The following is a 72,089-nucleotide window of genomic DNA, read 5'->3' as shown; positions in this document are numbered from 1 at the left end:
ATTGGGATAGAATACAACAGTCACCATGCGCACTTTCCTCCATGGGAGTAATGTCTCAAACAGTCCACGCTTTGATCGTTCCCTGGAAGACCAGTAGTAGTTTCCGATGCACATCTGGAGGCATTCTGTAATTTGTTGAGCTTCAAAATTTTGATGAAACACAGAAATTGCATAGGGATTTAATACAACAGTCACCATGCACACTTTCCTCCATGGGAGTAATGTCTCAAACAGTCTACGTATTTCATCGTTTCCAGGAAGACCAGTAGTAGTTTCCGATGCACATCTGCAAGCAATCTGTAACCTGTGGACTTTCAGAGTGTTGATGAAACACAGAAATTGCATCAGGATTGAATACAACAGTCACCATCCACACTTTCCTCCATGGGAGTAATGTCTGAAACAGTCTACGCTTTGATCGTTCGAAGGAAGACCAGTAGTAGTTTCAGATGCACATCTGGAGACAGTCTGCAATCTGTGGACTATCAGAGTGTTGATGAAACACAGAAATTGCATCGGGATTGAATACAACAGTCACGATCCTCACTTTCCTTTATGGGAGTAATGTCTGAAACAGTCTACGCTTTGATGGTTCCCTGGAAGACCAGTAGTAGTTTCCGATGCACATCTGGAGGCATTCTGTAATTTGTGGACCTTCAAAGTGTTGATGAAACACAGAAATTGGATCGGGATTGAATACAACAGTCACCATGCGCACTTTCCTCCATATGAGTAATGTCTCAAACAGTCTACGTTTTTGATCGTTCCCAGGAAGACCAGTAGTAGTCTCCGATGCACATCTAGAGGCAATCTGTAATCTGTTAACTACCAGAGTGTTGATGAAACCCAGAAATTGCATCGGGATTGAATACAACAGTCAGCATGCGCACTTTCCTCCATGGGAGTAATGTCTCAAACTGTTTACGCTTTGATCGTTCCCAGGAAGACCAGTAGTAGTTTCCGATGCACATCTGGAGGCAATCTGTTATATGTGGACTATCAGAGTGTTGATGAAACACAGAAATTGCATTGGGAATGCATACAACAGTCACCATGCACACTTTCCTCCATGTGAGTAATGTCTGAAACAGTCAACGCTTTGATTGTTCCCAGGAAGACCAGTAGTAGTTTCCGATGCACATCTGTACACAAACTGTAATCTGTGGACTATCAGAGTGTTGATGAAACACAGATATTGCATCGGGATTGAATACGACTGTCGCCAACCTTACTCTCCTCCATGGGAGTAATGTCTGAAACAGTCTACGCTTTGATCGTTCCCAGGTAGACCAGTAGCAGTTTCCGATGCACCTCTGGAGACAATCTGAAATCTGTGGACTATCAGAGTGTTGATGAAACACAGAAATTGAATCGGGATTAAATACAACAGTCACCAAACGCACATTCCTTCATGGGAGTAATGTCTGAAACAGTTCACGCTTTGATCGTTCCCTGGAAGACCAGTAGTAGTTTCCGATGCACATCTGGATGCATTCTGTAATTTGTGGACCTTCAAAATGTTGATGAAACATAGAAATTGCATCGGGATAGAATACAACAGTCACCATGCGAACTTTACTCCATTGGAGTAATGTCTCAAACAATCTACTCTTTGATAGTTCCCTGGAAGACCAGTAGTAGTTTCCGATGCACATCTGGAGAAATTCTGTAATCTGTGGACCTTAAAAGTGTTGATGAAACACAGAAATTGCATCGGGACTGTATACAACAGTCACCATCCGCACTTTCCTCCATGGGAGTAATGTCTCAAACAATTAACGTATTTGATCGTTTCCAGGAAGACCAGTAGTAGTTTCCGATGCACATCTGCAAGCAATCTGTAGTCTGTGGACTATCAGAGTGTTGATGAAACACAGAAATTGCATCAGGATTGAATACAACAGTCACCATCCACACTTTCCTCCATGGGAGTAATGTCTCAAACAGTCTATGCTTTGAACGTTCGAAGGAAGACCAGTAGTAGTTTCAGATGCACATCTGGAGACAGCCCGTAATCTGTGGACTATCAGAGTGTTGATGAAACACAGAAATTGCATCGGGATTGAATACAACAGTCAAGATCCTCACTTTCCTTCATGGGAGTAATGTCTGAAACAGTCTACGCTTTGATGGTTCCCTGGAAGACCAGTAGTAGTTTCCGATGCACATCTGGAGGCATTCTGTAATTTGTGCACCTTCAAAGTGTTGATGAAACACAGAAATTGCAAAGGGATTGAATACAACAGTCACCATGCACACTTTCCTCCATAGGAGTAATGTCTCAAACAGTCTACGTTTTTGATCGTTCCCAGGAAGACCAGTAGTAGTTTCCGATGCATATCTGGAGGCAATCTGTAATCTGTTACCTACCAGAGTGTTGATTAAACCCAGAAATTGCATCGGGATTGAATACAACAGTCACCATGCGCACTTTCCTCCATGGGAGTAATATCTCAAACAGTCCACGCTTTGATCGTTCCCTGGAAGACCAGTAGTATTTTCCAATGCACATCTGTAGGCATTCTGTAATTTGTGGACCTTCAAAGTGTTGATGAAACACAGAAATTGCATATGGATTGAATACAACAGTCACCATGCACACTTTCCTCCATGGGAGTAATGTCTCAAACAGTCTACGTTTTTGATCGATCCAAGGAAGACCAGTAGTAGTTTCCGATGCACATCTGGAGGCTATCTGTAATCTGTGGACCATCAGAGTGTTGATGAAACACAGAAATTGCATCGGGATTGAATACAACAGTCACCATACGCAATTTCCTCCATGGGAGTAATGTCATCAAACAGTCTACGCATTGATCGTTCCCTGGAAGACCAATAGTAGTTTCCGATGCACATCTGGAGGCATTCTATAATCTGTGCCCTATCAGACTGTTGATGAAACACAGAAATTGCATCTGGATTGAATACAAAAGTCACCATGCGCATTTTCCTCCATGGGAGAAATGTCTTAAACAGTCTACGCTTTGATCGTTCCCATTAAGACCAGTAAGAGTTTCCGATGCACATCTGGATGCAATCTGTATTCTGTGGACTATTAGAGTGTTGATGAAACACAGAAATTTCATAAGGATTGAAGAAAACAGTCACCATCCGCACTTTCCTCCATGGGAGTAATGTCTGAAACAGTCTACGTATTTCATCGTTTCCAGGAAGACCAGTAGTAGTTTCCGATGCACATCTGCAAGCAATCTGTAACCTGTGGACTTTCAGAGTGTTGATGAAACACAGAAATTGCATCAGGATTGAATACAACAGTCACCATCCACACTTTCCTCCATGGGAGTAATGTCTGAAACAGTCTACGCTTTGATCGTTCGAAGGAAGACCAGTAGTAGTTTCAGATGCACATCTGGAGACAGTCTGCAATCTGTGGACTATCAGAGTGTTGATGAAACACAGAAATTGCATCGGGATTGAATACAACAGTCACGATCCTCACTTTCCTTTATGGGAGTAATGTCTGAAACAGTCTACGCTTTGATGGTTCCCTGGAAGACCAGTAGTAGTTTCCGATGCACATCTGGAGGCATTCTGTAATTTGTGGACCTTCAAAGTGTTGATGAAACACAGAAATTGGATCGGGATTGAATACAACAGTCACCATGCGCACTTTCCTCCATATGAGTAATGTCTCAAACAGTCTACGTTTTTGATCGTTCCCAGGAAGACCAGTAGTAGTCTCCGATGCACATCTAGAGGCAATCTGTAATCTGTTAACTACCAGAGTGTTGATGAAACCCAGAAATTGCATCGGGATTGAATACAACAGTCAGCATGCGCACTTTCCTCCATGGGAGTAATGTCTCAAACTGTTTACGCTTTGATCGTTCCCAGGAAGACCAGTAGTAGTTTCCGATGCACATCTGGAGGCAATCTGTTATATGTGGACTATCAGAGTGTTGATGAAACACAGAAATTGCATTGGGAATGCATACAACAGTCACCATGCACACTTTCCTCCATGTGAGTAATGTCTGAAACAGTCAACGCTTTGATTGTTCCCAGGAAGACCAGTAGTAGTTTCCGATGCACATCTGTACACAAACTGTAATCTGTGGACTATCAGAGTGTTGATGAAACACAGATATTGCATCGGGATTGAATACGACTGTCGCCAACCTTACTCTCCTCCATGGGAGTAATGTCTGAAACAGTCTACGCTTTGATCGTTCCCAGGTAGACCAGTAGCAGTTTCCGATGCACCTCTGGAGACAATCTGAAATCTGTGGACTATCAGAGTGTTGATGAAACACAGAAATTGAATCGGGATTAAATACAACAGTCACCAAACGCACATTCCTTCATGGGAGTAATGTCTGAAACAGTTCACGCTTTGATCGTTCCCTGGAAGACCAGTAGTAGTTTCCGATGCACATCTGGATGCATTCTGTAATTTGTGGACCTTCAAAATGTTGATGAAACATAGAAATTGCATCGGGATAGAATACAACAGTCACCATGCGAACTTTACTCCATTGGAGTAATGTCTCAAACAATCTACTCTTTGATAGTTCCCTGGAAGACCAGTAGTAGTTTCCGATGCACATCTGGAGAAATTCTGTAATCTGTGGACCTTAAAAGTGTTGATGAAACACAGAAATTGCATCGGGACTGTATACAACAGTCACCATCCGCACTTTCCTCCATGGGAGTAATGTCTCAAACAATTAACGTATTTGATCGTTTCCAGGAAGACCAGTAGTAGTTTCCGATGCACATCTGCAAGCAATCTGTAGTCTGTGGACTATCAGAGTGTTGATGAAACACAGAAATTGCATCAGGATTGAATACAACAGTCACCATCCACACTTTCCTCCATGGGAGTAATGTCTCAAACAGTCTATGCTTTGAACGTTCGAAGGAAGACCAGTAGTAGTTTCAGATGCACATCTGGAGACAGCCCGTAATCTGTGGACTATCAGAGTGTTGATGAAACACAGAAATTGCATCGGGATTGAATACAACAGTCAAGATCCTCACTTTCCTTCATGGGAGTAATGTCTGAAACAGTCTACGCTTTGATGGTTCCCTGGAAGACCAGTAGTAGTTTCCGATGCACATCTGGAGGCATTCTGTAATTTGTGCACCTTCAAAGTGTTGATGAAACACAGAAATTGCAAAGGGATTGAATACAACAGTCACCATGCACACTTTCCTCCATAGGAGTAATGTCTCAAACAGTCTACGTTTTTGATCGTTCCCAGGAAGACCAGTAGTAGTTTCCGATGCATATCTGGAGGCAATCTGTAATCTGTTACCTACCAGAGTGTTGATTAAACCCAGAAATTGCATCGGGATTGAATACAACAGTCACCATGCGCACTTTCCTCCATGGGAGTAATATCTCAAACAGTCCACGCTTTGATCGTTCCCTGGAAGACCAGTAGTATTTTCCAATGCACATCTGTAGGCATTCTGTAATTTGTGGACCTTCAAAGTGTTGATGAAACACAGAAATTGCATATGGATTGAATACAACAGTCACCATGCACACTTTCCTCCATGGGAGTAATGTCTCAAACAGTCTACGTTTTTGATCGATCCAAGGAAGACCAGTAGTAGTTTCCGATGCACATCTGGAGGCTATCTGTAATCTGTGGACCATCAGAGTGTTGATGAAACACAGAAATTGCATCGGGATTGAATACAACAGTCACCATACGCAATTTCCTCCATGGGAGTAATGTCATCAAACAGTCTACGCATTGATCGTTCCCTGGAAGACCAATAGTAGTTTCCGATGCACATCTGGAGGCATTCTATAATCTGTGCCCTATCAGACTGTTGATGAAACACAGAAATTGCATCTGGATTGAATACAAAAGTCACCATGCGCATTTTCCTCCATGGGAGAAATGTCTTAAACAGTCTACGCTTTGATCGTTCCCATTAAGACCAGTAAGAGTTTCCGATGCACATCTGGATGCAATCTGTATTCTGTGGACTATTAGAGTGTTGATGAAACACAGAAATTTCATAAGGATTGAAGAAAACAGTCACCATCCGCACTTTCCTCCATGGGAGTAATGTCTGAAACAGTCTACGCTTTGATCGTTCCCTGGAAGACCAGTAGTAGTTTCTGAAGCACATCTGGAGGCACTCTGTACTCTGTGGGCCTTCAAAGTGTTGATGAAACACAGAAATTGCATCGGGAGTGAATACAACTGTCACCTTCCACACTTTCCTCCATGGGCATAATGTCTCAAACAGTCTACAATTTGATCGTTCCCTGCAAGACCAGTAGTAGTTTTCGATGCACATCTTTAGGCATTCTGTAATCTGTGGACCATCAAAGTGTTGATGAAACACAGAAATTACATCAGATTGAATACAACAGTCACCATGCACACTCTCCTCCATGGGAGTAATGTCTGAAACAGTCGACGCTTTGATCGTTCCGAGGAAGACCAGTAGTAGTTCCCGATGAACGTCTGGAGACAATCTGTAATCTGTGGACTATCAGAGTGTTGATGAAACACAAGAAATTGCATCGGGATTGAATACGACAATCACCATCCGTACTCTCCTCCATGGGAGTAATGTCTGAAACAGACTACGCTTTGATCGTTCCCAGGTAGACCAGTAGTAGTTTCCGATGCACATCTGGAGGCATTCTGTAATTTGTGGACCTTCAAAGTGTTGATGAAACACAGAATTTGCATCGGGATTGAATACAACAGTCACCTCGCACACTTTCCTCCACGGGAGTAATGTCTCAAACAGTCTACGTTTTTGATCGTTCCCAGGAAGACCAGTAGTAGTTTCCGATGCACATCTGGAGGCAATCTGTAATCTGTGGACTATCAGAGTGTTTATGAAACCCAGAAATTGCGTCGGGATTGAATACAACAGTCACCATGCGCACTTTCCTCCATGGGAGTAATGTCTCAAACAGTCCACACTTTGATCTTTCCCTTTAAAACCAGTAGTTGTTTCCGATCCACATTTGGAGGCAATCTGTAATTTGTGGACTATCAGAGTGTTGATGAATCACAGACAATGCATCGGGATTGAGTACAACAGTCACCATTCGCACTTTCCTGCATGGGAGTAATGTCTCAAACAGTCTACGGTTTGATCGTTCCCTGGTAGACCAATAGTAGTTTCCGATGCACATCTGAGGGCATTCTATAATCTGTGCCCTATCAGACTGTTGATGAAACACAGAAATTGCATCGGGATTGAATACAACAGTCACCATCCGCACTTTCCTTCATGGAAGTAATGTCTCAAACAGTCTACGATTTGATAGTTCCCTGGAAGACCAGTGGTAGTTTCCGATGCACATCTGGAGAAATTCTGTAATCTGTGGACCTTAAAATTTTGATGAAACAGAGAAATTGCATCGTGACTGTATACAACAGTCACCATCCGCACTTTCCTCCATGAGAGTAATGTCTGAAACTGTCTACGCTTTGATCGTTCCCAGGAAGACCAGTAGTAGTTTCCGATGCACATCTCGATGCAATCTGTAATCTGTGGACAATCAGAATGTTGATGAAACACAGAAATTGCATCGGGAGTGAATACTTCAATCACCATCAACACTTTCCTCCATGGGAGTAATGTCTCAAACAGTCTAGGCTTTGATCGTTCCCTGCAAGGCCAGTAGTAGTTTTCGATGCACATCTGGAGGCATTCCGTTATCTGTGGACCTTCAAAGTGTTGATGAAACACAGAAATTGCATCGGATTGAATACAACAGTCACCATGCACACTTTCCTCCATGGGAGTAATGTCTGAAACAGTCTACGGTTTGTCCGTTCCCAGGAAGACCAGTAGTAGTTTCCGATGCACATCTGTAGACAATCTGTTATCTGTTGGACTATCAGAGTGTTGATGAAACACAGAAATTGCATCGGGATTGAATACAACAGTAAACATCCGCACTTTCCTTCATGGGAATAATGTCTGAAACAGTCTACGCTTTGATCGTTCCCAGGAAGACCAGTAGTAGTTTCCGATGCACATCTGGAGACAATCTGTAATCTGTGGACTATCAGAGTGTTGATGAAACACAGAAATTGCATCGGGATTGAATACGAATGTCACCATCCGTAGCCTCCTCCATGGGAGTAATGTCTGAAACAGTCTACGCTTTGATCGTTCCCAGGAAGACCAGTAGTAGTTTCCGATGAACGTCTGGAGACAATCATTAATCTGTGGACTATCAGAGTGTTGATGAAACACAGAAATTGCATCGGGATTGAATACGACAGTCACCATTCGTACTCTCCTCCATGGGAGTAATGTCTGAAACAGACTACGCTTTGATCGTTCCCAGGTAGACCAGTAGTAGTTTCCGATGCACATCTGGAGGCATTCTGTAATTTGTGGACCTTCAAAGTGTTGATGAAACACAGAAATTGAATCGGGATTTAATACAACAGTCACCTCGCAGACGTTCCTCCACGGGAGTAATGTCTCAAACAGTCTACGTTTTTGATCGTTCCCAGGAAGACCAGTAATAGTTTGCGATGCACATCTGGAGGCAATCTGTAATATGTGGACTATCAGAGTGTTGATGAAACCGAGAAATTGCGTCGGGATTGAATACAACAGTCACCATGCGCACTTTCCTCCATGGGAGTAATGTATCAATCAGTCCAGCTTTGATCTTTCCCTTTAAAACCAGTAGTTTTTTCCGATCCACATTTGGAGGCAATCTGTAATTTGAGGACTATCAGAGTGTTGTTGAAACACAGACAATGCATCGGGATTGAGTACAACAGTCACCATTCGCACTTTCCTATATGGGAGTAATGTCTCAAACAGTCTACGGTTTGATCGTTCCCTGGAAGACCATTAGTAGTTTCCGATGCACATCTGAAGGCATTCTATAATCTGTGCCCTATCAGACTGTTGATGAAACACAGAAATTGCATCGGGAGTGAATACTTCAGTCACCATCAACACTTTCCTCCATGGGAGTAATGTCTCAAACATTCTACGGTTTGATCGTTCCCAGGAAGACCAGTAGTAGTTTCCGATGCACATCTGTAGACAATCTGTAATCTGTTGAACTATCAGAGTGTTGATGAAACACAGAAATTGCATCAGGATTGAATACAACAGTCAACATCCGCCCTTTCCTCCATGGGAATAATGTCTGAAACAGTCTACGCTTTGATCGTTCCCAGGAAGACCAGTAGTAGTTTCCGATGCACATCTGGAGACAATCTGTAACCTGTGGACTATCAGAGTGTTGATGAAACACAGAGGTTGCATCGGGATTGAATACAAGAGTCACGATCCGCAGTTTCCTTCATGGGAGTAATGTCTGAAACAGTCTACGCTTTGATCGTTCCCTGGAAGACCAGTAGTAGTTTCCGATGCACATCTGGAGGCATTCTGTAATTTGTGGACCTTCAAAGTGTTGATGAAACACAGAAATTGCATAGGGATTGAATACAACAGTCACCATGCACACTTTCCTACCTGGGAGTAATGTCTCAAACAGTGTACGTTTTTGATCGTTCCCAGGAAGACCAGTAGTAGTTTCCGATGCACATCTGTAGACAATCTGTAATCTGTTGGACTACCAGAGTGTTGATGAAACCCAGAAATTGCATCGGGATTGAATACAACAGTCACCATGCGCACTTTCCTCCATGGGAGTAATATCTCAAACAGTCCACGCTTTGATCGTTCCCTGGAAGACCAGTAGTAGTTTCCGATGCACATCTGTAGGCATTCTGTAATTTGTGGACCTTCAAAGTGTTGATGAAACACAGAAATTGCATAAGGATTGAATACAACAGTCACCATGCACACTTTCCTCCATGGGAGTAATGTCTCAAACAGTCTACGTTCTTGATCGATTGAAAGGAAGACCAGTAGTAGTTTCCGATGCACATCTGGAGGCAATCTGTAATCTTTGGACCATCAGAGTGTTAATGAAACCCAGAAATTGCATCGGGATTGAATACAACAGTCACCATGCGCACTTTCCTCCATGGGAGTAATGTCATCAAACAGTCTACGCATTGATCGTTCCCTGGAAGACCAATAGTAGTTTCCGATGCACATCTGGAGGCATTCTGTAATCTGTGCCCTATCAGACTGTTGATGAAACACAGAAATTGCATCTGGATTGAATACAAAAGTCACCATGCGCATTTTCCTCCATGGGAGTAATGTCTCAAACAGTCTACGCTTTGATCGTTCCCATTAAGACCAGTAAGAGTTTCCGATGCACATCTGGAGGCAATCTATAATCTGCGGACTATCAGACTGTTGATGAAACTCAGAAATTGCATCGGGATTGAAAACAACATTCACCATGCACACTTTACTCCATGGGAGTAATGTCTGAAACTGTCTACGCTGTGAACGTTCCCAGGAAGACCAGTAGTAGTTTGCGATGCACATCTGGAGACAATCTGTAATCTGTGGACTATCAGAGTGTTGATGAAACACAGAAGTTTCATCGGGATTGAATACAACAGTCACGATCCGCACTTTCCTTCATGGGAGTAATGTCTGAAACAGTCTACGCTTTGATCGTTCCCTGGAAGTCCAGTAGTAGTTTCCGATGCACATCAGGAGGCATTCTGTAATTTGTGGACCTTCAAAGTGTTAATGAAACACAGAAATTGCATAGGGTTTGAATACAACAGTCACCATGCACACTTTCCTCCATTCGAGTAAAGTCTCAAACAGTATACGCTTTGATCGTTCCCAGGTAGACCAGTAGTAGTTTCTGATGCACATCTGGAGGCAATCTGTAAACTGTTAACTATCAGAGTGTTGATGAGAACCAGCAATTTCATCGGGATTGAATACAACAGTCACCATGCGTACTTTCCTCCATGGGAGTAATGTCTCAAACAGTCCACGCTTTGATCGTTCCCTGGAAGACCAGTAGTAGTTTCCGATTCACATCTGGAGGCATTCTGTAATTTGTTGAGCTTCAAAATTTTGATGAAACACAGAAATTGCATAGGGATTGAATACAACAGTCACCATGCACACTTTCCGCCATGGGAGTAATGTCTCAAACAATCTACGTATTTGATCGTTTCCAGGAAGACCAGTAGTAGTTTCCGATGCACATCTGCAAGCAATCTGTAATCAGTGGACTATCAGAGTGTTGATGAAACACAGAAATTGCATCAGGATTGAATACAACAGTCACCATCCATACTTTCCTCCATGGGAGTAATGTCTGAACCAGTCTATGCTTTGATCGTTCGAAGGAAAACCATTAGTAGTTTCAGATGCACATCTGGAGACAGCCCGTAATCTGTGGACTATCAGAGTGTTGATGAAACACAGAAATTGCATCGGGATTGAATACAACAGTCAAGATCCTCACTTTCCTTCATGGGAGTAATGTCTGAAACAGTCTACGCTTTGATGGTTCCCTGGAAGACCAGTAGTAGTTTCCGATGCACATCTGGAGGCATTCTGTAATTTGTGGACCTTCAAAGTGTTGATGAAACACAGAAATTGCATCGGGATTGAATACAACAGTCACCCTGCACACTTTCCTCCATGGGACTAATGTCTCAAACAGTCTACGTTTTTGATCGTTCCCAGGAAGACCAGTAGTAGTTTCCGATGCACATCTGGATGCAATCTGTAATCTGTGGACTATCAGATTATTGATGAAACACAGTAATTGGATCGGGACTGAATACAACAGTCACCACGCGCACTTTCCTCCATGGGAGTAATGTCTCCAACAGTCTACGCTTTGATCGTTCCCTGGAAGACCAGTAGTAGTTTCCGATGAACATCTGGAGGCAATCTATAATCAGCGGACTATCAGACTGTTGATGAACCTCAGAAATTGCATCGGGATTGAAAACAACATTCACCATGCACACTTTCCTCCATGGGAGTAATGTCTGAAACTGTCTACGCTGTGATCGTTCCCAGGAAGACCAGTAGTAGTTTGCGATGCACATTTAGAGACAATCTGTAATCTGTGGACTATCAGAGTGTTGATGAAACACAGAAGTTGCATCGGGATTGAATACAACAGTCACGATCCGTACTTTCCTTCATGGGAGTAATGTCTGAAACAGTCTACGCTTTGATCGTTCCCTGGAAGACCAGTAGTAGTTTCCGATGCACATCTGGAGGCATTCTGTAATTTGTGGACCTTCAAAGTGTTAATGAAACACAGAAATTGCATAGGGATTGAATACAACAGTCACCATGCACACTTTCCTCCATGGGAGTAATGTCTCAAACAGTCTACGTTTTTGATCGTTCCCAGGAAGACCAGTAGTAGTTTCCGATGCACATCTGGAGGCAATCTGTAATCTGTTAACTACCACAGTGTTGATGAAACCCAGAATTTGCATCGGGATTGAATACAACAGTCACCATGCGCACTTTCCTCAATGGGAGTATTATCTCAAACAGTCCACGCTTTGATCGTTCCCTGGAAGACCAGTAGTAATTTCCGATGCACATCTGTAGGCATTCTGTAATTTGGGGACCTTCAAAGTGTTGATGAAACACAGAAATTGCATATGGATCGAATACAACAGTCACCATGCACACTTTCCTCCATGGGAGTAATGTCTCAAACAGTCTACGTTTTTGATCGATCCAAGGAAGACCAGTAGTAGTTTCCGATGCACATCTGGAGCTAATCTGTAATCTGTGGACCATCAGAGTGTTGATGAAACCCAGAAATTGCATCGGGATTGAATACAACAGTCACCATGCGCACTTTCCTCCATGGGAGTAATGTCATCAAACAGTTTACGCATTGATCGTTCCCTGGAAGACCAATAGTAGTTTCCGATGCACATCTGGAGGCATTCTATAATCTGTGCCCTATCAGACTGTTGATGAAACACAGAAATTGCATCTGGATTGAATACAAAAGTCACCATGCGCATTTTCCTCCATGGGAGTAATGTCTCAAACAGTCTACGCTTTGATCGTTCCCATTAAGACCAGTAAGAGTTTCCGATGCACATCTGGATGCAATCTGTATTCTGTGGACAATTAGAGTGTTGATGAAACACAGAAATTTCATCGGGATTGAATAAAACAGTCACCATCCGCACTTTCCTCCATGGGAGTAATGTCTGAAACAGTCTACGCTTTGATCGTTCCCTGGAAGACCAGTAGTAGTTTCTGAAGCACATCTGGAGGCACTCTGTACTCTGTGGGCCTTCAAAGTGTTGATGAAACACAGAAATTGCATCGGGAGTGAATACAACTGTCACCATCCACACTTTCCTCCATGGGAGTAATGTCTCAAACAGTCTACACTTTGATCATTCCCTGCAAGACCAGTAGTAGTTTTCGATGCACATCTTTAGGCATTCTGTAATCTGTGGACCTTCAAAGTGTTGATGAAACACAGAAATTACATCGGATTGAATACAACAGTCACCATGCACACTCTACTCCATGGGAGTAATGTCTGAAACAGTCGACGTTTTGATCGTTCCCAGGAAGACCAGTACTAGTTTCCGATGCACATCTGTAGACAATCTGTAATGTGTGGACTATCAGAGTGTTGATGAAACACAGAAATTGAATCGGGATTGAATACAACAGTCAACATCCCCACTTTCCTCCATGGGAGTAATGTCTGAAACAGTCTACGCTTTGATCGTTCCCAGGAAGACCAGTAGTAGTTCCTGATGAACGTCTGGAGACAATCTGTAATCTGTGGACTATCAGAGTGTTGATGAAACACAGAAATTGCATCGGGATTGAATACGACAGTCACCATCCGTACTCTCCACCATGGGAGTAATGTCTGAAACAGACAACGCATTGATCGTTCCCAGGTAGACCAGTAGTAGTTTCCGATGCACATCTGGAGACATTCTGTAATTTGTGGACCTTCAAAGTGTTGATGAAACACAGAATTTGCATCGGGATTGAATACAACAGTCACCATGCACACTTTCCTCCATGGGAGTAAAGTCTCAAACAATCTACGTATTTGATCGTTTCCAGGAAGACCAGTAGTAGTTTCCGATGCACATCTGCAAGCAATCTGTAATCTGTGGACTATCAGAGTGTTGATGAAACACAGAAATTGCATCAGGATTGAATACAACAGTCACCATCCACACTTTCCTCCATGGGAGAAATGTCTGAAACAGTCTATGCTTTGATCGTTCGAAGGAAGACCAGTAGTAGTTTCAGTTGCACATCTGGAGACAGCCCGTAATCTGTGGACTATCAGAGTGTTGATGAAACACAGAAATTGCATCGGGATTGAATACAACAGTCAAGATCCTCACTTTCCTTCATGGGAGTAATGTCTGAAACAGTCTACGCTTTGATGGTTCCCTGGAAGACCAGTAGTAGTTTCCGATGCACATCTGGAGGCATTCTGTAATTTGTGGACCTTCAAAGTGTTGATGAAACACAGAAATTGCATCGGGATTGAATACAACAGTCACCCTGCACACTTTCCTCCATAGGACTAATGTCTCAAATAGTCTACGTTTTTGATCGTTCCCAGGAAGACCAGTAGTAGTTTCCGTTGCACATCTGGATGCAATCTGTAATCTGTGGACTATCAGATTATTGATCAAACACAGAAATTGGATCGGGACTGAATACAACAGTCACCATGCGCACTTTCCTATGTGGGAGTAATGTCTCCAACAGTCTACGCTTTGATCGTTCCCTGGAAGACCAGTAGTAGTTTCCGATGCACATCTGGAGGCAATCTATAATCTGCGGACTATCAGACTGTTGATGAAACTCAGAAATTGCATCGGGATTGAAAACAACATTCACCATGCACACTTTACTCCATGGGAGTAATGTCTGAAACTGTCTACGCTGTGATCGTTCCCAGGAAGACCAGTAGTAGTTTGCGATGCACATCTGGAGACAATCTGTAATCTGTGGACTATCAGAGTGTTGATGAAACACAGAAGTTGCATCGGGATTGAATACAACAGTCACGATCCGTACTTTCCTTCATGGGAGTAATGTCTGAAACAGTCTTCGCTTTAATCGTTCCCTGGAAGACCAGTAGTAGTTTCCGATGCACATCTGGAGGCATTCTGTAATTTGTGGACCTTCAAAGTGTTAATGAAACACAGAAATTGCATAGGGATTGAATACAACAGTCACCATGCACACTTCCCTCCATGGGAGTAATGTCTCAAACGGTCTACGTTTTTGATTGTTCCCAGGAAGACCAGTAGTAGCTTCCGATGCACATCTGGAGGCAATCTGTAATCTGTTAACTACCAGAGTGTTGATGAAACCCAGAAATTGCATCGGGATTGAATACAACAGTCACCATGCGCACTTTCCTCCATGGGAGTAATATCTCAAACACTCCACGCTTTGATCGTTCCCTGGAAGACCAGTAGTAATTTCCGATGCACATCTGTAGGCATTCTGTAATTTGGGGACCTTCAAAGTGTTGATGAAACACAGAAATTGCATATGGATTGAATACAACAGTCACCATGCACACTTTCCTCCATAGGACTAATGTCTCAAATAGTCGACGTTTTTGATCGTTCCGAGGAAGACCAGTAGTAGTTTCCGTTGCACATCTGGATGCTATCTGTAATCTGTGGACTATCAGATTATTGATGAAACACAGAAATTGGATCGGGACTGAATACATCCGTACTCTCCTCCATGGGAGTAATGTCTGAAACAGTCTACGCTTTGATCGTTCCCTGGAAGACCAGTAGTAGTTTCCGATGCACATCTGGAGGCAATCTATAACCTGCGGACTATCAGACTGTTGATGAAACTCAGAAATTGCATCGGGATTGAAAACAACATTCACCATGCACACTTTACTCCATGGGAGTAATGTCTGAAACTGTCTACGCTGTGATCGTTCCCAGGAAGACCAGTAGTAGTTTGCGATGCACATCTGGAGACAATCTGTAATCTGTGGACTATCAGAGTGTTGATGAAACACAGATGTTGCATCTTGATTGAATACAACAGTCACGATCCGTACTTTCCTTCATGGGAGTAATGTCTGAAACAGTCTTCGCTTTAATCGTTCCCTGGAAGACCAGTAGTAGTTTCCGATGCACATCTGGAGGCATTCTGTAATTTGTGGACCTTCAAAGTGTTAATGAAACACAGAAATTGCATAGGGATTGAATACAACAATCACCATGCACACTTCCCTCCATGGCAGTAATGTCTCAAAGAGTCTACATTTTTGATCGATCCAAGGAAGACCAGTAGTAGTTTCCGATGCACATCTGGAGGCAATCTGTAATCTGTGGACCATCAGAGTGTTGATGAAACCCAGAAATTGCATTGGGATTGAATACAACAGTCACCATGCGCACTTTCCTCCATGGGAGTAATGTCTCAAACAGTCTACGCTTTGATCGTTCACATTAAGACCAGTAAGAGTTTCCGATGCACATCTGGATGCAATCTGTATTCTGTGGACTATTAGAGTGTTGATGAAACACAGAAATTTCATCGGGATTGAAGAAAACAGTCACCATCCGCACTTTCCTCCATGGGAGTAATGTCTGAAACAGTCTACTTTTTGATCGTTCCCTGGAAGACCAGTAGTAGTTTCTGAAGCACATCTGTAGGCATTCTGTAATCTGTGGACTATCAGAGTGTTGATGAAACACAGAAATTGAATCGGGATAGAATACAACAGTCAACATCCCCACTTTCCTCCATGGGAGTAATGTCTGAAACAGTCTACGCTTAGATCGTTCCCAGGAAGACCAGTAGTAGTTTCCGATACTCATCTGGAGGCATTCTGTAATTTGTGGACCTTCAAAGTGTTGATGAAACACAGAATTTGCATTGGGATTGAATACAACAGTCACCTCGCACACTTTCCCCCACGGGAGTAATGTCTCAAACAGTCTACGTTTTTGATCGTTCCCAGGAAGACCAGTAGTAGTTTCCGATGCACATCTGGAGGCAATCTGTAATCTGTGGACTATCAGAGTGTTGATGAAACCCAGAAATTGCGTCGGGATTGAATACAACAGTCACCATGCGCACTTTCCTCCATGGGAGTAATGTCTCAAACTGTCCACGCTTTGATCTTTCCCTTTAAAACCAGTAGTTTTTTCCGATCCACATTTGGAGGCAATCTGTAATTTGTGGACTATCAGAGTGTTGATGAAACACAGACAATGCATCGGGATTGAGTTTAACAGTCACCATCCGCACTTTCCTACATGGGAGTAATGTCTCAAACAGTCTACGGTTTGATCGTTCCCTGGAAGACCAATAGTAGTTTCCGATGCACATCTGAAGGCATTCTATAATCTGTGCCCTATCAGACTGTTGATGAAACACAGAAATTGCATCGGGAGTGAATACAACAGTCACCATCCGCACTTTCCTTCATGGAAGTAATGTCTCAAACAGTCTACGATTTGATAGTTCCCTGGAAGACCAGTAGTAGTTTCCGATACTCATCTGGAGAAATTCTGTAATCTGTGGACCTTAAAATTTTGATGAAACAGAGAAATTGCATCGGGACTGTATACAACAGTCACCATCCGCACTTTCCTCCATGAGAGTAATGTCTTAAACAGTCTACGCTTTGATCGTTCCCAGGAAGACCAGTAGTAGTTTCCGATGAACGTCTGGAGACAATCAGTAATCTGTGGACTATCAGAGTGTTGATGAAACACAGAAATTGCGTCGGGATTGAAAACAACAGTCACCATGCGCACTTTCCTCCATGGGAGTAATGTATCAAACAGTCCACGCTTTGATCTTTCCCTTTAAAACCAGTAGTTTTTTCCAATCTACATTTGAAGGCAATCTGTAATTTGAGGACTAACAGAGTGTTGATGAAACACAGACAATGCATCGGGATTGAATACAACAGTCACCATGCGCACTTTCCTCCATGGGAGTAATGTCATCAAACAGTCTACGCATTGATCGTTCCCTGGAAGACCAATAGTAGTTTCCGATGCACATCTGGAGGCATTCTATAATCTGTGCCCTATCAGACTGTTGATGAAACACAGAAATTGCATCTGGATTGAATACAAAAGTCACCATGCGCATTTTCCTCCATGGGAGTAATGTCTCAAACAGTCTACGCTTTGATCGTTCCCATTAAGACCAGTAAGAGTTTCCGATGCACATCTGGATGCAATCTGTATTCTGTGGACTATTAGAGTGTTGATGAAACACAGAAATTTCATCGGGATTGAAGAAAACAGTCACCATCCGCACTTTCCTCCATGGGAGTAATGTCTGAAACAGTCTACGCTTTGATCGTTCCCTGGAAGACCAGTAGTAGTTTCTGAAGCACATCTGGAGGCACTCTGTACTCTGTGGGCCTTCAAAGTGTTGATGAAACACAGAAATTGCATCGGGAGTGAATACAACAGTCACCATGCACACTTTCCTCCATGGGAGTAATGTCTCAAAGAGTCTACGTTTTTGATCGTTCCCAGGAAGGCCAGTAGTAGTTTCCGATGCACATCTGGAGGCAATCTGTAATCTGTTAACTACCAGTGTGTTGATGAAAACCAGAAATTGCATCGGGATTGAATACAACAGTCACCATGCGCACTTTCCTCCATGGGAGTAATATCTCAAACAGTCCACGCTTTGATCGTTCCGTGGAAGACCAGTTGTAGTTTCCGATGCACATCTGTAGGCATTCTGTAATTTGTGGACCTTCAAAGTGTTGATGAAACACAGAAATTGCATAGGGATTGAATACAACAGTCACCATGCACACTTTCCTCCATGGGAGTATTGTCTCAAACAGTCTACGTTTTTGATCGATTGAAAGGAAGACCAGTAGTAGTTTCCGATGCACATCTGGAGGCAATCTGTAATCTGTGGACCATCAGAGTGTTAATGAAACCCAGAAATTGCATCGGGATTGAATACAACAGTCACCATGCGCACTTTCCTCCATGGGAGTAATGTCATCAAACAGTGTACGCATTGATCGTTCCCTGGTAGACCAATAGTAGTTTCCGATGCACATCTAGAGGCATTCTATAATCTGTGCCCTGTCAGACTGTTGATGAAACACAGAAATTGCATCTGGATTGAATACAAAAGTCACCATGCGCATTTTCCTCCATGGGAGTAATGTCTCAAACAGTCTACGCTTTGATCGCTCCTATTAAGACCAGTAAGAGTTTCCGATGCACATCTGGATGCAATCTGTATTCTGTGGACTATTAGAGAGTTGATGAAACACAGAAATTTCATCGGGATTGAATAAAACAGTCACCATACGCACTTTCCTCCATGGGAGTAATGTCTGAAACAGTCTACGCTTTGATCGTTCCCTGGAAGACCAGTAGTAGTTTCTGAAGCCCATCTGGAGGCACTCTGTACTCTGTGGACCTTCAAAGTGTTGATGAAACACAGAAATTGCATCGGGATTGAATACAACAGTCACCTCGCACACTTTCCTCCACGGGAGTAATGTCTCAAACAGTCTACGTTTTTGATCGTTCCCAGGAAGACCAGTAGTTGTTTCCGATGCACATCTGGAGGCAATCTGTAACCTGTGGACTATCAGAGTGTTGATGAAACCCAGAAATTGCGACGGGATTGAATACAACAGTCACCATGCGCACTTTCCTCCATGGGAGTAATGTATCAAACAGTCCACGCTTTGATCTCTCCCTTTAAAACCAGTAGTTTTTTCCGATCCACATTTGGAGGCAATCTGTAATTTGAGGACTATCAGAGTGTTGATGAAACACAGACAATGCATCGGGATTGAGTACAACAGTCACCATTCGCACTTTCCTACATGGGAGTAATGTCTCAAACAGTCTACGGTTTGATCGTTCCCTGGAAGACCAATAGTAGTTTCCGATGCACATCTGAAGGCATTCTATAATCTGTGGCCTATCAGACTGTGGATGAAACACAGAAATTGCATCGGGAGTGAATACTTCAGTCACCATCAACACTTTCCTCCATGTGAGTAATGTCTCAAACAGTCTACGCTTTGATCGTTCCCTGCAAGGCCAGTAGTAGTTTTCGATGCACATCTGGAGGCATTCCGTAATCTGTGGACCTTCAAAGTGTTGATGACACACAGAAATTGCATCGGATTGAATACAACAGTCACCATGCACACTTTCCTCCATGGGAGTAATGTCTGAAACAGTCTACGGTTTGATCGTTCCCAGGAAGACCAGTAGTAGTTTCCGATGCACATCTGTAGACAATCTGTAATCTGTTGGACAATCAGAGTGTTGATGAAACACAGAAATTGCATCGGGATTCAATACAACAGTCAACATCCGCACTTTCCTCCATGGGAATAATGTCTGAAACAGTCTACGCTTTGATCGCTCCCAGGAAGACCAGTAGTAGTTTCCGATGCACATCTGGAGACAATTTGTAATCCGTGGACTATCAGAGTGTTGATGAAACACAGAAATTGCATCGGGATTGAATACGAATGACACCATCCGTACTCTCCTCCATGGGAGTAATGTCTGAAACAGTCTACGCTTTGATCTTTCCCAGGAAGACCAGTAGTAGTTTCCGATGCACATCTGGAGACAATCTGTAATCTGTGGACTATCAGAGTGTTGATGCAGCACAGAAATGGAATCGGTATTGTATACAAGAGTCACCATCCGCACATTCCTTCATGGGAGTAATATCTGAAACAGTCTACGCTTTGATCGTTCCCTGGAAGACCAGTAGTAGTTTCCGAAGCACATCTGGAGGCATTCTGTAATTTGTGGACCTTCAAAGTGTTGATGAAACACAGAAATTGCATCGGGATAGATAACAACAGTCACCATGCACACTTTCCTCCATGGGAGTAATGTCTCAAACAGTTTACGCTTTGATCGTACCCTCGAAGACCAGTAGTAGATTCCGACGCACATCTGGAGGCAATCTGTTATCTGTGGACTATCAGAGTGTTGATGAAACACAGAAATTGCATCGGGATTGAGAACAACAGTCACCATCCGCACTTTCCTCCATGGGAGTAATGTCTGAAACAGTCTACGCTTTGATCGTTCCCAGGAAGACGAATAGTAGTTTCCGATGCACATCTGGAGGCAATCTGTAATATGTGGACTATCAGTGTGTTGATGAAACACAGAAATTGCATCGGGATTGAATACAATTGTCACCATGCGCACTTTCCTCAAGGGAGTAATGTCTTAAACAGTGTACGCTTTGATAGTTCCCTGGAAGACCAGTAGTAGTTTCCGATGCACATCTGGAGAAATTCTGTAATCTGTGGACCTTAAAATTTTGATGAAACAGAGAAATTGCATCGGGACTGTATACAACAGTCACCTTCCGCACTTTCCTCCATGAGAGTAATGTCTGAAACAGTGTACGCTTTGATCGTTCCCAGGAAGACCAGTAGTAGCTTCCGATGCACATCTCGATGCAATCTGTAATCTGTGGACTATCAGAATGTTGATGAAACACAGAAATTGCATCGGGAGTGAATACTTCAGTCACCATCAACACTTTCCTCCATGGGAGTAATGTCTCAAACAGTCTACGCTTTGATCTTTCCCAGGAAGACCAGTAGTAGTTTCCGATGCACATCTGGAGACAATCTGTAATCTGTGGACTATCAGAGTGTTGATGCAGCACAGAAATGGAATCGGTATTGTATACAAGAGTCACCATCCGCACATTCCTTCATGGGAGTAATATCTGAAACAGTCTACGCTTTGATCGTTCCCTGGAAGACCAGTAGTAGTTTCCGAAGCACATCTGGAGGCATTCTGTAATTTGTGGACCTTCAAAGTGTTGATGAAACACAGAAATTGCATCGGGATAGAATACAACAGTCACCATGCACACTTTCCGCCATATGAGTAATGTCTCAAACAGTTTACGCTCTGATCGTTCCCTCGAAGACCTGTAGTAGATTCCGACGCACATCTGGAGGCAATCTGTTATCTGTGGACTATCAGAGTGTTGATGACACACAGAAATTGCATCGGGAGTGAGAAAAACAGTCACCATTCGCACTATCCTCCATGGGAGTAATGTCTGAAACAGTCTACGGTTTGATCGTTACCAGGAAGACCAGTTGTAGTTTCCGATGCACATCTGGAGACAATCTGTAATCTGTGGACTATCAGAGTGTTGATGAAACACAGAAGTTGCATCGGGATTGAATACAACGGTCACGATCCGCACTTTCCTTCATGGGAGTAATGTCTGAAACAGTCTACGCTTTGATCGTTCCCTGGAAGTCCAGTAGAAGTTTCCGATGCACATCTGGATGCAATATGTAATCTGTGGACTATCAAAGTGTTGATGAAACACAGAAATTGCATCGGGAGTGAATACTTCAGTCACCATCCACAATTTCCTCCATGAGAGTAATGTCTCAAACAGTTTACGCTTTGATCGTTCCCTCGAAGACCAGTAGTAGTTTGCGATTCACATCTGGAGTCAATCTGTTATCTGTGGACTATCAGAGTGTTGATGAAACACAGAAATTGCATTGGAATTGAGAACAACAGTCACCATACGCACTCTCCTCCATGGGAGTAATGTCTCAAACAGTCTACGCTTTATCGTTCCCATTAAGACCAGTAGTGGTTTCCGATGCACATCTGGTAGCATTCTGTAATCTGTGGACTATCAGAGTGTTTATGAAACACATAAATTGCATCGGGATTGAATACAACAGTCACCATGCGCACTTTCCTCCACGGGAGTAATGTCTGAAACAGTCTACGCTTTGATCGTTCCCCGGAAGACCAGTAGGGGTTTCCGATGCACATCTGGTGGCATTCTGGAATCTCTGGTCTATCAGAGTGTTGTTGAAACACATAAATTGCATCGGAATTGAATACAACAGTCACCATGCATATTTTCCTCCACGGGGGTAATGTCTCAAACAGTCTACGCTTTGATCGTTCCCTGGAAGGCCAGTAGTAGCTTCCGATGCACATCTGGTAGCACTCTGTAATCTGTCGACTATCAGAGTGTTGATGAAACACAGAAATTGCATCGGGATTCAATACAACATTCACCATGCGCACTTTCCTCAACGGGAGTAATGTCTCAAACAGTCTACGCTCTGATCGTTTCCTGGAAGACCAGTAGTAGTTTCCGATGCACATCCGGTGGCATTCTGTAATCGGTGGACTATCACAGTGTTGATGAAACACAGAAATTTCATCGCAATTGAATATAACAGTCACCATCCACACTTTCCTCCACGGGAGTAATGTCTCAAACAGTCTACGCTTTGATCGTTCACAGGAAGACCAGTAGTAGTTTCCGATGCACATCTGAATTCAATCTGTAATCTGTGGACTATCAGTGTGTTGATGAAACACAGAAATTGCATCGGGATTGAATACAACAGTCACCATCCGCAATTTCCTCAATGTGAGTAATGTCTGAAACAGTGTACGCTTTCATAATTCCCTGGAAGACCAGTAGTAGTTTCCGATGCACACCTGGAGGCATTCTGTAATTTGTGGACCTTCAAAGTGTAAATGAAACACAGAAATTGCTTCGGGATTGAATACAACAGTCACCATGCACACTTTCCTCCATGGGAGTAATGTCTGAAACAGTCTACGGTTTTATCGTTCCCAGGAAGACCAGTAGTAGTTTCGGATGCACATCTGGAGACAATCTGTAGTCTGTGGACTATCAGAGTGTTGTTGAAACACAGTAATTGCATCAGGATTGAATACAACAGTCACCATCCGCACTTTCCTCCATGGGAGTAATGTCTGAAATAGTCTACGCTTTAATCGTTCACTGGAAGACCAGTAGTACTTTCCGATGCACATCTGGAGGCATTCTGTACTCCGTGGGTCTTCAAAGTGTTGATGAAACACAGAAATTGCATTGGGAGTGAATACAACAGTCACCATCCGCACTTTCCTCCATGGGAGTAATGTCTTAAACACTATACGCTTTGATCGTTCGCATTAAGATCAGTAGTAGTATCCGATGCACATCTGGAGGCATTCTGTAATGTGTGGACCTTCAAAGTGTTGATGAAACACAGAAATTGAATCGGGATTGAATACAACAGTCACCATGCACACTTTCCTCCATGGGAGTAATGTCTGAAACAGTATACGCTTTCATCGTTCAATGGAAGACCAGTAGTAGTTTACGATGCACACCTGGAGGCATTCTGTAATTTTTGGACCTTCAAAGTGTCGATGAAACACAGAAATTGGATCGGGATTGAATACAACAGTCACCATGCACACTTTCCTCCATGGGAGTAATGTCTCAAACAGTATACGCTTTGATCGTTCCCAGGAAAACCAGTAGTAGTTTCCGATGCACATCTGGTGGCAATCTGTAATCTGCGGACAATCAGAGTGTTGATGAAACACAAAAATTGCATCGGAATTCAATACAACAATCAGCATCCGCACTTTCTTCCATGGCAGTAATGTCTCAAACAGTCTACGCTTTGATCGTTCCCTGGAAGAACAGTAGTAGTTTCCGATGCACATCTGGTGGCATTCTGTAATCGGTGGACTGTCATAGTGTTGATGAAACACAGAAATTTCATCGCGATTGAATATAACAGTCACCATCCACACTTTCCTCCACGGGAGTAATGTCTCAAACAGTCTACGATTTGATCGTTCCCTGGAAGACCAGTAGTAGTTTCCGATGCACCGATGGCTGCATTCTGTAATCTGTGGACTATCAGAGTGCTGATGAAACACAAAAATTCCATCGGGAGTGAATACAACAGTCACAATGCGCACTTTCCTCCATGGGAGTAATGTCTCAAACAGTCCACGCTTTGATCGTTCCTTGGAAGACCAGTAGCAGTTTCTGATGCACTTCTGGAGGCAATCTGTAATCTGTGAGACCTTCAAAGTGTTGACGAAACTCAGAAATAGCATTGGGATTAAATACAACATTCACCATGCGCACTTTCCTCCATGTGGGTAATGTCTGAAACAGTCTACGCTTTCATAATTCCCTGGAAGACCAGTAGTAGTTTCTGATGCACACCTGGAGGCATTCTGTAATCTGTGGACCTTCAAAGTGTAAATGAAACACAGATATTGCATCGAGATTGAATACAACAGTCACCATGCACACTTTCCTCCATGGGAGTAATGTCTCAAACTGTCTACGCTTTGATCGTTCACAGGAAGACCAGTAGTAGTTTCGGATGCACATCTGGGGACAATCTGTAATCTGTGGACTATCAGAGTGTTGTTGAAACACAGTACTTGCATCAGGATTGAATACAACAGTCACCATCCGCACTTTCCTCCATGGGAGTAATGTCTGAAATAGTCTACGCTTTAATCGTTCCCTGGAAGACCAGTAGTAGTTTCCGATGCACATCTGGAGGCATTCTGTACTCTGTGGGTCTTCAAAGTGTTGATGAAACACAGAAATTGCATTGGGAGTGAATACAACAGTCACCATCCGCACTTTCCTCCATGGGAGTAATGTCTTAAACACTATACGCTTTGATCGTTCCCATTCAGACCAGTAGTAGTTTCCGATGCACATCTGGAGGCATTATGTAAGGTGTGGACCTTCAAAGTGTTGATGAAACACAGAAATTGAATCGGGATTGAATACAACAGTCACCATGCACACCTCCCTCCATGGGAGTAATGTCTCAAACAGTATACGCTTTGATCGTTCCCTGGAAGACCAGTAGTAGTTTCCGATGCACATCTGGAGGCATTCTGGAATTTTTGGACCTTCAAAGTGTCGATGAAACACAGAAATTGGATCGGGATTGAATACAACAGTCACCATGCACACTTTCCTCCATGGGAGTAATGTCTCAAACAGTATACGCTGTGATCGTTCCCAGGAAGACCAGTAGTAGTTTCCGATGCACATCTGGAGGCAATCAGTAATCTGTGGACTATCAGAGTGTTGACGAAACACAGAAATTGCATCGGGATTGAATACAAAAGTCACCATGCGCACTTTCCTCCATGGGAGTAATGTCTCAAACAGTCTACGCTTTGATCGTTCCCTGGAAGACCAGAAGTAGTTTCCGATGCACATCTGGAGGCAATCTGTAATATGTGGCCTTCAAAGTGTTGACGAAACACAGAAATTGCATCGGGATTAAATACAACATTCACGATGCGCACTTTCCTATATGGGAGTAATGTCTGAAAGAGTCTACGCTTTGATCGTTCCCTGGAAGACCAGTAGTAGTTACGATGCACATCTGAAGTCAATCTGTAATCTGTGGACTATCAGAGTGTTGATGAAACACAGAAATTGCATCGGGATTGAATACAACAGTCACCATCGGCACTTCCCTCCATGGGAGTAATGTCTCAACCAGTCTACGCTTTGATCGTTCACTGGAAGACCAGTAGTAGTGTCCGATCCACATCTGGTGGCATTCTGTAATCTGTGGACTATCAGAGTGTTGATGAAACACAAAAATTCCATCGGGAGTGAATACAACACTCACAATGCGCTCTTTCCTCCATGGGAGTAATGTCTCAAACAGTCTACGCTTTGATCGTTCACTGGAAGACCAGTTGTAGTTTCCGATGCGCATCTGGTGGCATTCTGTAATCTGTGGACTATCAGAGTGTTGATGAAACACCAAAATTGCATCGGAATTCAATACAACAATCAGCATCCGCACTTTCTTCCATGGGAGTAATGTCTCAAACAGTCTACGCTTTGATCGTTCCCTGGAAGACCAGTTGTAGTTTCCGAAGCACATCTGGTGGCATTCTGTAATCTGTGGACTATCATAGTGTTGATGAAACACAGAAATTTCATCGCGACTGAATACAACAGTCACCATCCACACTTTCCTCCGCGAGAGTAATGTCTCAAACAGTCTACGATTTGATCGTTCCCTGGAAGACCAGTAGTAGTTTTCGATGCGCAGCTGGCTGCATTCTGTAATCTGTGGACTATCAGAGTGCTGATGAAACACAAAAATTCCATCGGGAGTGAATACAACAGTCACAATGCGCACTTTCCTCCATGGGATTAATGTCTCAAACTGTCTACGCTTTGGTCGTTCAATGGAAGACCAGTAGTAGTTTCTGATGCACATCTGGAGGCAATCGGTAATCTGTGGACCTTCAAAGTATTGACGATTCTCAGAAATTGCATTGGGATTAAACACAACATTCACCATGCGCACTTTCCTCCATGTGAGTAATGTCTGAAACAGTCTACGCTTTCATAATTCCCTGGAAGACCAGTAGTAGTTTCCGATGCACACCTGGAGGCATTCTGTAATTTGTGGACCTTCAAAGTGTCGATGAAACACAGAAATTGGATCGCGATTGAATACAACAGTCACGATGCACACTTTCCTCCATGGGAGTAATGACTCAAACAGTATACGCTTTGATCGTTCCCAGGAAGACCAGTAGTAGTTTCCGATGCACATCTGGAGGCAATCAGTAATCTGTGGACTATCAGAGTGTTGATGAAACACAGAAATTGCATCGGGATTGAATACAAAAGACACCATGCGCACTTTCCTCCATGGGAGTAATGCCTCAAACAGTCTACGCTTTGATCGTTCCCTGGAAGACCAGTGGTAGTTTCCGATGCACATCTGGAGGCATTCTGTAATCTGTGGACTATCAGAGTGGTGATGAAACACAGAAATCGCATCGGGATTGGATACAACAGTCAGCATCCGCACTTTCCTCCATGGGAGAAATGTCTCAACCAGTCTACGCTTTGATCGTTCCCTGGAAGACCAGTAGTAGTTTCTGATCCACATCTGGTGGCATTCTGTAATCTGTGGACTCACAGAGTGTTGATGAAACACAGAAAATGCATGGGGAATGAATACAACAGTCACCATGCGAACTTTCCTCCATAGGAGTAATTTCTCAAAGAGTTTACGATTTGATCTTTCCCTGGAAAACCAGTAGTAGTTTCCGATGCACATCTGGAGGCATTCTGTAGTCTGTGGACTCTCAGAGTGTTGATGAAACACAGAAATTGCATCGGGATTGAATACTACAGTCACCATCCGCACTTTCCTCCATGGGAGTAATGTCTCAAACAGTCTACGCTTTTATCGTTAACTGGAAGACCAGTAGTAGTTTCCGATGCACATCTGGTGGCATTCTGTAATCTTTGGACTATCAGAGTGTTGATGATACACAAAAATTCCATCGGGAGTGAATACAACAGTCACAATGCGCACTTTAATCCATGGGAGTAACGTCTCAAACAGTCTACGCTTTGATCGTTCCCTGGAAGACCAGTAGTAGTTTCCGATGCACATCTGTAGGCATTCTGTAATCTGTGGACTATCAGAGTATTGATGAAACACAGATATTGCATAGGGATTGAATAAAACAGTCACCATTCGCAATTTCCTGAATGGGAGTAATGTCTCAAACAGTCTACGCTTTGATCGTTCCCAGGAAGAACAATAGTAGTTTGAGATGCACTTCTGGAGGCATTCTGTAATCTGTGGACTATCAGAGTGTTGAAGAAACACAGAAAATGTATCGGGAATGAATACAACAGTCACCATGCGCACTTTCCCCCATAGGAGTAATGTCTCAAAGAGTTTACGCTTTGATCGTTCCCTGGAAAACCAGTAGTAGTTTCCGATGCACATCTGGAGGCATTCTGTAAACTGTGGACTCTTACAGTGTTGATGAAACACTGAAATTGCATCGGGATTGAATACAACAGTCAACATCCGCACTTTCCCCCATGGGATTAATGTCTGAAAAAGTCTACGCTTTGATCGTTCCCAGGAAGACCAGTAATAGTTTCGGATGCACATCTGGAGACAATCTGTAATCTGTGGAATATCAGACTGTTGATGAAACATAGAAATTGCATCGGGATTGAATACAACAGTCACCATGCGCACTTTCCTCCATGGGAGTAATGTCTCAAACAGTCCACGCTTTGATCGTTCCCTGGAAGACCAGTAGTACTTTCCGATGCACATCTGGAGGCATTCTGTAATCTGTGGACTATCAGAGTGTTGACGAAACACAGCAATTGCATCGGGACTGAGTACAACAGTCACCATTCGCACTCTCCTCCATGGGACTAATATCTTGAACAATCTACGCTTTGATCGATCCCTGGAAGACCACTAGTAGTTTCCGATGCACATCTGGAGGCATTCTATAATCTGTGGTCTATCAGACTGTTGATGAAACACAGAAATTGCATCGGGATTGAATACAACAGTCACCATCCGCACTTTCCTCCATGGGAGTAATGTCTGAAACAGTCTACGCTTCGATCTATCCCTGGAAGACCATTAGTAGTTTCCGATGCACATCTGGAGGCATTCTGTACTCTGTGGACCTTTAATGTGTTGAGGAAAGACAGAAACTGCATCATGAGTGAATACAACAGTCACCATGCGCACTTTCCTCAATGGGAGTAATGTCACAAACAGTCTACGATTTGATCGTTCCCTGGAAGACCAGAAGTAGTTTCCGATGCACATCTGGAGGCAATCTGTAATCTGTGGCCTTCAAAGTGTTGACGAAACACAGAAATTGCATCGGGATTAAATACAACATTCACGATGCGCACTTTCCTATATGGGAGTAATGTCTGAAAGAGTCTACGTTTGATCGTTCCCTGGAAGACCAGTAGTAGTTTCCGATGCACATCTGAAGTCAATCTGTAATCTGTGGACTATCAGAGTGTTGATGAAACACAGAAATTGCATCGGGATTGAATACAACAGTCACCATCCCCACTTTCCTCCATGGGAGTAATGTCTGAAATAGTCTACGATTTGATCGTTCCCTGGAAGACCAGTAGTAGTTTCCGATGCACATCTGGAGGCATTCTGTTCTCTGGGGGTTTTCAAAATGTTGATGAAACACAGAAATTGCTTTGGGAGTGAATACAACAGTCACCATCCGCACTTTCCTCCATGGGAGTAATGTCTTAAACACTATACGCTTTGATCGTTCCCATTAAGACCAGTAGTAGTTTCCGATGCACATCTGGATGCATTCTGTAATGTGTCGACCTTCTAAGTGTTGATGAAACACAGAAATTGCATCGAGATTGAATACAACAGTCACGTTGCACACTTTCCTCAATTGGAGTAATGTCTCAAACAGTCTACGCTTTGATCGTTCATTGGAAGACCAGTGGTAGTTTCCGATGCACATCTGGAGGCATTCTGTAATCTGTGGACCATCAAAGTGGTGATGAAACACAGAAATCGCATCGGGATTGGATACAACAGTCACCATCCGCACTTTCCTCCATGGGAGTAATGTCTCAACCAGTCTACGCTTTGATCGTTCCCTGGAAGACCAGTAGTAGTTTCTGATCCACATCTGGTGGCATTCTGTAATCTGTGGACTCTCAGAGTGTTGATGAAACACAGAAAATGCATGGGGAATGATTACAACAGTCACCATGCGCACTTTCCTCCATAGGAGTAATTTCTCAAAGAGTTTACGCTTTGATCGTTCCCTGGAAAACCAGTAGTAGTTTCCGATGCACTTCTGGAGGCATTCTGTAATCTGTGGACTCTCAGAGTGTTGATGAAACACTGAAATTGCATCGGGATTGAATACTACAGTCACAATCCGCACTTTCCTCCATGGGAGTAATGTCTCAAACAGTCTACGCTTTTATCGTTCCCTGGAAGACCAGTAGTAGTTTCCGATGCACATCTGGTGGCATTCTGTAATCTGTGGACTATCAGAGTGTTGATGATACACAAAAATTCCATCGGGACTGAATACAACAGTCACAATGCGCACTTTAATCCATGGGAGTAACGTCTCAAACAGTCTACGCTTTGATCGTTCCCAGGAAGACCAGTAGTAGTTTCCGATGCACATCTGTAGGCATTCTGTAATCTGTGGACTATCAGAGTGTTGATGAAACACAGACAATGCATCGGGAATAAATACAACAGTCACCATGCGCACTTTCCTCCGTAGGAGTAATGTCTCAAAGTGTTTACGCTTTGATCGTTCCCTGGAAGGTCAGTGGTAGTTTCCGATGCACATCTGGAGGCATTCTGTAATCCGTGGACTATCAGAGTATTGATGAAAACAGAAATTGCATCGGGATAGAATACAACAGTCACCATGCGCACTTTCCTGAATGGGGGTAATGTCTCAACAGTCTACGCTTTGATCGTCCACTGGAAGACCAGAAGTAGTTTATGATGCACATCTGGTGGCATTCTGCAATCTGTGGACTATCAGAGTGTTGATGAAACACAGAAATTGCATCGGCATTGAATACAACAGTCACCATGCGCACTTTCCTCCATGGGAGTAATGTCTGAAACAGTCTACGCTTTGATCGTTCCCTGTAAGACCAGTGGTAGTTTCCGATGCACATCTGGAGGCATTCTGTAATCTGTGGACTATCAGAGTATTGATGAAACACAGATATTGCATCGGGATTGAATACAAGAGTCACCTTTCGCAATTTCCTGAATGGGAGTAATGTCTCAAACAGTCAACGATTTGATCGTTCCCAGGAAGAACAGTAGTAGTTTCCGATGCACTTCTGGAGGCATTCTGTTATCTGTGGACTATCAGAGTGTTGATGAAACACAGAAAATGCATCGGGAATGAATACAACATTCACCATGCGCACTTTCCCCCATAGGAGTAATGTCTCAAAGAGTTTACGCTTTGATCGTTCTCTGGAAAACCAGTAGTAGTTTACGATGCACATCTGGAGGCATTCTGTAATCTGTGGTCTCTTACAGTGTTGATGAAACACTGAAATTGCATCGGGATAGAATACAACAGTCACCATGCGCACTTTCCTGAATGGGAGTAATGTCTCAATAGTCTACGCTTTGATCGTCCACTGGAAGACCAGTAGTAGTTTCCGATGCACATCTGGAGGCATTCTGCAATTTGAGGACCTTCAAAATGTTGATGAAACACAGAAATTGCATCGGAATTGAATACAACAGTCACCATGCACACTTTCCTGAATGGGAGTAATGTCTGAAACAGTCCACGATTTGATCGTTCCCAGGAAGACCAGTATTAGTTTCCGATGCACATCTGGAGGATATCAGTAATCTGTGTACTATCAGAGTGTTGATGAAACACAGAAATTGCATCGGGATTGAATACAGCAGCCAACATGCGCACTTTCCTCCATGGGAGTAATGTCTCAAACACTCTACGCTTTGATCGTTCCCACTAAGACCAGTAGTAGTTTCCGATGCACATCTGGAGGCATTCTATAATCTGTGGTCTATCAGACTGTTGATGAAACACAGAAATTACATCGGGATTGAATACAACAGTCACCATGCGCACTTTCCTGAATGGGAGTAATGTCTGAAACAGTCCACGATTTGATCGTTCCCAGGAAGACCAGTATTAGTTTCCGATGCACATCTGGAGGATATCAGTAATCTGTGTACTATCAGAGTGTTGATGAAACACAGATATTGCATCGGGATTGAATACAACAGTCACCATGCGCACTTTCCTCCATGGGAGTAATGTCTCAAACAGTCTACGCTTTGATCGTTCCCTGGAAGACCAGTGGTAGTTTCCGATGCACATTTGGAGGCATTCTGTAATCTGTGGACTATCAGAGTATTGATGAAACACAGAAATTTGCATCGGGATTGAATACAACAGTCACCATGCGCACTTTCCTGAAAGGGTGTAATGTCTCAAACAGTCTACGCTTTGATCGTTCCCTGGAAGACCAGATGCAGTTTCCGATGCCCATCTGGTGGCATTCTGTGATCTGTGGACTATCAGAGTGTTGATGAAACACAGAAATTGCATCGGGAGTGAATACAACAGTCACCATGCGCACTTTCCTCAATGGGAGTAATGTCTAAAACAGTCTACGCTTTGATCGTTCCCTGGAAGACCTGACGTAGTTTCCGATGCACATCTGGAGGGATTCTGTAATCTGTGGACTATCAAAGTGGTGATGAAACACAGAAATCGCATCGGGATTGGATACAACAGTCACCATCCGCACTTTCCTCCATGGGAGTAATGTCTCAACCAGTCTACGCTTTGATCGTTCCCTGGAAGACCAGTAGTAGTTTCTGATCCACATCTGGTGGCATTCTGTAATCTGTGGACTCTCAGAGTGTTGATGAAACACAGAAAATGCATGGGGAATGATTACAACAGTCACCATGCGCACTTTCCTCCATAGGAGTAATTTCTCAAAGAGTTTACGCTTTGATCGTTCCCTGGAAAACCAGTAGTAGTTTCCGATGCACTTCTGGAGGCATTCTGTAATCTGTGGACTCTCAGAGTGTTGATGAAACACTGAAATTGCATCGGGATTGAATACTACAGTCACAATCCGCACTTTCCTCCATGGGAGTAATGTCTCAAACAGTCTACGCTTTTATCGTTCCCTGGAAGACCAGTAGTAGTTTCCGATGCACATCTGGTGGCATTCTGTAATCTGTGGACTATCAGAGTGTTGATGATACACAAAAATTCCATCGGGACTGAATACAACAGTCACAATGCGCACTTTAATCCATGGGAGTAACGTCTCAAACAGTCTACGCTTTGATCGTTCCCAGGAAGACCAGTAGTAGTTTCCGATGCACATCTGTAGGCATTCTGTAATCTGTGGACTATCAGAGTGTTGATGAAACACAGACAATGCATCGGGAATAAATACAACAGTCACCATGCGCACTTTCCTCCGTAGGAGTAATGTCTCAAAGAGTTTACGCTTTGATCGTTCCCTGGAAGGTCAGTGGTAGTTTCCGATGCACATCTGGAGGCATTCTGTAATCCGTGGACTATCAGAGTATTGATGAAAACAGAAATTGCATCGGGATAGAATACAACAGTCACCATGCGCACTTTCCTGAATGGGGGTAATGTCTCAACAGTCTACGCTTTGATCGTCCACTGGAAGACCAGAAGTAGTTTATGATGCACATCTGGTGGCATTCTGTAATCTGTGGACTATCAGAGTGTTGATGAAACACAGAAATTGCATCGGCATTGAATACAACAGTCACCATGCGCACTTTCCTCCATGGGAGTAATGTCTAAAACAGTCTACGCTTTGATCGTTCCCTGTAAGACCAGTGGTAGTTTCCGATGCACATCTGGAGGCATTCTGTAATCTGTGGACTATCAGAGTATTGATGAAACACAGATATTGCATCGGGATTGAATACAAGAGTCACCTTTCGCAATTTCCTGAATGGGAGTAATGTCTCAAACAGTCAACGATTTGATCGTTCCCAGGAAGAACAGTAGTAGTTTCCGATGCACTTCTGGAGGCATTCTGTTATCTGTGGACTATCAGAGTGTTGATGAAACACAGAAAATGCATCGGGAATGAATACAACATTCACCATGCGCACTTTCCCCCATAGGAGTAATGTCTCAAAGAGTTTACGCTTTGATCGTTCTCTGGAAAACCAGTAGTAGTTTACGATGCACATCTGGAGGCATTCTGTAATCTGTGGTCTCTTACAGTGTTGATGAAACACTGAAATTGCATCGGGATAGAATACAACAGTCACCATGCGCACTTTCCTGAATGGGAGTAATGTCTCAATAGTCTACGCTTTGATCGTCCACTGGAAGACCAGTAGTAGTTTCCGATGCACATCTGGAGGCATTCTGCAATTTGAGGACCTTCAAAATGTTGATGAAACACAGAAATTGCATCGGAATTGAATACAACAGTCACCATGCACACTTTCCTCCATGGGTGTTATGTCTCAAACAGTCTACGATTTGATCGATTCCTGGAAGACCAGCAGTAGTTTCCGATGCACATCTGAGGGCAATCTGTAATCTGTGGACTATCAGAGTGTTGATGAAACAAAGAAATTGCATCGGGATTGAATACAGCAGCCAACATGCGCACTTTCCTCCATGGGAGTAATGTCTCAAACACTCTACGCTTTGATCGTTCCCACTAAGACCAGTAGTAGTTTCCGATGCACATCTGGAGGCATTCTATAATCTGTGGTCTATCATACTGTTGATGGAACACAGAAATTACATCGGGATTGAATACAACAGTCACCATGCGCACTTTCCTGAATGGGAGTAATGTCTGAAACAGTCCACGATTTGATCGTTCCCAGGAAGACCAGTATTAGTTTCCGATGCACATCTGGAGGATATCAGTAATCTGTGTACTATCAGAGTGTTGATGAAACACAGAAATTGCATCGGGATTGAATACAACAGTCACCATGCGCACTTTCCTCCATGGGAGTAATGTCTCAAACAGTCTACGCTTTGATCGTTCCCTGGAAGACCAGTGGTAGTTTCCGATGCACATTTGTAGGCATTCTGTAATCTGTGGACTATCAGAGTATTGATGAAACACAGAAATTTGCATCGGGATTGAATACAACAGTCACCATGCGCACTTTCCTGAAAGGGTGTAATGTCTCAAACAGTCTACGCATTGATCGTTCCCTGGAAGACCAGAAGCAGTTTCCGATGCCCATCTGGTTTCATTCTGTGATCTGTGGACTATCAGAGTGTTGATGAAACACAGAAATTGCATCGGGAGTGAATACAACAGTCACCATGCGCACTTTCCTCAATGGGAGTAATGTCTAAAACAGTCTACGCTTTGATCGTTCCCTGGAAGACCTGACGTAGTTTCCGATGCACATCTGGAGGGATTCTGTAATCTGTGGACTATCAAAGTGTTGATGAAACACAGAAATTGCATCGGGATTGAATACCACAGTCACCATGTGCACTTTCCTACATGGGAGTAATGTCTCAAACAGTCTACGCCTTGATCGTTCCAAGGAAGACCTGTAGTAGTTTCCGAAGCACATCTGGAGGCATTCTGTAATCTATGGACTATCAGAGTGTTGATGAAACACAGAAAATGCATCGGGAATGAATACAACTGTCACCATGCGCACTTTCCACCATAGGAGTAATGTCTCAAAGAGTTTACGCTTTGATCGTTCCCTGGAAGACCAGTAGTAGATTCCGATGGACATCTGGAGGCAATCTGTAATCTGTGGACCTTCAAAGTGTTGACGAAACACAGAAATTGCATCGGGATTAAATAAAACATTCACCATGTGCACTTCCCTCCATGGGAGTAATGTCTGAAAGAGTCTACGCTTTGATCGTTCCCTGGAAGACCAGTAGTAGTTTCCGATGCACATCTGGAGGCATTTTGTAACCTGTGGACCTTCAAAGTGTTGATGAAACACAGAAATTGCATCGGGATTGAATACAACAGTCACCATGCACCCTTTCCTCCATGGGAGTAATGTCTGAAACAGTCCACGATTTGATCGTTCCCAGGAAGACCAGTAGTAGTTTCCGATGCACATCTGGAGGCAACCAGTAATCTGTGGACTATCAGAGTATTGATGAAACACAGAAATTTGCATCGGGATTGAATACAACAGTCACCATGCGCACTTTCCTGAATGGGTGTAATGTCTCAAACAGTCTACGCTTTGGTCGTTCCCTGGAAGACCAGAAGCAGTTTCCGATGCCCATCTGGTGGCATTCTGTGATCTGTGGACTTTCAGAGTATTGATGAAACACAGAAATTTGCATCGGGATTGAATACAACTGTCACCATGCGCACTTTCCTGAAAGGGTGCAATGTCTCCAACAGTCTACGCTTTGATCGTTCCCTGGAAGGCCAGAAGCAGTTTCCGATGCACATCTGGTGGCATTCTGTGATCTGTGGACTATCAGAGTGTTGATGAAACACAGAAATTGCATTGGGATAGAATACAACAGTTACCTTGCGCACTTTCCTCCATGGAGAAATGTCTCAAACACTCTACGCTTTGATCGTTCCCATTAAGACCAGTAGTAGTTTCCGATGCACATCTGGAATCATTCTGTAATCTGTGGACTATCAGACTGTTGATGAAACACAGAGATCGCATCGGGATTGAATACAACAGTCACCAAGCACACTTCCCTCCATGGGAGTAATGTCTGAAACAGTCTACGCTTTGATCGTTCCCTGGAAGACCAGAAGCAGTTTCCGATGCCCATCTGGTGGCATTCTGTGATCTGTGGACTATCAGAGTGTTGATGAAACACAGAAATTGCATCGGGAGTGAATACAACAGTCACCATGCGCACTTTCCTCAATGGGAGTAATGTCTAAAACAGTCTACGCTTTGATCGTTCCCTGGAAGACCTGACGTAGTTTCCGATGCACATCTGGAGGGATTCTGTAATCTGTGGACTATCAAAGTGTTGATGAAACACAGAAATTGCATCGGGATTGAATACCACAGTCACCATGTGCACTTTCCTTCATGGGAGTAATGTCTCAAACAGTCTACGCCTTGATCGTTCCCAGGAAGACCTGTAGTAGTTTCCGAAGCACATCTGGAGGCATTCTGTAATCTATGGACTATCAGAGTGTTGATGAAACACAGAAAATGCATCGGGAATGAATACAACAGTCACCATGCGCACTTTCCTCCATAGGAGTAATGTCTCAAAGAGTTTACGCTTTGATCGTTCCCTGGAAGACCAGTAGTAGTTTATGATGCACATCTGGTGGCATTCTGTAATCTGTGGACCTTCAAAGTGTTGACGAAACACAGAAATTGCATCGGGATTAAATAAAACATTCACCATGTGCACTTCCCTCCATGGGAGTAATGTCTGAAAGAGTCTACGCTTTGATCGTTCCCTGGAAGACCAGTAGTAGTTTCCGATGCACATCTGGAGGCATTTTGTAACCTGTGGACCTTCAAAGTGTTGATGAAACACAGAAATTGCATCGGGATTGAATACAACAGTCACCTTTCGCAATTTCCTGAATGGGAGTAATGTCTCAAACAGTCAACGATTTGATCGTTCCCAGAAAGAACAGTAGTAGTTTCCGGTGCACTTCTGGAGGCATTCTGTTATCTGTGGACTATCAGAGTGTTGATGAAACACAGAAAGTGCATCGGGAATGAATACAACATTCACCATGCGCACTTTCCCCCATAGGAGTAATGTCTCAAAGAGTTTACGCTTTGGTCGTTCTCTGGAAAACCAGTAGTAGTTTACGATGCACATCTGGAGGCATTCTGTAATCTGTGGTCTCTTACAGTGTTGATGAAACACTGAAATTGCATCGGGATAGAATACAACAGTCACCATGCGCACTTTCCTGAATGGGAGTAATGTCTCAATAGTCTACGCTTTGATCGTCCACTGGAAGACCAGTAGTAGTTTCCGATGCACATCTGGAGGCATTCTGCAATTTGAGGACCTTCAAAATGTTGATGAAACACAGAAATTGCATCGGAATTGAATACAACAGTCAACATGCACACTTTCCTCCATGGGTGTTATGTCTCAAACAGTCTACGATTTCATCGATTCCTGGAAGACCAGCAGTAGTTTCCGATGCACATCTGAGGGCAATCTGTAATCTGTGGACTATCAGAGTGTTGATGAAACAAAGGAATTGCATCGGGATTGAATACAGCAGCCAACATGCGCACTTTCCTCCATGGGAGTAATGTCTCAAACACTCTACGCTTTGATCGTTCCCACTAAGACCAGTAGTAGTTTCCGATGCACATCTGGAGGCATTCTATAATCTGTGGTCTATCATACTGTTGATGAAACACAGAAATTACATCGGGATTGAATACAACAGTCACCATGCGCACTTTCCTGAATGGGAGTAATGTCTGAAACAGTCCACGATTTGATCGTTCCCAGGAAGACCAGTATTAGTTTCCGATGCACATCTGGAGGATATCAGTAATCTGTGTACTATCAGAGTGTTGATGAAACACAGAAATTGCATCGGGATTGAATACAACAGTCACCATGCGCACTTTCCTGAAAGGGTGTAATGTCTCAAACAGTCTACGCTTTGATCGTTCCCTGGAAGACCAGAAGCAGTTTCCGATGCCCATCTGGTGGCATCCTGTAATCTGTGGACTATCAGAGTATTGATGAAACACAGAAATTTGCATCGGGATTGAATACAACAGTCACCATGCGCACTTTCCTGAAAGGGTGTAATGTCTCAAACAGTCTACGCTTTGATCGTTCCCTGGAAGACCAGAAGCAGTTTCCGATGCCCATCTGGTGGCATTCTGTGATCTGTGGACTATCAGAGTGTTGATGAAACACAGAAATTGCATCGGGAGTGAATACAACAGTCACCATGCGCACTTTCCTCAATGGGAGTAATGTCTAAAACAGTCTACGCTTTGATCGTTCCCTGGAAGACCTGACGTAGTTTCCGATGCACATCTGGAGGGATTCTGTAATCTGTGGACTATCAAAGTGTTGATGAAACACAGAAATTGCATCGGGATTGAATACCACAGTCACCATGTGCACTTTCCTACATGGGAGTAATGTCTCAAACAGTCTACGCCTTGATCGTTCCAAGGAAGACCTGTAGTAGTTTCCGAAGCACATCTGGAGGCATTCTGTAATCTATGGACTATCAGAGTGTTGATGAAACACAGAAAATGCATCGGGAATGAATACAACAGTCACCATGCGCACTTTCCACCATAGGAGTAATGTCTCAAAGAGTTTACGCTTTGATCGTTCCCTGGAAGACCAGTAGTAGATTCCGATGGACATCTGGAGGCAATCTGTAATCTGTGGACCTTCAAAGTGTTGACGAAACACAGAAATTGCATCGGGATTAAATAAAACATTCACCATGTGCACTTCCCTCCATGGGAGTAATGTCTGAAAGAGTCTACGCTTTGATCGTTCCCTGGAAGACCAGTAGTAGTTTCCGATGCACATCTGGAGGCATTTTGTAACCTGTGGACCTTCAAAGTGTTGATGAAACACAGAAATTGCATCGGGATTGAATACAACAGTCACCATGCACCCTTTCCTCCATGGGAGTAATGTCTGAAACAGTCCACGATTTGATCGTTCCCAGGAAGACCAGTAGTAGTTTCCGATGCACATCTGGAGGCAACCAGTAATCTGTGGACTATCAGAGTATTGATGAAACACAGAAATTTGCATCGGGATTGAATACAACAGTCACCATGCGCACTTTCCTGAATGGGTGTAATGTCTCAAACAGTCTACGCTTTGGTCGTTCCCTGGAAGACCAGAAGCAGTTTCCGATGCCCATCTGGTGGCATTCTGTGATCTGTGGACTTTCAGAGTATTGATGAAACACAGAAATTTGCATCGGGATTGAATACAACTGTCACCATGCGCACTTTCCTGAAAGGGTGCAATGTCTCCAACAGTCTACGCTTTGATCGTTCCCTGGAAGGCCAGAAGCAGTTTCCGATGCACATCTGGTGGCATTCTGTGATCTGTGGACTATCAGAGTGTTGATGAAACACAGAAATTGCATTGGGATTGAACACAACAGTTACCTTACGCACTTTCCTCCATGGAGAAATGTCTCAAACACTCTAAGCTTTGATCGTTCCCATTAAGACCAGTAGTAGTTTCCGATGCACATCTGGAGGCATTCTGTAATCTGTGGACTATCAGACTGTTGATGAAACACAGAGATCGCATCGGGATTGAATACAACAGTCACCAAGCACACTTTCATCCAAGGGAGTAATGTCTCAAACAGTCTACGATATGATCGTTCCCTGGAAGACCAGTCGTAGTTTCCGATGCACATCTGGAGGCATTCTGTAATCTGTGGACTGTAAGACTGTTGATGAAACACAGAAATTGCATCGGGATTGAATACAACAGTCACCATGCGCACTTTCCTCCATGGGAGCAATGTCTCAAAGAGGTTAGGCTCTGATCGTTCCCTGGAAGACCAGTAGTAGTTTCCGATGCACATCTGGAGGCATTCTGTAATCTGTGCACTATCAGAGTGTTGGTGAAACACAGTAATTGCATCGGGATTGATTACAACAGTCCCCATCCGCACTTTCCTGAATGGGTGTAATGTCTCAAACAGTCTACGCTTTGATTGTTCTCTGGAAGACCAGTAGTAGTTTCCGATGCACATCTGGTGGCATTCTGTAATCTGTGGACTATCAGAGTGTTGCTGAGACACAGTAATTGCATCGGGATTGAATACAACAGTCACCATCCGCACTTCCCCCCATGGGAGTAATGTCTGAAACAGTCTACGCTTTGATCGTTCCCTGGAAGACCAGTAGGAGTTTCCGATGCACATCTGGTGGCTTTCAGTAATCTGTGGTCTATAAGAGTGTTGATGAAACACAGAAAATGCATCGGGATTAAATACAACATTCACCATGCACACTTTCCTCCACGGGAGTAATGTCTCAAACAGTCTACGCTTTGATCGTTCCCTGGAAGACCAGTAGTAGTTTCCGATGCACATCTGGAGGCATTCTGTAATCTGTATACCTTCAAAGTGTTGATAAAACACAGAAAGTTCATCGGGATTGAATACAACAGTCACCATGCTCACTTTCCTCCATGGGAGTAATGTCTGAAACAGTCTACGCTTTGATCGTTCCCAGGAAGACCAGTAGTAGTTTCCGATGCACATCTGGAGGCATTCTGTAATTTGTGGACCTTCAAAGTGTTGATGAAACACAGAAATTGCATAGGGATTGAATACAACAGTCACCCTGCACACTTCCCTCCATGTGAGTAATGTCTCAAACAGTCTACGTTTTTGATCGTTCCCTGGAAGACCAGTAGTAGTTTCCGGTGTACATCTGGAGGCAATCTGTAATCTGTGGACTATCAGAGTGTTGATGAAACACAGAAATTGCATCGGTATTGAATACAACAGTCAACATGCGCACTTTCCTCCATGGGAATAATGTCTCAAACACTCTACGCTTTGATCGTTCCCTGGAAGACCAGTAGTAGTTTCCGATGCACATCTGGTGGCATTCTATAATCTGCGGACTATCAGACTGTTGATGAAACACAGAAATTGCATCGGGATTGAATACAACAGTCACGATCCGCACTTTCCTTCATAGGAGTAATGTCTGAAACAGTCTACGCATTGATCGTTCCCTGGAAGACCAGTAGTAGTTTCCGATGCACATCTGGAGGCATTCTGTAATTTGTGGACTATAAGAGTGTTGATGAAACACAGAAATTGCATCGGTAGTGAATACAACAGTCACAATGCACACTTTCCTCCTTGGGAGTAATGTCTCAAACAGTCTACGCTTTGATCGTTCCCTCGAAGACCAGTAGTAGTTTGCGATGGACATCTGGAGGCAATCTGTAATCTGTGGACGTTCAAAGTGTTGACGAAACAGAGAAATGGCATCGGGATTAAATACAACATTCACCATGCGCACTTTCCTCCATGGGAGTAATGTCTGAATGAGTCTACGCTTTGATCGTTCCCTGGAAGACCAGTAGTAGTTTCCGATGCACATCTGGAGGCATTCTCTAATCTGTGGACTAGCAGAGTGTTGATGAAACAAAGAAATGGCATCGCGATTAAATACAACAGTCACCATGCGCACTTTCCTGCATGGGAGTAATGTCTCAAACACTCTACGCTTTTAATCGTTCCCACTAAGACCAGTAGTAGTTTCCGATGCACATCTGGAGACATTCTATAATCTGTGGTCTATCAGACTGTTGATGAAACACAGAAATTACATCGGGATTGAATACAACGGTCACCATGCGCACTATCCTGAAAGGGAGTAATGTCTCAAACAGCCTACGATTTGATCGTTCCCTGGAAGACCCGTAGTAGTCTCCGATGGACATCTGGATGCAATCTGTAATCTGTGGACTATCAGAGTGTTGATGAAACACGGAAATTGCATCGGGTTTGAATACAACAGTCACCATCCGCACTTTCCTCCATGGGAGTAATGTCTGAAACAGTCTACGCTTTGATCGTTCCCAGTAAGACCAGTAGTAGTTTCCGCTGCACATCTGGAAGCATTCTGTAACCTGTGGACCTTCAAAGTGTTGACGAAACACAGAAATTGCATCGGGATTGAATACAACAGTCACCATGCACACTTTCCTCCATGGGAGTAATGTCTGAAACAGTCCACGATTTGATCGTTCCCAGGAAGACCAGTAGTAGTTTTCGATGCTCATCTGGAGGCAATCAGTAATCTGTGTACTATCAGAGTGTTGATGAAACAGAGAAATTGCATCGGGATTGAATACAACAGTCACCATGCGCACTTTCCTCCATGGGAGTAATGTCTCAAAGAGTCTACGCTTTGATCGTTCTGTGGAAGACCAGTGGTAGTTTCCGATGCACATCTGGTGGCATTCTGTTATCTGTGGACTATCAGAGTATTGATGAAACACAGATATTGCATCAGGATTGATTACAACAGTCCCCATCCGCACTTTCCTCCATGGGAGTAATGTCTCAAACAGTCTACGCTTTGATCGTACCCTCGAAGACCAGTATTAGTTTCCGATGCACATCTGGTGGCATTCTGTAATCTGTGGACCATCAGAGTGTTGATGAAACACAGAAATTGCATCGGGATTGAATTCACCATGCGCACTTTCCTCCACGGGAGTAATGTCTCAAACAGTCTACGCTTTGATTGTTCTCTGGAAGACCAGTAGTAGTTTCCGATGCACATCTGGGGGCATTCTGTAATCTGTGGACTATCAGAGTGTTGATGAAACACAGAAATTGCATCGGGATTGAATACAACAGTCACCATGCGCACTTTCCTCCACGGCAGTAATGTGTCAAACAGTCTTCGCTTTGATCGTTCCCTGGAAGACCATTAGTAGTTTCCGATGCACATCTGGTGGCATTCTGTAATCTGTGGACTATCAGAGTGTTGATGAAACACAGTAATTGCATCGGGATTGAATACAACAGTCACCATCCGCACTTCCCTCCATGGGAGTAATGTCTGACACAGTCTACGATTTGATCGTTTCCTGGAAGACCAGTAGGAGTTTCCGATGCACATCTGGTGGCATTCAGTAATCTGTGGTCTATAAGAGTGTTGATGAAACACAGAAAATGCATCGGGATTAAATACAACAGTCACCATGCGCACTTCCCTCCACGGGAGTAATGTCTCAAACAGTCTACGCTTTGATCGTTCCCTGGAAGACCAGTAGTAGTTTCCGATGCACATCTGGAGGATTTCTGTAATCTGTGGACCTTCAAAGTGTTGATAAATCACAGAAATTTCATCGGGATTGAATACAACAGTCACCATGCACACTTTCCTCCATGGGAGTAATGTCTGAAACAGTCTACGCTTTGATCGTTCCCAGGAAGAACAGTAGTAGTTTCCGATGCACATCTGGAGACAATCTGTAATCTGTTTACTATCAGAGTGTTGATAAAAAACACAGAAATTGCATCAGTATGGAATACAACAGTCACCATCCGCACTTTCCTCCATGGGAGTAATGTCTGAAACAGTCTACGCTTTGATCGTTCCCAGGAAGACCAGTAGTAGTTTCCGATGCACATCTGGAGGCATTCTGTAATTTGTGGACCTTCAAAGTGTTGATGAAACACAGAAATTGCATAGGGTTTGAATACAACAGTCACCCTGCACACTTTCCTCCATGGGAGTAATGTCTGAAACAGTCTACGTTTTTGATCGTTCCCAGGAAGACCAGTAGTAGTTTCCGGTGTACATCTGGAGGCAATCTGTAATCTGTGGACTATCAGAGTGTTGATGAAACACAGAAATTGCATCGGGATTGAATACAACAGTCACCATGCGCACTTTCCTCCATGGGAGTAATGTCTCAAATAGTCTACGCTTTGATCGTTCCCTGGAAGACCAGTAGTAGATTCCGATGCACATCTGGTGGCATTCTATAATCTGCGGACTATCAGACTGTTGATGAAACACAGAAATTGAATCGGGATTGAATACAACAGTCACCATCCGCACTTTCCTTCATAGGAGTAATGTCTGAAACAGTCTACGCATTGATCGTTCACTGGAAGACCAGTAGTAGTTTCCGATGCACATCTGCAGGCATTCTGTAATTTGTGGACCTTCAAAGTGTTGATGAAACACAGAAATTGCATAGGGATTGAATACAACAGTCACCATGGACTCTTTCCTCCATGGGAGTAATGTCTCAAACAGTCTACGCTTTGATCGTTCTCTGGAAGACCAGTGGTAGTTTCCGATGCACATCTGGTGGCATTCTGTAATCTGTGGACTATCCGAGTATTGATGAAACACAAAAATTCCATCGGTAGTGAATACAACAGTCACCATGCACACTTTCCTCCATGGGAGTAATGTCTCAAACAGTCTACGCTTTGATCGTTCCCTGGAAGACCAGTAGTAGATTCCGATGCACATCTGGTGGCATTCTATAATCTGCGGACTATCAGACTGTTGATGAAACACAGAAATTGAATCGGGATTGAATACAACAGTCACCATCCGCACTTTCCTTCATAGGAGTAATGTCTCAAACAGTCTACGCTTTGATCGTAACCTCGCAGACCAGTAGTAGTTTGCGATGGATATCTGGAGGCAATCTGTAATCTGTGGGCGTTCAAAGTGTTGACGAAACACAGAAATGGCAGCGGGATTAAATACAACATTCACCATGCGCACTTTCCTCCATGGGAGTAATGTCTGAATGAGTCTACGCTTTGATCGTTCCCTGGAAGACCAGTAGTAGTTTCCGATGCACATCTGGAGGCATTCTGTAATCTGTGGACTATCAGAGTGTTGATGAAACAATGAAATGGCATTGGGATTAAATACAACAGTCACCATGCGCACTTTCCTGCATGGGACTAATGTCTCAAACAGTCTATGCTTTGATCGTTCCCTGGAAGACCAGTAGTAGTTTCCGATGCACATCGGGATGCAATCTGTAATCTGTGGACTATCAGAGTGTTGATGAAACACAGAAATTGCATCGTGATTGAATACAACAGTCACCATCCGCACTTTCCTCCATGGCAGTAATGTCTGAAACAGTCTACACTTTGAACGTTCCCTAGAAGACCAGTAGTAGTTTCCGATTCACATCTGGAGGCATTCAGTAATTTGTGGACCTTCAAAGTGTTGATGAAACACAGAAATTGCATCGGGATTGAATACATCAGTCACCATGCACACTTTCCTCCATGGGAGTAATGTCTGAAACAGTCCACGATTTGACCGTTCCCAGGAAGACCAGTAGTAGTTTCCGATGCACATCTGGAGGCAATCAGTAATCTGTGTACTATCAGAGTGTTGATGAAACAGAGAAATTGCATCGGGATTGAATACAACAGTCACCATGCGCAGTTTCCTCCAAGGGAGTAATGTCTCAAAGAGTCTACGCTTTGATCGTTCTCTGGAAGACCAGTGGTAGTTTCCGATGCACATCTGGTGGCATTCCGTTATCTGTGGACTATCAGAGTATTGATGAAACACAGATATTGCATCGGGATTGAATACAACAGTTACCATGGGCACTTTCCTCTATGGGAGTAATGTCTCAAACAGTCTACGCTTTGATCGTTCCCTAGAAGATCAGTGGTAGTTTCCGATGCACATCTGGAGGCATTCTGTAATCTGTAGACTATCAGAGTATTGATGAAACACAGAAATTTGTATCGGGATTGAATACAACAGTCACAATGCGCACTTTCCTGAAAGGGTGTAATGTCTCAAACAGTCTACGCTTTGATCGCTCCCTGGAAGACCAGCAGCAGTTTGCGATGCACATCTGGTTCCATCCTGTGACCTGTGGACTATCAGAGTGTTCATGAAACACAGAAATTGCATCGGGATTGAATACAACAGTCACCATGTACACTTTCCCTCATGGGAATAATGTTTCAAACAGTCTACGCTTTGATCGTTCCCAGGAAGACCAGTAGTAGTTCCCGATGCACATCTGGAGGCATTCTGTAATCTGTGGACTATCTGAGTGTTGATGAAACACAGAAAATGCATCGGGAATGAATACAACAGTCACCATGCGCACTTTCCTCCATAGGAGTAATGTCTCAAAGTGTTTACACTTTGATCGTTCCCTGGAAGACCTGTAGTAGTTTCCGATGCACGTCTGGTGGCATTCTGTAATCTGTGGACTATCAGAGTGTTGATGAAACACAAAAATTGCACCGGGATTGAATACTACAGTCACCATCCGCACTTTCCTCCATGGGAGTAATGTTTTAAACAGTCCACGCTTTGATCGCTCCCTGGAAGACCAGTAGTAGTTTCCGATGCACATCTGGAGGCATTCTGTAATCTGCGGTCTCTCAGAGTGTTGATGAAACACTGAAATTGCATCGGGAGTGAATACAACAGTCACCATGCGCACTTTCCTCCATGGGAGTAATGTCTCAAACAGTGTACGATTTGATCGTTGCCTGGAAGACCAGTAGTAGTTTCCGATGCACATCTGGAGGCATTCTGTAATCTGTGGACTATAAGACTGTTGATGAAACACAGAAATTGCATCGGGATTGAATACAACAGTCACCATCCGCACTTCCCTCCATGGGAGTAATGTCTGAAACAGTCTACGCTTTGATCGTTAACTGGAAGACCAGTAGGAGTTTCCGATGCACATCTGGTGGCTTTCAGTAAACTGTGGTCTATAAGAGTGTTGATGAAACACAGAAAATGCATCGGGATTAAATACAACATTCACCATGCACACTTTCCTCCACGGGAGTAATGTCTCAAACAGTCTACGCTTTGATCGTTCCCTGGAAGACCAGTAGTAGTTTCCGATGCACATCTGGAGGCATTCTGTAATCTGTATACCTTCAAAGTGTTGATAAAACACAGAAATTTCATCGGGATTGAATACAACAGTCACCATGCACACTTTCCTCCATGGGAGTAATGTCTGAAACAGTCTACGCTTTGATCGTTCCCAGGAAGACCAGTAGTAGTTTCCGATGCACATCTGGAGGCATTCTGTAATTTGTGGACCTTCAAAGTGTTGATGAAACACAGAAATTGCATAGGGATTGAATACAACAGTCACCCTGCACACTTCCCTCCATGTGAGTAATGTCTCAAACAGTCTACGTTTTTGATCGTTCCCTGGAAGACCAGTAGTAGTTTCCGGTGTACATCTGGAGGCAATCTGTAATCTGTGGACTATCAGAGTGTTGATGAAACACAGAAATTGCATCGGTATTGAATACAACAGTCAACATGCGCACTTTCCTCCATGGGAATAATGTCTCAAACACTCTACGCTTTGATCGTTCCCTGGAAGACCAGTAGTAGTTTCCGATGCACATCTGGTGGCATTCTATAATCTGCGGACTATCAGACTGTTGATGAAACACAGAAATTGCATCGGGATTGAATACAACAGTCACGATCCGCACTTTCCTTCATAGGAGTAATGTCTGAAACAGTCTACGCATTGATCGTTCCCTGGAAGACCAGTAGTAGTTTCCGATGCACATCTGGAGGCATTCTGTAATTTGTGGACTATAAGAGTGTTGATGAAACACAGAAATTGCATCGGTAGTGAATACAACAGTCACAATGCACACTTTCCTCCTTGGGAGTAATGTCTCAAACAGTCTACGCTTTGATCGTTCCCTCGAAGACCAGTAGTAGTTTGCGATGGACATCTGGAGGCAATCTGTAATCTGTGGACGTTCAAAGTGTTGACGAAACAGAGAAATGGCATCGGGATTAAATACAACATTCACCATGCGCACTTTCCTCCATGGGAGTAATGTCTGAATGAGTCTACGCTTTGATCGTTCCCTGGAAGACCAGTAGTAGTTTCCGATGCACATCTGGAGGCATTCTCTAATCTGTGGACTAGCAGAGTGTTGATGAAACAAAGAAATGGCATCGCGATTAAATACAACAGTCACCATGCGCACTTTCCTGCATGGGAGTAATGTCTCAAACACTCTACGCTTTTAATCGTTCCCACTAAGACCAGTAGTAGTTTCCGATGCACATCTGGAGGCATTCTATAATCTGTGGTCTATCAGACTGTTGATGAAACACAGAAATTACATCGGGATTGAATACAACGGTCACCATGCGCACTTTCCTGAAAGGGAGTAATGTCTCAAACAGCCTACGATTTGATCGTTCCCTGGAAGACCCGTTGTAGTTTCCGATGGACATCTGGATGCAATCTGTAATCTGTGGACTATCAGAGTGTTGATGAAACACGGAAATTGCATCGGGTTTGAATACAACAGTCACCATCCGCACTTTCCTCCATAGGAGTAATGTCTGAAACAGTCTACGCTTTGATCGTTCCCAGTAAGACCAGTAGTAGTTTCCGCTGCACATCTGGAAGCATTCTGTAACCTGTGGACCTTCAAAGTGTTGACGAAACACAGAAATTGCATCGGGATTGAATACAACAGTCACCATGCACACTTTCCTCCATGGGAGTAATGTCTGAAACAGTCCACGATTTGATCGTTCCCAGGAAGACCAGTAGTAGTTTTCGATGCTCATCTGGAGGCAATCAGTAATCTGTGTACTATCAGAGTGTTGATGAAACAGAGAAATTGCATCGGGATTGAATACAACAGTCACCATGCGCACTTTCCTCCATGGGAGTAATGTCTCAAAGAGTCTACGCTTTGATCGTTCTGTGGAAGACCAGTGGTAGTTTCCGATGCACATCTGGTGGCATTCTGTTATCTGTGGACTATCAGAGTATTGATGAAACACAGATATTGCATCAGGATTGATTACAACAGTCCCCATCCGCACTTTCCTCCATGGGAGTAACGTCTCAAACAGTCTACGCTTTGATCGTACCCTCGAAGACCAGTATTAGTTTCCGATGCACATCTGGTGGCATTCTGTAATCTGTGGACCATCAGAGTGTTGATGAAACACAGAAATTGCATCGGGATTGAATTCACCAAGCGCACTTTCCTCCACGGGAGTAATGTCTCAAACAGTCTACGCTTTGATTGTTCCCAGGAAGACCAGTAGTAGTTTCCGATGCACATCTGAGGGCAATCTGTAATTTGTGGACCTTCAAAGTGTTGATGAAACACAGAAATTGCATAGGGTTTGAATACAACAGTCACCATCCGCACTTTCCTCCATGGGAGTAATGTCTCAAACAGTCTACGTTTTTGATCGTTCCCAGGAAGACCAGTAGTAGTTTCCGGTGTACATCTGGAGACAATCTGTAATCTGTGGACTATCAGAGTGTTGGTGAAACACAGAAATTGCATCGGGATTGAATACAACAGTCACCATGCGCACTTTCCTCCATGGGAGTAATGTCTCAAATAGTCTACGCTTTGATCGTTCCCTGGAAGACCAGTAGTAGTTTCCGATGCACATCTGGAGGCATTCTATAATCTGTGGTCTATCAGACTGTTGATGAAACACAGAAATTACATCGGGATTGAATACAACGGTCACCATGCGCACTTTCCTGAAAGGGAGTAATGTCTCAAACAGTCTACGATTTGATCGTTCCCTGGAAGACCTGTAGTAGTTTCCGATGGACATCTGGATGCAATCTGTAATCTGTGGACTATCAGAGTGTTGATGAAACACGGAAATTGCATCGGGTTTGAATACAACAGTCACCATCCGCACTTTCCTCCATGGGAGTAATGTCTGAAACAGTCTATGCTTTGATCGTTCCCAGTAAGACCAGTAGTAGTTTCCACTGCACATCTGGAGGCATTCTGTAACCTGTGGACCTTCAAAGTGTTGACGAAACACAGAAATTGCATCGGGATTGAATACAACAGTCACCATGCACACTTTCCTCCATGGGAGTAATGTCTGAAACAGTCCACGATTTGATCGTTCCCAGGAAGACCAGTAGTAGTTTTCGATGCACATCTGGAGGCAATCAGTAATCTGTGTACTATCAGAGTGTTGATGAAACAGAGAAATTGCATCGGGATTGAATACAACAGTCACCATGCGCACTTTCCTCCATGGGAGTAATGTCTCAGAGAGTCTACGCTTTGATCGTTCTCTGGAAGACCAGTGGTAGTTTCCGATGCACATCTGGTGGCATTCTGTTATCTGTGGACTATCAGAGTATTGATGAAACACAGATATTGCATCAGGATTGATTACAACAGTCCCCATCCGCACTTTCCTCCATGGGAGTAATGTCTCAAACAGTCTACGCTTTGATCGTACCCTCGAAGACCAGTATTAGTTTCCGATGCACATCTGGTGGCATTCTGTAATCTGTGATCCATCAGAGTGTTGATTAAACACAGAAATTGCATCGGGATTGAATTCACCATGCGCACTTTCCTCCACGGGAGTAATGTCTCAAACAGTCTACGCTTTGATTGTTCTCTGGAAGACCAGTTGTAGTTTCCGATGCACATCTGGTAGCATTCTGTAATCTGTGGACTATCAGAGTGTTGATGAAACACAGAAATTGCATCGGGATTGAATACAACAGTCACCATGCGCACTTTCCTCCACGGGAGTAATGTGTCAAACAGTCTACGCTTTGATCGTTCCCTGGAAGACCAGTAGTAGTTTCCGATGCACATCTGGTGGCATTCTGTAATCTGTGGACTATCAGAGTGTTGATGAAACACAGTAATTGCATCGGGATTGAATACAACAGTCACCATCCGCACTTCCCTCCATGGGAGTAATGTCTGACACAGTCTACGATTTGATCGTTTCCTGGAAGACCAGTAGGATTTTCCGATGCACATCTGGTGGCATTCAGTAATCTGTGGTCTATAAGAGTGTTGATGAAACACAGAAAATGCATCGGGATTAAATACAACAGTCACCATGCGCACTTCCCTCCACGGGAGTAATGTCTTAAACAGTCTACGCTTTGATCGTTCCCTGGAAGACCAGTAGTAGTTTCCGATGCACATCTGGAGGCATTCTGTAATCTGTGGACCTTCAAAGTGTTGATAAAACACAGAAATTTCATCGGGATTGAATACAACAGTCACCATGCACACTTTCCTCCATGGGAGTAATGTCTGAAACAGTCTACGCTTTGATCGTTCCCAGGAAGAACAGTAGTAGTTTCCGATGCACATCTGGAGACAATCTGTAATCTGTTTACTATCAGAGTGTTGATAAAAAGCACAGAAATTGCATCAGGATTGAATACAACAGTCACCATCCGCACTTTCCTCCATGGGAGTAATGTCTGAAACAGTCTACGCTTTGATCGTTCCCAGGAAGACCAGTAGTAGTTTCCGATGCACATCTGGAGGCATTCTGTAATTTGTGGACCTTCAAAGTGTTGATGAAACACGGAAATTGCATAGGGTTTGAATACAACAGTCACCCTGCACACTTTCCTCCATGGGAGTAATGTCTGAAACAGTCTACGTTTTTGATCGTTCCCAGGAAGACCAGTAGTAGTTTCCGGTGTACATCTGGAGGCAATCTGTAATCTGTGGACTATCAGAGTGTTGATGAAACACAGAAATTGCATCGGGATTGAATACAACAGTCACCATGCGCACTTTCCTCCATGGGAGTAATGTCTCAAATAGTCTACGCTTTGATCGTTCCCTGGAAGACCAGTAGTAGATTCCGATGCACATCTGGTGGCATTCTATAATCTGCGGACTATCAGACTGTTGATGAAACACAGAAATTGAATCGGGATTGAATACAACAGTCACCATCCGCACTTTCCTTCATAGGAGTAATGTCTGAACAGTCTACGCATTGATCGTTCACTGGAAGACCAGTAGTAGTTTCCGATGCACATCTGCAGGCATTCTGTAATTTGTGGACCTTCAAAGTGTTGATGAAACACAGAAATTGCATAGGGATTGAATACAACAGTCACCATGCACTCTTTCCTCCATGGGAGTAATGTCTCAAACAGTCTACGCTTTGATCGTTCTCTGGAAGACCAGTGGTAGTTTCCGATGCACATCTGGTGGCAATCTGTAATCTGTGGACGTTCAAAGTGTTGACGAAACAGAGAAATGGCATCGGGATTAAATACAACATTCACAATGCGCACTTTCCTCCATGGGAGTAATGTCTGAATGAGTCTACGCTTTGATCGTTCCCTGGAAGACCAGTAGTAGTTTCCGATGCACATCTGCAGGCATTCTCTAATCTGTGGACTAGCAGAGTGTTGATGAAACAAAGAAATGGCATCGCGATTAAATACAACAGTCACCATGCGCACTTTCCTGCATGGGAGTAATGTCTCAAACACTCTACGCTTTTAATCGTTCCCACTAAGTCCAGTAGTAGTTTCCGATGCACATCTGGAGGCAATCTGTAATCTGTGGACTATCAGAGTGTTGATGAAACACAGAAATTACATCGGGATTGAATACAACGGTCACCATGCGCACTTTCCTGAAAGGGAGTAATGTCTCAAACAGTCTACGATTTGATCGTTCCCTGGAAGACCTGTAGTAGTTTCCGATGGACATCTGGAAGCAATCTGTAATCTGTGGACTATCAGAGTGTTGATGAAACACGGAAATTGCATCGGGTTTGAATACAACAGTCACCATCCGCACTTTCCTCCATGGGAGTAATGTCTGAAACAGTCTATGCTTTGATCGTTCCCAGTAAGACCAGTAGTAGTTTCCACTGCACATCTGGACGCATTCTGTAACCTGTGGACCTTCAAAGTGTTGACGAAACACAGAAATTGCATCGGGATTGAATACAACAGTCACCATGCACACTTTCCTCCATGGGAGTAATGTCTGAAACAGTCCACGATTTGATCGTTCCCAGGAAGACCAGTAGTAGTTTTCGATGCACATCTGGAGGCAATCAGTAATCTGTGTACTATCAGAGTGTTGATGAAACAGAGAAATTGCATCGGGATTGAATACAACAGTCACCATGCGCACTTTCCTCCATGGGAGTAATGTCTCAGAGAGTCTACGCTTTGATCGTTCTCTGGAAGACCAGTGGTAGTTTCCGATGCACATCTGGTGGCATTCTGTTATCTGTGGACTATCAGAGTATTGATGAAACACAGATATTGCATCAGGATTGATTACAACAGTCCCCATCCGCACTTTCCTCCATGGGAGTAATGTCTCAAACAGTCTACGCTTTGATCGTACCCTCGAAGACCAGTATTAGTTTCCGATGCACATCTGGTGGCATTCTGTAATCTGTGATCCATCAGAGTGTTGATTAAACTCAGAAATTGCATCGGGATTGAATTCACCATCCGCACTTTCCTCCACGGGAGTAATGTCTCAAACAGTCTACGCTTTGATTGTTCTCTGGAAGACCAGTTGTAGTTTCCGATGCACATCTGGTAGCATTCTGTAATCTGTGGACTATCAGAGTGTTGATGAAACACAGAAATTTCATCGGGATTGAATACAACAGTCACCATGCGCACTTTCCTCCACGGGAGTAATGTGTCAAACAGTCTACGCTTTGATCGTTCCCTGGAAGACCAGTAGTAGTTTCCGATGCACATCTGGTGGCATTCTGTAATCTGTGGACTATCAGAGTGTTGATGAAACACAGTAATTGCATCGGGATTGAATACAACAGTCACCATCCGCACTTCCCTCCATGGGAGTAATGTCTGACACAGTCTACGATTTGATCCTTTCCTGGAAGACCAGTAGGAGTTTCCGATGCACATCTGGTGGCATTCAGTAATCTGTGGTCTATAAGAGTGTTGATGAAACACAGAAAATGCATCGGGATTAAATACAACAGTCACCATGCGCACTTCCCTCCACGGGAGTAATGTCTCAAACAGTCTACGCTTTGATCGTTCTCTGGAAGACCAGTGGTAGTTTCCGATGCACATCTGGTGGCAATCTGTAATCTGTGGACGTTCAAAGTGTTGACGAAACAGAGAAATGGCATCGGGATTAAATACAACATTCACCATGCGCACTTTCCTCCATGGGAGTAATGTCTGAATGAGTCTACGCTTTGATCGTTCCCTGGAAGACCAGTAGTAGTTTCCGATGCACATCTGGAGGCATTCTCTAATCTGTGGACTAGCAGAGTGTTGATGAAACAAAGAAATGGCATCGCGATTAAATACAACAGTCACCATGCGCACTTTCCTGCATGGGAGTAATGTCTCAAACACTCTACGCTTTTAATCGTTCCCACTAAGACCAGTAGTAGTTTCCGATGCACATCTGGAGGCATTCTATAATCTGTGGACTATCAAAGTATTGATGAAACACAGATATTGCATCAGGATTGATTACAACAGTCCCCATCCGCACTTTCCTCCATGGGAGTAATGTCTCAAACAGTCTACGCTTTGATCGTACCCTCGAAGACCAGTATTAGTTTCCGATGCACATCTGGTGGCATTCTGTAATCTGTGGACCATCAGAGTGTTGATGAAACACAGAAATTGCATCGGGATTGAATTCACCATGCGCACTTTCCTCCACGGGAGTAATGTCTCAAACAGTCTACGCTTTGATTGTTCTCTGGAAGACCAGTAGTAGTTTCCGATGCACATCTGGTGGCATTCTGTAATCTGTGGACTATCAGAGTGTTGATGAAACACAGAAATTGCATCGGGATTGAATACAACAGTCACCATGCGCACTTTCCTCCACGGGAGTAATGTGTCAAACAGTCTTCGCTTTGATCGTTCCCTGGAAGACCAGTAGTAGTTTCCGATGCACATCTGGTGGCATTCTGTAATCTGTGGACTATCAGAGTGTTGATGAAACACAGTAATTGCATCGGGATTAAATACAACAGTCACCATCCGCACTTCCCTCCATGGGAGTAATGTCTGAAACAGTCTACGATTTGATCGTTCCCTGGAAGACCAGTAGGAGTTTCCGATGCACATCTGGTGGCATTCAGTAATCTGTGGTCTATAAGAGTGTTGATGAAACACAGAAAATGCATCGGGATTAAATACAACAGTCACCATGCGCACTTCCCTCCACGGGAGTAATGTCTCAAACAGTCTACGCTTTGATCGTTCCCTGGAAGACCAGTAGTAGTTTCAGATGCACATCTGGAGGCATTCTGTAATCTGTGGACCTTCAAAGTGTTGATAAAACACAGAAATTGCATCAGGATTGAATACAACAGTCACCTACCGCACTTTCCTCCATGGGAGTAATGTCTGAAACAGTCTACGCTTTGATCGTTCCCAGGAAGACCAGTAGTAGTTTCCGATGCACATCTGAGGGCAATCTGTAATTTGTGGACCTTCAAAGTGTTGATGAAACACAGAAATTGCATAGGGTTTGAATACAACAGTCACCCTGCACACTTTCCTCCATGGGAGTAATGTCTCAAACAGTCTACGTTTTTGATCGTTCCCAGGAAGACCAGTAGTAGTTTCCGGTGTACATCTGGAGGCAATCTGTAATCTGTGGACTATCAGAGTGTTGATGAAACACAGAAATTGCATCGGGATTGAATACAACAGTCACCATGCGCACTTTCCTCCATGGGAGTAATGTCTCAAATAGTCTACGCTTTGATCGTTCCCTGGAAGACCAGTAGTAGTTTCCGATGCACATCTGGAGGCATTCTATAATCTGTGGTCTATCAGACTGTTGATGAAACACAGAAATTACATCGGGATTGAATACAACGGTCACCATGCGCACTTTCCTGAAAGGGAGTAATGTCTCAAACAGTCTACGATTTGATCGTTCCCTGGAAGACCTGTAGTAGTTTCCGATGGACATCTGGATGCAATCTGTTATCTGTGGACTATCAGAGTGTTGATGGAACACGGAAATTGCATCGGGTTTGAATACAACAGTCACCATCCGCACTTTCCTCCATGGGAGTAATGTCTGAAACAGTCTATGCTTTGATCGTTCCCAGTAAGACCAGTAGTAGTTTCCACTGCACATCTGGAGGCATTCTGTAACCTGTGGACCTTTAAAGTGTTGACGAAACACAGAAATTGCATCGGGATTGAATACAACAGTCACCATGCACACTTTCCTCCAGGGGAGTAATGTCTCAGAGAGTCTACGCTTTGATCGTTCTCTGGAAGACCAGTGGTAGTTTCCGATGCACATCTGGTGGCATTCTGTTATCTGTGGACTATAAGAGTGTTGATGAAACACAGAAAATGCATCGGGATTAAATACAACAGTCACCATGCGCACTTCCCTCCACGGGAGTAATGTCTCAAACAGTCTACGCTTTGATCGTTCCCAGGAAGACCAGTAGTAGTTTTCGATGCACATCTGGAGGCAATCAGTAATCTGTGTACTATCAGAGTGTTGATGAAACAGAGAAATTGCATCGGGATTGAATACAACAGTCACCATGCGCACTTTCCTCCATGGGAGTAATGTCTCAGAGAGTCTACGCTTTGATCGTTCTCTGGAAGACCAGTGGTAGTTTCCGATGCACATCTGGTGGCATTCTGTTATCTGTGGACTATCAGAGTATTGATGAAACACAGATATTGCATCAGGATTGATTACAACAGTCCCCATCCGCACTTTCCTCCATGGGAGTAATGTCTCAAACAGTCTACGCTTTGATCGTACCCTCGAAGACCAGTATTAGTTTCCGATGCACATCTGGTGGCATTCTGTAATCTGTGGACCATCAGAGTGTTGATGAAACACAGAAATTGCATCGGGATTGAATTCACCATGCGCACTTTCCTCCACGGGAGTAATGTCTCAAACAGTCTACGCTTTGATTGTTCTCTGGAAGACCAGTAGTAGTTTCCGATGCACATCTGGTGGCATTCTGTAATCTGTGGACTATCAGAGTGTTGATGAAACACAGAAATTGCATCGGGATTGAATACAACAGTCACCATGCGCACTTTCCTCCACGGGAGTAATGTGTCAAACAGTCTTCGCTTTGATCGTTCCCTGGAAGACCAGTAGTAGTTTCCGATGCACATCTGGTGGCATTCTGTAATCTGTGGACTATCAGAGTGTTGATGAAACACAGTAATTGCATCGGGATTAAATACAACAGTCACCATCCGCACTTCCCTCCATGGGAGTAATGTCTGAAACAGTCTACGATTTGATCGTTCCCTGGAAGACCAGTAGGAGTTTCCGATGCACATCTGGTGGCATTCAGTAATCTGTGGTCTATAAGAGTGTTGATGAAACACAGAAAATGCATCGGGATTAAATACAACAGTCACCATGCGCACTTCCCTCCACGGGAGTAATGTCTCAAACAGTCTACGCTTTGATCGTTCCCTGGAAGACCAGTAGTAGTTTCCGATGCACATCTGAAGGCATTCTGTAATCTGTGGACCTTCAAAGTGTTGATAAAACACAGAAATTTCATCGGGATTGAATACAACAGTCACCATGCACACTTTCCTCCATGGGAGTAATGTCTGAAACAGTCTACGCTTTGATCGTTCCCAGGAAGAACAGTAGTAGCTTCCGATGCACATCTGGAGACAATCTGTAATCTGTTTACTATCAGAGTGTTGATAAAAAACACAGAAATTGCATCAGGATTCAATACAACAGTCACCTACTGCACTTTCCTCCATGGGAGTAATGTCTGAAACAGTCTACGCTTTGATCGTTCCCAGGAAGACCAGTAGTAGTTTCCGATGCACATCTGAGGGCAATCTGTAATTTGTGGACCTTCAAAGTGTTGATGAAACACAGAAATTGCATAGGGTTTGAATACAACAGTCACCCTGCACACTTTCCTCCATGGGAGTAATGTCTCAAACAGTCTACGTTTTTGATCGTTCCCAGGAAGACCAGTAGTAGTTTCCGGTGTACATCTGGAGGCAATCTGTAATCTGTGGACTATCAGAGTGTTGATGAAACACAGAAATTGCATCGGGATTGAATACAACAGTCACCATGCGCACTTTCCTCCATGGGAGTAATGTCTCAAATAGTCTACGCTTTGATCGTTCCCTGGAAGACCAGTAGTAGTTTCCGATGCACATCTGGAGGCATTCTATAATCTGTGGTCTATCAGACTGTTGATGAAACACAGAAATTACATCGGGATTGAATACAACGGTCACCATGCGCACTTTCCTGACAGGGAGTAATGTCTCAAACAGTCTACGATTTGATCGTTCCCTGGAAGACCTGTAGTAGTTTCCGATGGACATCTGGATGCAATCTGTTATCTGTGGACTATCAGAGTGTTGATGGAACACGGAAATTGCATCGGATTTGAATACAACAGTCACCATCCGCACTTTCCTCCATGGGAGTAATGTCTGAAACAGTCTATGCTTTGATCGTTCCCAGTAAGACCAGTAGTAGTTTCCACTGCACATCTGGAGGCATTCTGTAACCTGTGGACCTTCAAAGTGTTGACGAAACACAGAAATTGCATCGGGATTGAATACAACAGTCACCATGCACACTTTCCTCCATGGGAGTAATGTCTGAAACAGTCCACGATTTGATCGTTCCCAGGAAGACCAGTAGTAGTTTTCGATGCACATCTGGAGGCAATCAGTAATCTGTGTACTATCAGAGTGTTGATGAAACAGAGAAATTGCATCGGGATTGAATACAACAGTCACCATGCGCACTTTCCTCCATGGGAGTAATGTCTCAGAGAGTCTACGCTTTGATCGTTCTCTGGAAGACCAGTGGTAGTTTCCGATGCACATCTGGTGGCATTCTGTTATCTGTGGACTATCAGAGTATTGATGAAACACAGATATTGCATCAGGATTGATTACAACAGTCCCCATCCGCACTTTCCTCCATGGGAGTAATGTCTCAAACAGTCTACGCTTTGATCGTACCCTCGAAGACCAGTATTAGTTTCCGATGCACATCTGGTGGCATTCTGTAATCTGTGGTCCATCAGAGTGTTGATTAAACACAGAAATTGCATCGGGATTGAATTCACCATGCGCACTTTCCTCCACGGGAGTAATGTCTCAAACAGTCTACGCTTTGATTGTTCTCTGGAAGACCAGTTGTAGTTTCCGATGCACATCTGGTAGCATTCTGTAATCTGTGGACTATCAGAGTGTTGATGAAACACAGAAATTTCATCGGGATTGAATACAACAGTCACCATGCGCACTTTCCTCCACGGGAGTAATGTGTCAAACAGTCTACGCTTTGATCGTTCCCTGGAAGACCAGTAGTAGTTTCCGATGCACATCTGGTGGCATTCTGTAATCTGTGGACTATCAGAGTGTTGATGAAACACAGTAATTGCATCGGGATTGAATACAACAGTCACCATCCGCACTTCCCTCCATGGGAGTAATGTCTGACACAGTCTACGATTTGATCCTTTCCTGGAAGACCAGTAGGAGTTTTCGATGCACATCTGGTGGCATTCAGTAATCTGTGGTCTATAAGAGTGTTGATGAAACACAGAAAATGCATCGGGATTAAATACAACAGTCACCATGCGCACTTCCCTCCACGGGAGTAATGTCTTAAACAGTCTACGCTTTGATCGTTCCCTGGAAGACCAGTAGTAGTTTCCGATGCACATCTGGAGGCATTCTGTAATCTGTGGACCTTCAAAGTGTTGATAAAACACAGAAATTTCATCGGGATTGAATACAACAGTCACCATGCACACTTTTCTCCATGGGAGTAATGTCTGAAACAGTCTACGCTTTGATCGTTCCCAGGAAGAACAGTAGTAGTTTCCGATGCACATCTGGAGACAATCTGTAATCTGTTTACTATCAGAGTGTTGATAAAAAACACAGAAATTGCATCAGGATTGAATACAACAGTCACCATCCGCACTTTCCTCCATGGGAGTAATGTCTGAAACAGTCTACGCTTTGATCGTTCCCAGGAAGACCAGTAGTAGTTTCCGATGCACATCTGGAGGCATTCTGTAATTTGTGGACCTTCAAAGTGTTGATGAAACACAGAAATTGCATAGGGTTTGAATACAACAGTCACCCTGTACACTTTCCTCCATGGGAGTAATGCCTGAAACAGTCTACGTTTTTGATCGTTCCCAGGAAGACCAGTAGTAGTTTCCGGTGTACATCTGGAGGCAATCTGTAATCTGTGGACTATCAGAGTGTTGATGAAACACAGAAATTGCATCGGGATTGAATACAACAGTCACCATGCGCACTTTCCTCCATGGGAGTAATGTCTCAAATAGTCTACGCTTTGATCGTTCCCTGGAAGACCAGTAGTAGATTCCGATGCACATCTGGTGGCATTCTATAATCTGCGGACTATCAGACTGTTGATGAAACACAGAAATTGAATCGGGATTGAATACAACAGTCACCATCCGCACTTTCCTTCATAGGAGTAATGTCTGAACAGTCTACGCATTGATCGTTCACTGGAAGACCAGTAGTAGTTTCCGATGCACATCTGCAGGCATTCTGTAATTTGTTGACCTTCAAAGTGTTGATGAAACACAGAAATTGCATAGGGATTGAATACAACAGTCACCATGCACTCTTTCCTCCATGGGAGTAATGTCTCAAACAGTCTACGCTTTGATCGTTCTCTGGAAGACCAGTGGTAGTTTCCGATGCACATCTGGTGGCAATCTGTAATCTGTGGACGTTCAAAGTGTTGACGAAACAGAGAAATGGCATCGGGATTAAATACAACATTCACCATGCACACTTTCCTCCATGGGAGTAATGTCTGAATGAGTCTACGCTTTGATCGTTCCCTGGAAGACCAGTAGTAGTTTCCGATGCACATCTGGAGGCATTCTCTAATCTGTGGACTAGCAGAGTGTTGATGAAACAAAGAAATGGCATCGCGATTAAATACAACAGTCACCATGCGCACTTTCCTGCATGGGAGTAATGTCTCAAACACTCTACGCTTTTAATCGTTCCCACTAAGACCAGTAGTAGTTTCCGATGCACATCTGGAGGCATTCTATAATCTGTGGACTATCAGAGTATTGATGAAACACAGATATTGCATCAGGATTGATTACAACAGTCCCCATCCGCACTTTCCTCCATGGGAGTAATGTCTCAAACAGTCTACGCTTTGATCGTACCCTCGAAGACCAGTATTAGTTTCCGATGCACATCTGGTGGCATTCTGTAATCTGTGGACCATCAGAGTGTTGATGAAACACAGAAATTGCATCGGGATTGAATTCACCATGCGCACTTTCCTCCACGGGAGTAATGTCTCAAACAGTCTACGCTTTGATTGTTCTCTGGAAGACCAGTAGTAGTTTCCGATGCACATCTGGTGGCATTCTGTAATCTGTGGACTATCAGAGTGTTGATGAAACACAGAAATTGCATCGGGATTGAATACAACAGTCACCATGCGCACTTTCCTCCACGGGAGTAATGTGTCAAACAGTCTTCGCTTTGATCGTTCCCTGGAAGACCAGTAGTAGTTTCCGATGCACATCTGGTGGCATTCTGTAATCTGTGGACTATAAGAGTGTTGATGAAACACAGTAATTGCATCGGGATTAAATACAACAGTCACCATCCGCACTTCCCTCCATGGGAGTAATGTCTGAAACAGTCTACGATTTGATCGTTCCCTGGAAGACCAGTAGGAGTTTCCGATGCACATCTGGTGGCATTCAGTAATCTGTGGTCTATAAGAGTGTTGATGAAACACAGAAAATGCATCGGGATTAAATACAACAGTCACCATGCGCACTTCCCTCCACGGGAGTAATGTCTCAAACAGTCTACGCTTTGATCGTTCCCTGGAAGACCAGTAGTAGTTTCCGATGCACATCTGGAGGCATTCTGTAATCTGTGGACCTTAAAAGTGTTGATAAAACACAGAAATTTCATCGGGATTGAATACAACAGTCACCATGCACACTTTCCTCCATGGGAGTAATGTCTGAAACAGTCTACGCTTTGATCGTTCCCAGGAAGAACAGTAGTAGTTTCCGATGCACATCTGGAGACAATCTGTAATCTGTTTACTATCAGAGTGTTGATAAAAAACACAGAAATTGCATCAGGATTGAATACAACAGTCACCTACCGCACTTTCCTCCATGGGAGTAATGTCTGAAACAGTCTACGCTTTGATCGTTCCCAGGAAGACCAGTAGTAGTTTCCGATGCACATCTGAGGGCAATCTGTAATTTGTGGACCTTCAAAGTGTTGATGAAACACAGAAATTGCATAGGGTTTGAATACAACAGTCACCCTGCACACTTTCCTCCATGGGAGTAATGTCTCAAACAGTCTACGTTTTTGATCGTTCCCAGGAAGACCAGTAGTAGTTTCCGGTGTACATCTGGAGGCAATCTGTAATCTGTGGACTATCAGAGTGTTGATGGAACACGGAAATTGCATCGGGTTTGAATACAACAGTCACCATCCGCACTTTCCTCCATGGGAGTAATGTCTGAAACAGTCTATGCTTTGATCGTTCCCAGTAAGACCAGTAGTAGTTTCCACTGCACATCTGGAGGCATTCTGTAACCTGTGGACCTTCAAAGTGTTGACGAAACACAGAAATTGCATCGGGATTGAATACAACAGTCACCATGCACACTTTCCTCCATGGGAGTAATGTCTGAAACAGTCCACGATTTGATCGTTCCCAGGAAGACCAGTAGTAGTTTTCGATGCACATCTGGAGGCAATCAGTAATCTGTGTACTATCAGAGTGTTGATGAAACAGAGAAATTGCATCGGGATTGAATACAACAGTCACCATGCGCACTTTCCTCCATGGGAGTAATGTCTCAGAGAGTCTACGCTTTGATCGTTCTCTGGAAGACCAGTGGTAGTTTCCGATGCACATCTGGTGGCATTCTGTTATCTGTGGACTATCAGAGTATTGATGAAACACAGATATTGCATCAGGATTGATTACAACAGTCCCCATCCGCACTTTCCTCCATGGGAGTAATGTCTCAAACAGTCTACGCTTTGATCGTACCCTCGAAGACCAGTATTAGTTTCCGATGCACATCTGGTGGCATTCTGTAATCTGTGGACCATCAGAGTGTTGATGAAACACAGAAATTGCATCGGGATTGAATTCACCATGCGCACTTTCCTCCACGGGAGTAATGTCTCAAACAGTCTACGCTTTGATCTTTCCCTGGAAGACCAGTAGTAGTTTCCGATGCACATCTGGTGGCATTCTGTAATCTGTGGACTATCAGAGTGTTGATGAAACACAGTAATTGCATCGGGATTGAATACAACAGTCACCATCCGCACTTCCCTCCATGGGAGTAATGTCTGACACAGTCTACGATTTGATCCTTTCCTGGAAGACCAGTAGGAGTTTCCGATGCACATCTGGTGGCATTCAGTAATCTGTGGTCTATAAGAGTGTTGATGAAACACAGAAAATGCATCGGGATTAAATACAACAGTCACCATGCACACTTTTCTCCATGGGAGTAATGTCTGAAACAGTCTACGCTTTGATCGTTCCCAGGAAGAACAGTAGTAGTTTCCGATGCACATCTGGAGACAATCTGTAATCTGTTTACTATCAGAGTGTTGATAAAAAACACAGAAATTGCATCAGGATTGAATACAACAGTCACCATCCGCACTTTCCTCCATGGGAGTAATGTCTGAAACAGTCTACGCTTTGATCGTTCCCAGGAAGACCAGTAGTAGTTTCCGATGCACATCTGGAGGCATTCTGTAATTTGTGGACCTTCAAAGTGTTGATGAAACACAGAAATTGCATAGGGTTTGAATACAACAGTCACCCTGCACACTTTCCTCCATGGGAGTAATGTCTGAAACAGTCTACGTTTTTGATCGTTCCCAGGAAGACCAGTAGTAGTTTCCGGTGTACATCTGGAGGCAATCTGTAATCTGTGGACTATCAGAGTGTTGATGAAACACAGAAATTGCATCGGGATTGAATACAACAGTCACCATGCGCACTTTCCTCCATGGGAGTAATGTCTCAAATAGTCTACGCTTTGATCGTTCCCTGGAAGACCAGTAGTAGATTCCGATGCACATCTGGTGGCATTCTATAATCTGCGGACTATCAGACTGTTGATGAAACACAGAAATTGAATCGGGATTGAATACAACAGTCACCATCCGCACTTTCCTTCATAGGAGTAATGTCTGAACAGTCTACGCATTGATCGTTCACTGGAAGACCAGTAGTAGTTTCCGATGCACATCTGCAGGCATTCTGTAATTTGTTGACCTTCAAAGTGTTGATGAAACACAGAAATTGCATAGGGATTGAATACAACAGTCACCATGCACTCTTTCCTCCATGGGAGTAATGTCTCAAACAGTCTACGCTTTGATCGTTCTCTGGAAGACCAGTGGTAGTTTCCGATGCACATCTGGTGGCAATCTGTAATCTGTGGACGTTCAAAGTGTTGACGAAACAGAGAAATGGCATCGGGATTAAATACAACATTCACCATGCACACTTTCCTCCATGGGAGTAATGTCTGAATGAGTCTACGCTTTGATCGTTCCCTGGAAGACCAGTAGTAGTTTCCGATGCACATCTGGAGGCATTCTCTAATCTGTGGACTAGCAGAGTGTTGATGAGACAAAGAAATGGCATCGCGATTAAATACAACAGTCACCATGCGCACTTTCCTGCATGGGAGTAATGTCTCAAACACTCTACGCTTTTAATCGTTCCCACTAAGACCAGTAGTAGTTTCCGATGCACATCTGGAGGCATACTATAATCTGTGGACTATCAGAGTATTGATGAAACACAGATATTGCATCAGGATTGATTACAACAGTCCCCATCCGCACTTTCCTCCATGGGAGTAATGTCTCAAACAGTCTACGCTTTGATCGTACCCTCGAAGACCAGTATTAGTTTCCGATGCACATCTGGTGGCATTCTGTAATCTGTGGACTATCAGAGTGTTGATGAAACACAGTAATTGCATCGGGATTAAATACAACAGTCACCATCCGCACTTCCCTCCATGGGAGTAATGTCTGAAACAGTCTACGATTTGATCGTTCCCTGGAAGACCAGTAGGAGTTTCCGATGCACATCTGGTGGCATTCAGTAATCTGTGGACTATCAGAGTGTTGATGAAACACAGAAATTGCATCGGGATTGAATACAACAGTCACCATGCGCACTTTCCTCCACGGGAGTAATGTGTCAAACAGTCTTCGCTTTGATCGTTCCCTGGAAGACCAGTAGTAGTTTCCGATGCACATCTGGTGGCATTCTGTAATCTGTGGACTATCAGAGTGTTGATGAAACACAGAAATTGCATCGGGATTGAATACAACAGTCACCATGCGCACTTTCCTCCACGGGAGTAATGTGTCAAACAGTCTTCGCTTTGATCGTTCCCTGGAAGACCAGTAGTAGTTTCCGATGCACATCTGGTGGCATTCTGTAATCTGTGGACTATCAGAGTGTTGATGAAACACAGTAATTGCATCGGGATTAAATACAACAGTCACCATCCGCACTTCCCTCCATGGGAGTAATGTCTGAAACAGTCTACGATTTGATCGTTCCCTGGAAGACCAGTAGGAGTTTCCGATGCACATCTGGTGGCATTCAGTAATCTGTGGTCTATAAGAGTGTTGATGAAACACAGAAAATGCATCGGGATTAAATACAACAGTCACCATGCGCACTTCCCTCCACGGGAGTAATGTCTCAAACAGTCTACGCTTTGATCGTTCCCTGGAAGACCAGTAGTAGTTTCCGATGCACATCTGGAGGCATTCTGTAATCTGTGGACCTTCAAAGTGTTGATAAAACACAGAAATTTCATCGGGATTGAATACAACAGTCACCATGCACACTTTCCTCCATGGGAGTAATGTCTGAAACAGTCTACGCTTTGATCGTTCCCAGGAAGAACAGTAGTAGTTTCCGATGCACATCTGGAGACAATCTGTAATCTGTTTACTATCAGAGTGTTGATAAAAAACACAGAAATTGCATCAGGATTGAATACAACAGTCACCTACCGCACTTTCCTCCATGGGAGTAATGTCTGAAACAGTCTACGCTTTGATCGTTCCCAGGAAGACCAGTAGTAGTTTCCGATGCACATCTGAGGGCAATCTGTAATTTGTGGACCTTCAAAGTGTTGATGAAACACAGAAATTGCATAGGGTTTGAATACAACAGTCACCCTGCACACTTTCCTCCATGGGAGTAATGTCTCAAACAGTCTACGTTTTTGATCGTTCCCAGGAAGACCAGTAGTAGTTTCCGGTGTACATCTGGAGGCAATCTGTAATCTGTGGACTATCAGAGTGTTGATGAAACACAGAAATTGCATCGGGATTGAATACAACAGTCACCATGCGCACTTTCCTCCATGGGAGTAATGTCTCAAATAGTCTACGCTTTGATCGTTCCCTGGAAGACCAGTAGTAGTTTCCGATGCACATCTGGAGGCATTCTATAATCTGTGGTCTATCAGACTGTTGATGAAACACAGAAATTACATCGGGATTGAATACAACGGTCACCATGCGCACTTTCCTGAAAGGGAGTAATGTCTCAAACAGTCTACGATTTGATCGTTCCCTGGAAGACCTGTAGTAGTTTCCGATGGACATCTGGATGCAATCTGTTATCTGTGGACTATCAGAGTGTTGATGGAACACGGAAATTGCATCGGGTTTAAATACAACAGTCACCATCCGCACTTTCCTCCATGGGAGTAATGTCTGAAACAGTCTATGCTTTGATCGTTCCCAGTAAGACCAGTAGTAGTTTCCACTGCACTTCTGGAGGCATTCTGTAACCTGTGGACCTTCAAAGTGTTGACGAAACACAGAAATTGCATCGGGATTGAATACAACAGTCACCATGCACACTTTCCTCCATGGGAGTAATGTCTGAAACAGTCCACGATTTGATCGTTCCCAGGAAGACCAGTAGTAGTTTTCGATGCACATCTGGAGGCAATCAGTAATCTGTGTACTATCAGAGTGTTGATGAAACAGAGAAATTGCATCGGGATTGAATACAACAGTCACCATGCGCACTTTCCTCCATGGGAGTAATGTCTCAGAGAGTCTACGCTTTGATCGTTCTCTGGAAGACCAGTGGTAGTTTCCGATGCACATCTGGTGGCATTCTGTTATCTGTGGACTATCAGAGTATTGATGAAACACAGATATTGCATCAGGATTGATTACAACAGTCCCCATCCGCACTTTCCTCCATGGGAGTAATGTCTCAAACAGTCTACGCTTTGATCGTACCCTCGAAGACCAGTATTAGTTTCCGATGCACATCTGGTGGCATTCTGTAATCTGTGGACCATCAGAGTGTTGATGAAACACAGAAATTGCATCGGGATTGAATTCACCATGCGCACTTTCCTCCACGGGAGTAATGTCTCAAACAGTCTACGCTTTGATTGTTCTCTGGAAGACCAGTAGTAGTTTCCGATGCACATCTGGTGGCATTCTGTAATCTGTGGACTATCAGAGTGTTGATGAAACACAGAAATTGCATCGGGATTGAATACAACAGTCACCATGCGCACTTTCCTCCACGGGAGTAATGTGTCAAACAGTCTTCGCTTTGATCGTTCCCTGGAAGACCAGTAGTAGTTTCCGATGCACATCTGGTGGCATTCTGTAATCTGTGGACTATCAGAGTGTTGATGAAACACAGTAATTGCATCGGGATTAAATACAACAGTCACCATCCGCACTTCCCTCCATGGGAGTAATGTCTGAAACAGTCTACGATTTGATCGTTCCCTGGAAGACCAGTAGGAGTTTCCGATGCACATCTGGTGGCATTCAGTAATCTGTGGTCTATAAGAGTGTTGATGAAACACAGAAAATGCATCGGGATTAAATACAACAGTCACCATGCGCACTTCCCTCCACGGGAGTAATGTCTCAAACAGTCTACGCTTTGATCGTTCCCTGGAAGACCAGTAGTAGTTTCCGATGCACATCTGGAGGCATTCTGTAATCTGTGGACCTTCAAAGTGTTGATAAAACACAGAAATTTCATCGGGATTGAATACAACAGTCACCATGCACACTTTCCTCCATGGGAGTAATGTCTGAAACAGTCTACGCTTTGATCGTTCCCAGGAAGAACAGTAGTAGTTTCCGATGCACATCTGGAGACAATCTGTAATCTGTTTACTATCAGAGTGTTGATAAAAAACACAGAAATTGCATCAGGATTGAATACAACAGTCACCTACCGCACTTTCCTCCATGGGAGTAATGTCTGAAACAGTCTACGCTTTGATCGTTCCCAGGAAGACCAGTAGTAGTTTCCGATGCACATCTGAGGGCAATCTGTAATTTGTGGACCTTCAAAGTGTTGATGAAACACAGAAATTGCATAGGGTTTGAATACAACAGTCACCCTGCACACTTTCCTCCATGGGAGTAATGTCTCAAACAGTCTACGTTTTTGATCGTTCCCAGGAAGACCAGTAGTAGTTTCCGGTGTACATCTGGAGGCAATCTGTAATCTGTGGACTATCAGAGTGTTGATGAAACACAGAAATTGCATCGGGATTGAATACAACAGTCACCATGCGCACTTTCCTCCATGGGAGTAATGTCTCAAATAGTCTACGCTTTGATCGTTCCCTGGAAGACCAGTAGTAGTTTCCGATGCACATCTGGAGGCATTCTATAATCTGTGGTCTATCAGACTGTTGATGAAACACAGAAATTACATCGGGATTGAATACAACGGTCACCATGCGCACTTTCCTGAAAGGGAGTAATGTCTCAAACAGTCTACGATTTGATCGTTCCCTGGAAGACCTGTAGTAGTTTCCGATGGACATCTGGATGCAATCTGTTATCTGTGGACTATCAGAGTGTTGATGGAACACGGAAATTGCATCGGGTTTGAATACAACAGTCACCATCCGCACTTTCCTCCATGGGAGTAATGTCTGAAACAGTCTATGCTTTGATCGTTCCCAGTAAGACCAGTAGTAGTTTCCACTGCACATCTGGAGGCATTCTGTAACCTGTGGACCTTCAAAGTGTTGACGAAACACAGAAATTGCATCGGGATTGAATACAACAGTCACCATGCACACTTTCCTCCATGGGAGTAATGTCTGAAACAGTCCACGATTTGATCGTTCCCAGGAAGACCAGTAGTAGTTTTCGATGCACATCTGGAGGCAATCAGTAATCTGTGTACTATCAGAGTGTTGATGAAACAGAGAAATTGCATCGGGATTGAATACAACAGTCACCATGCGCACTTTCCTCCATGGGAGTAATGTCTCAGAGAGTCTACGCTTTGATCGTTCTCTGGAAGACCAGTGGTAGTTTCCGATGCACATCTGGTGGCATTCTGTTATCTGTGGACTATCAGAGTATTGATGAAACACAGATATTGCATCAGGATTGATTACAACAGTCCCCATCCGCACTTTCCTCCATGGGAGTAATGTCTCAAACAGTCTACGCTTTGATCGTACCCTCGAAGACCAGTATTAGTTTCCGATGCACATCTGGTGGCATTCTGTAATCTGTGGACCATCAGAGTGTTGATTAAACACAGAAATTGCATCGGGATTGAATTCACCATGCGCACTTTCCTCCACGGGAGTAATGTCTCAAACAGTCTACGCTTTGATTGTTCTCTGGAAGACCAGTTGTAGTTTCCGATGCACATCTGGTAGCATTCTGTAATCTGTGGACTATCAGAGTGTTGATGAAACACAGAAATTGCATCGGGATTGAATACAACAGTCACCATGCGCACTTTCCTCCACGGGAGTAATGTGTCAAACAGTCTACGCTTTGATCGTTCCCTGGAAGACCAGTAGTAGTTTCCGATGCACATCTGGTGGCATTCTGTAATCTGTGGACTATCAGAGTGTTGATGAAACACAGTAATTGCATCGGGATAGAATACAACAGTCACCATCAACACTTCCCTCCATGGGAGTAATGTCTGACACAGTCTACGATTTGATCGTTTCCTGGAAGACCAGTAGGAGTTTCCGATGCACATCTGGTGGCATTCAGTAATCTGTGGTCTATAAGAGTGTTGATGAAACACAGAAAATGCATCGGGATTAAATACAACAGTAACCATGCGCACTTCCCTCCACGGGAGTAATGTCTTAAACAGTCTACGCTTTGATCGTTCCCTGGAAGACCAGTAGTAGTTTCCGATGCACATCTGGAGGCATTCTGTAATCTGTGGACCTTCAAAGTGTTGATAAAACACAGAAATTTCATCGGGATTGAATACAACAGTCACCATGCACACTTTCCTCCATGGGAGTAATGTCTGAAACAGTCTACGCTTTGATCGTTCCCAGGAAGAACAGTAGTAGTTTCCGATGCACATCTGGAGACAATCTGTAATCTGTTTACTATCAGAGTGTTGATAAAAAACACAGAAATTGCATCAGGATTGAATACAACAGTCACCATCCGCACTTTCCTCCATGGGAGTAATGTCTGAAACAGTCTACGCTTTGATCGTTCCCAGGAAGACCAGTAGTAGTTTCCGATGCACATCTGGAGGCATTCTGTAATTTGTGGACCTTCAAAGTGTTGATGAAACACAGAAATTGCATAGGGTTTGAATACAACAGTCACCCTGCACACTTTCCTCCATGGGAGTAATGTCTGAAACAGTCTACGTTTTTGATCGTTCCCAGGAAGACCAGTAGTAGTTTCCGGTGTACATCTGGAGGCAATCTGTAATCTGTGGACTATCAGAGTGTTGATGAAACACAGAAATTGCATCGGGATTGAATACAACACTCACCATGCGCACTTTCCTCCATGGGAGTAATGTCTCAAATAGTCTACGCTTTGATCGTTCCCTGGAAGACCAGTAGTAGATTCCGATGCACATCTGGTGGCATTCTATAATCTGCGGACTATCAGACTGTTGATGAAACACAGAAATTGAATCGGGATTGAATACAACAGTCACCATCCGCACTTTCCTTCATAGGAGTAATGTCTGAAACAGTCTACGCATTGATCATTCACTGGAAGACCAGTAGTAGTTTCCGATGCACATCTGCAGGCATTCTGTAATTTGTGGACCTTCAAAGTGTTGATGAAACACAGAAATTGCATAGGGATTGAATACAACAGTCACCATGCACTCTTTCCTCCATGGGAGTAATGTCTCAAACAGTCTACGCTTTGATCGTTCTCTGGAAGACCAGTGGTAGCTTCCGATGCACATCTGGTGGCATTCTGTAATCTGTGGACTATCAGAGTATTGATGAAACACAAAAATTCCATCGGCAGTGAATACAACAGTCACCATGCACACTTCCCTCCATGGGAGTAATGTCTCAAACAGTCTACGCTTTGATCGTTCCCTGGAAGACCAGTAGTAGATTCCGATGCACATCTGGTGGTTTCTATAATCTGCGGACTATCAGACTGTTGATGAAACACAGAAATTGAATCGGGATTGAATACAACAGTCACCATCCGCACTTTCCTTCATAGGAGTAATGTCTCAAACAGTCTACGCTTTGATCGTTCCCTCGAAGACCAGTAGTAGTTTGCGATGGATATCTGGAGGCAATC

The sequence above is a fragment of the Schistocerca gregaria genome, unplaced genomic scaffold, assembly GCF_023897955.1.
Source record: "Schistocerca gregaria isolate iqSchGreg1 unplaced genomic scaffold, iqSchGreg1.2 ptg000259l, whole genome shotgun sequence".
NCBI lineage: Eukaryota > Metazoa > Arthropoda > Insecta > Orthoptera > Acrididae > Schistocerca > Schistocerca gregaria.
Note: the sequence above shows the minus strand (reverse complement) of the source record.